The 70,134-nt window shown below is 55.3% G+C and overlaps 1 protein-coding gene across 1 annotated transcript; it reads left to right on the forward strand.

Moving 5' to 3' along the window:
- Positions 1-2,500: 2,500 nt before the first annotated feature.
- Positions 2,501-36,216, forward strand: LOC111150705 (calpain-8-like). The gene is given in 18 exon segments (XM_022508247.1): positions 2,501-2,737; positions 9,439-9,508; positions 15,331-15,449; positions 15,993-16,126; positions 16,824-16,992; positions 17,786-17,875; positions 19,595-19,680; positions 21,581-21,655; positions 22,225-22,340; positions 22,343-22,384; positions 24,630-24,805; positions 27,467-27,482; positions 29,743-29,905; positions 30,680-30,716; positions 31,342-31,410; positions 33,344-33,401; positions 35,432-35,488; positions 36,191-36,216. Coding segments are annotated over 18 exon segments (1,740 nt in total).
- The last annotated feature ends 33,918 nt before the right edge of the window (positions 36,217-70,134 follow it).

Genomic DNA, 70,134 nt, shown 5'->3' on the forward strand with positions numbered 1-70,134 from the left:
ATGCCGGGGGTATGCCAGGAGGTGCGGGGGGGAAGGGGAGCTGGGGATAGAAATTCCGCGAAGTCCCCCCCTTCGGTCCACGGACGTCCCTACCTAAAGGTGTGCTGTCTCCAAACCCTGCATTCGCCAAATATGTATTCAGTCCCCACTACACTCCGGGGGACTCTTGGGGTTCCAGAGACACAGTGGCGAGGAGCAGAACACAGAAGAACACAGACAGGTGTCTTTGTGGGGGTCAGAGTCCGGTGGATGCAGAGGCGGCCAGGGCGTTGAAGCTCACTAGAGAGTGTGTCAGAGCAGGTGGGTTGTGGGGGGCAGAGTCCGGAGAGCCTTTTCAGGGTCCCTTGGGGTGGGTGAGCAGAGGGTGCCCCACGTGGAAGCCCACATTCCCGGACCTGGAGGAAAGACAGGAGCGGGGACTAGAGGGAGGAAAGGACCCGATGCTTAGGGTCTTACGGGCCACACAGCCCCCTCCCTCCTCGTTCTCCTTGGAGCACTGGGCAGCCCCTAGCAGGGGAGAAGCACGGCCAGGTTTGTGTTTGAAATGAGCGCTCTGGGTGGAGTCAGACTACCCAAGTGGGCCTCAGGGCTTGGGCCATGGATTCAACAGTGGGAATAAGTATTTCCTTCCCTTTCCCACACACAGCAGCTGGATTTCTCCTGGAGACCATGGTGCTCAGGAGGATGTTGTGTAGAAGGAACGGAGCTGTGGTTCTGTGGTTCTGGTTTTAAAGGAGGATGGGGCCACCAGGTGAGACCAGGGGCACATCTGGGGGCTGGTGAAGTGGGACAGTGGACGCTGGGCTGATGGTGAATCCAAGGAAAGGGCCTGAGTGAGTGAAGTTGGGGCCCCGGAAGGGCCAGGCCTGCAGTCTCTCTGATGCCAGCTTGGGCCTGGAGCTTCTGGTGAAACCGGAGGAACCGTGTTGTACTGTGGACAGCTGGCTGCTTGTCCGGACCTGCCCAGCCCCCTAAGTGTTTTGTGCAGACTGTCCCTAACTCCAGGACCCACGTCAGACCCACTGAATGGCGAGGCCAGTCTCCCTGCAGAGACCCTGGGCGTCCTCCAGGTTCCCATGGCTGCTGGCATCCATGGCCCGCGGCTGTGTGGCTTCAGCCTCTGTCCCTGTGACACATTAGCTCTTCCTTGTTGTCACATCCCCCTAACCTGCATCTTGGGAGGGCACTCGTGGCTGCAGTTAAGGCCATGATGATCTCCCCGTTTCAGGAGCATTGACATGGTCATCTCTGTAAAGGTCCTTTTTCAACCCGTTATTTATAGGTTCCAGAGATTAGGTCCCGTGTCTTTGGGGGACCATTTTCCAGGCTATCGCATGCACTAAAGTTCAGAAATCCATCATGTGCTCACTAGTGGTCGCCGGAGGGCCAGGTGCGGTGGGGAGCAGGGGGACGGGCAGGACAGGTCCCAGGAATGGGAGACACAGATGTCCAGGGATGAGTGAGTCATGGAGCCGGGAAGCACAGCGAGGGGAACACAGGTGACAATATTGTGCTGATCTTGTTGTGCCGTGGCAGGGGGCCACCATGCTCATGGTGGGGAGCACAATGTCTAGAGTTGTCAAATCACTTGGTCTACACCTGAGACTGATGGACCGTTACAGGTCAACTACACTCCAGTAGTCAACATTAGCAGAAAAATCACAGATGGGGTCCACATCCTTCCAGTAGACCAGGCCCCGGAAATTGGAGCCACAAGAAAGTCCCAGGTCACATTTCCTTTCTGGGAGGAGAGCCCATGACTCTGAGCCCTGGGCCTTCCCTTCCAGCCCCGTTCCCCAGGAATGGCCTCAACTGCCGCGGACCACGGAGCCCTGCTGAGCCATACTCATGCTCCAGCTCGTCACTCGCCCAGCCCTGAGAGGCGGGTCCTACTATTATCTTCCATTTTAGGGAGGAGAACATTAAGGGGAAGGGAGGCTGCTCAAAACGACAGAGCTAATTACTGGTGGAGCTGGGCCAGAGACCCAAAAGCTTTGTTTACACTCGGAGCCGCCTTCTTGGGGGCTCACCCAGATCCTTCCTGCAGATCTCCGGTATCTCTGACTCCCTAGCAGATTAGGAATCAAACTTTCCTGGAAGGGAGGCAGAGCCCCAGCCCCTCACCCTCGTCCTGCTCAGAGCCACTGCCCCGGCTGGGGTAGACACCTGCCTAAGCTGCTGGACCCGTCTTCCCATCTCAGCCACAGGGGCCAAGGGCAGGGAAGCTGGCCTTGCCTGGGGCAGGGATGGCTGTCATCCCGACAGATTTCTTAGGGAGGGGCTCTATGAGGCTCCCAGCCTCCTAATTGTTTGCTGAAGGGGGAGGTGGGTGAGATTCATTAGCACGTGGGTACACATTTGCTCGCACTGTGACTCACTTCCCTCGGGAGCAGGCCCTCGCATAAAGGGTGACAGCTGCCTGGCCTCCCAACGGCAGGTGTCGGACAACCCTGTGCAGCTCTGCCCTGCGTCTCCCGTGTCCCCCACGGAGCCCACGGCCATGTCAGCCCCGGTGGCCAGAGTAGCCCGGCGGCGGGCGGCCGCAGAAGGTCTTGGCTCCCACCAGAAAGCCATGAAGTACTTGGGCCAGGACTTTGAGAGCCTGAGGCGACAGTGCTTGGACTCAGGAGTCCTCTTTAAGGACCCAGAGTTCCCTGCGTGCCCGTCTGCCTTGGGCTACAAGGATCTGGGGCCTCACTCCCCGCAAACCCAAGGAGTCATCTGGAAACGGCCCAGGGTGAGTAGCCAGGCCTGCTGCTGGGTGTCAGATGGGACAGAGGGCTGTCGCTTCTTCAGGCAAATAGCTGAGGGAGAAGTCATTATTTGAGGGAGAAATCATTCTTCCAGGTCCGTATTTTAGAACAGCTCCCCCACTCCCTACCCTCACCCTCCTTTAAAGCCTTTTTGGAGGCAGCAAGGGACGGAGGGAAGAGCACTCCTGGACTTTGGAAGCAGACAAGTTAGATTTGAACCCCAGCTGGGCCTTCCTTGCACAGGTGAACTCTATGAGCCTCAGGTTTCTCCTCTGTGAAATGGTGCCCAAGGGCAGGGGATGGAGAACCGTCCTTCCCAAACCTCGGCCCGTGGCCTCCTGTTCCATGACCCTTGTCACGTGGTCTGAGCTGCCGGATCGGAGCCCTTCTGCAGGGTGGGTGTGAGCCCAAGTGAATCAAGGGCTCTGTCCTGTGTCTGGTACACAAAATGAGCCACAAGGGACTAGGCTCAGCGGCTCCTGGCCAGGCCCCTTTTGTCTCCTCAACCACGATGGGAAAACTGAGCCGTGGGACCTGTCTTCTTGGCAGTGGTGGAAGAGGGAGCATGAGGACAGAAGGGCTCTTCAGATGTGGTCAGGACCACGGGCCAGCTCCAGCTACCTCTACCCCTTTGCTGTTTTCCCCACCCGGTCTGCACACGGTTGCCACGGCTGGAAGGACCCCTCCACCCTCCGCCCTGCTCCCTGCAGCCACCATGGCCCACCTTCCCGTCCCCCTGAAACCTGTGTGGTTAATCTGAGGTGTGGGCAAAATCCGGACTGAGAATCAGTTTTGGATTCTCGCTTCAAGAGGTGATTCAACGGGCAGGTGTGTTTTGTGCAGGGGGCTGCCTGCACCTGGGGGGGGGCGGTGGTCAGGGAGACGCAAGGAGTTTGCTCTGGTCCTGACTCTGATGGAGATGGGGGGGAGACAGCACAGGGGTGAGGCGTGGACACCCTGGGAAGAAAGATGGAAGTGTTCCATGGGGACAACCACGAGCCGTGGGATCCTGCGGCGTCAGGAGGCTACAACCTAGTGGACCTGGAGGACCCCAAGGAGCCCGGGGTGGGAGAGACGGGGATGAGGACGCTCTGCTTGGCCCTAAGGAGATCGCTTGCTCCATTGCGTTTTCCCTCCCCACTCTGTCTCTCCTCTCCTTCCTTCCTTTCCTTATTTTAATTGCGGTAAAACGAACTTAACGGAAGACCATCTAACCATGTTAAGTGTGTGCCAAGAGCATTTCCACTGCTGCAGCCGTCCTGTCACCACCTCCAGAGCGTTTACACCCATTCATGAATCCAGGGGCCTGTGGGTTGCTTCCACCTGTTGGCTCTTACGGATCACGGTTTTACGAAGACGCTATTCAAATATCTCTTTGAGACCATGCTTTCGATTCTTCCGGGTGTCTACGCAGAAGTGGAGTCACTGGATCATTCGGTGATTCTATTTTTGATGTTTTTTATAAAAGAAACAAAATGCAGGGACACCTGGGTGGCTCAGTCGATTAAGTGTCTGCCTTTGGCTTAGGTCATGGTCTCAGGGTCCTGGGATCGAGCCCTGCATCAGGCTCTCTGCTCAGCAGGGAGCCTACTTTTCCCCCTCTCTCTGCCTCTGTGCCTACTTGTGATCTCTGTCTGTCAAATAAATAAAATCTTAAAAAAAAAAAAAGAAACAAAATGCATTTTCTTGGTTTCTTTTTAAAGAAAGTTTAAAAAAATATTTTTTAAAGATTTTTATTTATTTATTTGACACAGTGAGAGAAGAAACACAAGCAAGGAGAGTAGGAGAAGGAGAAGCAGACACTCCCTGCTGAGCAGAGAGCCCGATGTGGGACTCCATCCCAGGACCCTGTGATCATGACCTGAGCCGAAGGCAGATGTTTAATGACTGAGCCACCCAGACGCCCCATTGATCTGTGTATCCCTGCTGATTAGTGATGTTGAACATCTTTTCGTGGGTCTGTTGGCCATTTGGATGTCTTCTTTGGAGTATTGTCTGTTCGAATCATTTGCTCATGTTTAAATGGGGTCATTGGCTTTTTTGTGTCCCTGGCTGCGTTTGAGGGTGACACCTGACTTTGTTGGTCTCACGGGACTTCACACCAGCACTGTGATGACCCTGCTTCTCACAAAGGTGTTAAATTTGACCTGTCCCGAGAGGAAAGCAGATGGGATCTGCTGAATATGTATGTGTGGATGCTTTTGCCCTCTTGATGATAGAATGAAGCTTGCTACTTAGATGTTTTCTGAAATCATAAAATTTGGCATCCTGCCCCTTCCAGGTGTTTTTGCCTATTTTTGCCCTACTTTTCTAAAAGATTAAAAAAATTATTTGCGAAAGGAAGAGGGAGAGAGGAAGCACAAGTGGGCGAGCAGCAGACAGAAGGAGAAGCAGGTTCCCCGCTGAGCAGGGAGCCCGAGTGGGACTTGATCCCAGGACTCTGGGATCATGACCTGAGCCCAAGGCAGACGCTTCACCAACTGAGCCACCCAGGTGCACCCATTTTTTTTTTCTCCTATTTTTTAAGCTGCTAAATGGAAGGTCTGCTTGGGCTCTTCTTCTAACGGTGGAAGATAGGTTGGCCCAGATTGAAGACCTCAGGGTCAAGCTTGGGATCTCATGCCTCTACAGTGATGTTCCCAGTGGCATTGGGCAAGAACAGCGGCGCTGTTGCAGACTCCATGGCAGTGTGTGAGACCAACAGAGCTCTCCGCAGAGCCCTCTCCATTCTTGGCTTCCCCATCTTGCCATGTACATGGCCAGCCCGGGCCTGTGGTTTGAGGGCTGCCCGGTGTGCATGGGCCCAAGCACGGCCCAGTGGACGAGACTTTTCTCTGTGCATTTCTGTCATTTGATGAGTGCGTTGATCTTAAGGAGAAATGCAGAGAGGGGAGCAAGGTGGGTCAAGCACACCAAATGGACCCAGGAAGCAGCCAGCCCAGGTTAAGGGAGACGTGGAGAGTGTGACTGTTGGGAGATAAGGGTTCGGATAAGGAGACCAGCCTTTGTCGGGGGCGGCCGCCCTTCTTCCAGCCGCTGCTCTTGACTGATGAGCTGGGGACTTTCAGTTCAGCCATATTTATGTGCAGGTCACATGTGCATGTGGGCGCAGAGCCTCGGAGGAGCTCTTTCTGGTCGGAGGGAGACAGTAGGACAGTGGGCTGAGAGCGCGGACTTGGGCATCAGCTGGATCGGGATTCTGGTCCCTTCCGTGCTGTTCACTGGGCCTGTGACGCCATGTGATTTCCCGAGCTCCCTAGGACTCCGTTCCCTCACCTGTAAAAGGGGAGAAATAGCATTATCTACCTTGTGGGGTTTCGCATGGTGCCTGGCATGTAACAGAGCTCAGTACTAGGAGTGTCTCTGTTATTCATGTCAGAGGGGGAAGCACACATACAACAACGTGCGTGGGAGCTTGCGGAGGAAGCAGTTACACCTGACTGTGGAACGGGGGCCGGTCAGTGATGTGGAGGTCCAGACATTTGAGCAGGGCTGGGAAGGAGCGGGAGCAGGAAGGCCCGGGCAGGCTCTGCGCCTTTGTTCAGGGTGAACACGGCCTGGGAAAGGTGGTAATGAGAGAGGGAGTACAGGGGGAGATGGAGGTGAGGCGGGAAGCTCCGAAGGGTCCAGGACCTGAAGGGGCAGGGATGCCGGGCTGTGATGTGGCCGTAACTGTGGCGATGGTGACGAGTGTAGCAGCAGCATGGGGTGTACCGTAGTCCTGAACCAGAGCTCCTGGAATGGCCCCGGGGGAGCATGGTCACTGAGAATGTGCGGTCCCAGTCACTTCCTGCCTCGGACTCAACACGGTGCCTGGGGCTCCCCGGTGCCCTGCGTCAGGGGCTGGCACAAGCCTGAGTAATTTGTGTCTGTGTCTGTGTCTGAGTTCCTTACCCACAGGGCGGTAAACATGATTATGGAGAAGACACGAGCTGCTTATGAAGGAGGAAGGATGGGGCATGGGAGGCCCCCCTCTCCCAAAACGCTCTGCTTGCCACTTTCCCCTGCATCCCCCCACCCAAGTGCGGGTCCCACAGGCAGGACGTGGTGACTGGGAGGGCTTTCTGTGGGCTCTAGAGGACGCACAGGACCTGTGAGTCACCGTGCTTGTTGGTTGGTATTTCTGGGCGGAGGTGTTTTGAATTATGCTAACAAATGATGTGAGGACAGGAACATCCCCTCTGTCTATAAATCACTCTGTGCCATTCTGCCTATAACCCGTGAAATTGCGGCCAGCCTCATGAACCAGTCTGTCTCCCGCACCAGATGCAAGATTGTAGCCGAGCTCATGGACCCGTTAGCTCTGAGGCTGGCAGCACGTGACCTATGTCAGTGACGTGGGTGGCTGATCTGTGCGGCTCAGGGGAGCCATCGGGGGATCGTCATACTCCGTGGCTGGGGTTTGGGTGATGTCCCAGGAGGGAGTGCCTGGCGCGTGGTGTTGCCGTAGGACGTGGAATCATTCAGAGCACTGAGGACCCTGGTGGAGGGCTCCCTGACTCTGAAGGGCTAGCAGAGCAAAGGAAGGAGAGGACGGAGGAGGAGTATTTAGAGAGGTGAGGGTACTGACAAGGGCAAGCAGGGATGCAGAAGCCAAGGGAGGAGAGCTCCAGCAGGGGCTAGGAGGGAGGGGGGCAGTCAGCACCTTGGGCAACGGTTCTCCCTCTGTGGTTCTGGTCGAAGGTAGAAACCAGATTTCAGGAGACTGATGGATGAACGGGTGATAGGAGAGGACACTCTTTTAAGAGGGTTTTTAAGGAACAAGAGTCTGTGAGACCCCATTCAGTGTGTTCTCTTCCCTTCCTTCCCAACGAAGCCGCACGTTCCTGTTCCAAATGAAATTTAATATGATTTTTTTGTCTCTCTCTTTTTAAAAAAGGATGTTATTTATTTATTTGACAGAGAGAGAAAGAGGGTGTGCACGATTTGGGGGAGCAGCAGGAAGAGGAAGAAGTAGGCTCCCCACTGAGCAGGGAGCCCTATGTGGGGCTCGATCCCACAACCCTGGGATCATGACCTGAGCCGAAGGCAGACGCTTCACTGATGGAGCCACTCAGGCGCTCTGCCCCTCCCTTTTTAATTATTAATTTCCCAAATCTCTCCACCTTCTGAATTTGCAGCTTTGAGAACACCTAGCTTGGCTGACGCTGGGTCTTGGTCTAAATTGCCCTGGAGATCGCAGAAGCAGGAAACAAAGGAATAGAATGGAGGGTCCGCCCGGGGAGGGCTGGCTGAAGAGCTAGCAGAAATTAGGATGAAATTCTAAGGCTCGCTCTGTGCTGGGAAAGGAGGTACAATACATTTGTGATAAAAACGGATGTACATGTCAATGCTTTTATGAGAACAGACAGTTTCTGAAAGAATACAAAAGAAATGTGAGCCGCGAGGACTCTGAATGCAAGCGATTTCGGTTTTATGGGCATTATTTACTTAGACTTTTTTTTCAACTTATGTGCATATATTTTTCAACAAAACACAAGTGAATGAATTTTTCTTACTACTTGGAAGAAAAGAAAGCCGGCAGGAAGGCACTGTTCCTGCCCACTTAGACACGAGCTGGTGGCGCTGTGCAGGGTGTGGGGCTGTCACTGCAGGACCCACGGTCCGCAGCGCAGGGCGGGATCCGAGTTCCTGGTGCTGGCCCCGCCACCGGCTTCCCCGGCGTTCTGATGCACTTGTGGTCAGTCACAGGGGCCTCTTTGCTCCTTGAAGACCCACGACTGCCCGTGACCGTCTGCCTGGGGTTAGCCGGACACCCCTGTCCGACAGTCTAGGAGACTGTCTTTCTAAACGACGGGCAGGCATCCTCTCCTGCCCGGAGAGCCTCCCAGACCCACCCCTCCCAGGCATTTCATGTTTCCCCCTTTGTGCACAAGCCCGCACCCATTGTTATGCACTTGGCTTGTCTCCGACTTCTCCGTGAAGGTCAGTCCGGGTTTCCCACACTGGATGCACTTCGAGTGTGAGGCCTGTGCTCTTCTTCCCTTCCCCCGTCACCCTCGTGCCTGCCCCGTGAGGCTATGTGTGCAGGGTGGGCGCCCAGCAGTCGTGCTGGGTAAACAGGGAAGAAAGTGCTTGGCGGGGCCCCAGTGGTGCCCCAGGCCGGTGCCACCCTGATGGTCCTGAGCGCAGGGAGCGCGGATCAGCTGCATGAACCGCCCTCCCCTGCCCCCGACACCTCACTCAGCATCAGCGTCAGCGCCTGGGGCCATGGGCACGTCATCGGGGAGTTAGTGAGCTCACACAGCATGTAGTTAGCCTGCGGAACATTGATCTAATGCTCTCTGTGCAAACCGGGGTGTTGTCTGAGAAGGAGGTCGTGTTCGAGCACATCAACGCCAGCCTCCGCCCTTCTCTGGCCGCCGCTCACACCGGCGCTTGGCATGGTGTGCACAGTCACACCGATTCGGGTGGACAGTGGGGAGGCAGGCTGTGGCTGCTGCGGCTGCTGCCCTGCACCCCCGCCCTGCACCCCTGCCCTGCACCCCCGTCTTGCACCCTGGCCTTCACCCCCCCACGGCCTCCTCCCTTTGCTGGGCTGCAGAGTTATCAGCAGTAGCGTGAGGGACTCACAGTAGGTGACTTGGCCTCCTCCAGGCTCTGCTCTGACAGTGGAGCTCCCTGACCCCAGCTGCGACCAGTGCAGGGTGTCTTGTGACCCATGTTTTGTCCCCCTTGCTTTCAGGAATTGTGTCCCAGCCCCCAGTTCATTGTGGATGGAGCCACGCGAACAGACATCTGTCAGGGGAGTCTTGGTGAGTTACTGGGGACTATCCGTCTGGGGCAAGGCTGGCTGTGTGTGTCATGAGTAATGGGACTTGATGTCCCGTCTGAGATATTGTGTGTGTGTCTGTGTTTCTGAGACGGTGCTCCTTGCATGGGTCTGCGATGCTAGAACCGTGGCTCCCCGGGGAGATCTCTCCAGGCCACTGAACCCCCTTCCATGTGGGAGCAATGGGCCAGGATTGTAGGCGCGCAGTGGACAGCCGTGCCGGGCGGTGCTTAACAGTTGGTGCCTGTACGTGGACACAATTCACTGGATGGAGCAGCCACGTCTGCACAACTGTGGGCTGGCCCAGCAGATGCTTTAAAATGAGTGAGAAAACGAGAATCCCGTCTTCCCAGCTGAGCTCCCTTTTGGGAGCCCAGGATGGTGGCAGGACTAGGCCCAGAGACTCAGGCACCGGAAAACAATCCTACCCATGAAGATCAACAAACAAAGCAAACAGAAGTTCAGTGTCCATGCGGATCTGAAAACCCTGTCCTCTCACAAGGGTGCCCTCCTTCCTTTTCCTCCTCATTCCAGCCGAGAAAACTCGTTCTCTTCCACCTGCTGGAAGCCTTTATGAATCCGAAATTCACAGGCATTTTATTTCAAGTGCTTCCCACGTTCTGGCCTTGACGAGCATCGCTCGCAAATACCCCCTTGACCGAGCTCGCAGAGCGTGAGTGCAGAGCTGTGGGAATGTTCCGGGCACCCCACACGGTCATGCTCCCACTGCCCAGAGCCACGGCCTCTGTGTCCCAAGCCCTTGCGCCATTTGAGTCGTTTGTGTGGGGCTCACAGTGTGGGGGGGCTGGGCTGGGGTGGGGTGGGGTCAGGGCACAGCATCCTGGCCCTCCTCGTTCTGCCTTTTTACTTTGAGCTCAGTGTTTAACCTAATTAGCATGTGTCTCAGGGAAACACAGCTCCGAATGTACGCTTTTAACAGCTTCTCGCTACAGATGTTTTAACTTCGGAAAAGCTATTGAATAAGTGCTTTTTAATTGCCAGCTTGCGTAGAGGTTTGAATGGTTTTGAGCAAGGAGGAAAGAGGGCTTCCGAGGAGCCTGGGTGTTGCCATGGTGAGTGCAGGCGGCTGGCCGGGCACAAAGGGACTCAACTGCTCTAGAATTCAACCTGTGGGAAGGAAGTGGGGCCACCAGCAGGAGCCCCAGGGTCAGCCCTGCCGCGTGCTGGCTTTTTGCATGAATGGAGCAGAAGGGGGCTGAGGGCCTGTGGCCGGGAGCGAGGCTCGGGCAGTGGAAATGTGGCTGCTCCCGGGTGTGGGGGTGCCGGGGGTGCCGAGTCACAGTGCCGTGAGTCAGCCAGGCTGCCCTGCGTGGTGGGTGAGGTGAGGGTTCCCCATCAGAGAGCAGTGCCGGGTGCCCCTTGGGGAGACAGGATGCACTGCCAACAACGTGTGTTCAGAGCCCTTGCGTCTGACACCACACAGTGGGGTCTCCTCCGGGGTTAGAACATGTGCATTACTCTTGCTTGCTGTTATTTTACTACTGTTTTGAATTCATGACCTTAGACACTGGGAAGCTGTGCTGCGACAAGTCCGCTTCCTGCCTCCCATCCCAGATGCCCACTGCCCGGTGTGTCTGAACTGCTCCTTGTCCTGTCGGCTGAGGCGGCCACAGAGCTCTGTCTCTTCTGCTGTCAACGACAAGTGTCGTGGCAAATGCTGTCCTGTTGCGTGGGGGCGCTGGTCATCGCGTGGCAGCAGTGGTCCTGGTGGGTGTCTGGCTCCCTCCTGCTCAGCCAGGCCATCCTCCCAGAGGTGGGAGCCCCTTAGCAACCATCAGAGGTAGTGTTTGGCCAGAGCCCAGGGCCTGGCTTTCTTTGGAGATGTGATTTTAGGTGCATATAGCCTGGGAAATCTGCGATGCTGAAGATTCGATTGCTCCCAACAGCTGTGTGGAGAATGGGGCCTGTGCCCTCTTGTTGTGGGGCTCGGCCTCTGCCGGAGGACAGCGTGGCTTTGGCTCCATACCAGGAGCTAAGTGGATGTGTTTCGGGAAACATGGGCCAAACAGAAGCCCCCTGGGTCCGCAGGGCTGGGGCTGAGGAGGGGCACCGTGCTGGTCCCAGCCTCTCCTTGCTCCGTCTCCTTGGGGGACCCACAGCTCACCCCAACAGCATGGCCTCCGTAGATGCGAGGAAAGCTCAGGTCTCTGCGATGGCGTAGGGTTAGGTGCATTGTTCCCTGGGGGGAACCTGGGCAGAGGGCTGAGGGGCATCCGTGGGATGGAGGCTGGCCACAGAGGAGGCCAGGACTGTAGAGTGGGGCCCTGAGAACCCAGTCCAGCTGCTGTCTCCCAGGTCAGAAGTGTCCAGCTTTGCCTCTGCAGGGGTGCAGGCAGGGATGAGGGCTGGTGGTGGCATGGTTTAGAGGGAAGGAAGAGTGGTATAGCTATGGGGCTCGGAGGGCCTGTGGGAGGCCTGGTGGTCACCCTGAGATGGCTTGGTGCAGGCGTCAGAGCTGAATCACGCTGGCCTGTGAACCCCATGGCACACCGAAGGTGGATTTTGACAAACAAGCCCATATGAGCAGGTCAGCATCCGTGTCAGGGCTGGACGTGTGGTGGCACAGTGTTGCTTGCTCCCCTGGACAGTTCCCTGCCTGCAGTCTGTCTCTGGATGACGGCGACCTGTCTCCGAAAGGTTCCCCTTTCTTTTGGATCAGTGTTTCTCATTGGAAACACACTTTTTGGGTGGTTTCTTACTTCTTAAAGGCCAACCCGTCTCCAGCCTCCCCAAGATGGTGCCCAGACATGAGGAAGGCCAGAGATCCCCTGGGTGATTCCCACGGTTGTCATGTTATCCCACTCAGTTATGAGGTGCTGTCTGCCCGGAGAGAGTGTGAGACCCACAGGCTAAGGGCTCAGTCTCACGAGACTGTCCCCCCATATCTCAGACCGTAGGCTCCTGTTCCCGTTGTCCTCCCCCGCACCCCCCTGTGCTTCTGACCCATCAGCTGCAGATGGAGGACCTCACAACCCGTCCCTGGGAAACATCTCACTCCCCAGAGCACGGGTTCCTATCAGAGATCCGGCTCAGGCACAGCCAGATGGAGGAGAGGCATGGGATGAGGTCTGGGGAAGGGGCGCTGATTGCCCAAACCTGCATGTGTGCGCCAAGGAGCACTGTGAGCCCCGGCCTCTGGGTATTTCTGAAGGCTTCATGACAGAGACCTGATGGAATCAGGAATCACCACTGCTGATGGGTCCCAGGGTCAGGGGATGGGGTGGCTCTTAAATGTCCAACCCACTCACTGGGGTTGGTTCTCCTGGCAACCATTTGGGTCACCTAGGGGCTTTCCTAAGCCACTTGTTAACATAACAAAAGAACTGTGCTTTCTCCCACCGTGCAGAAGAGAACTGCCTAGCCTCTCTGGAGCTCTGAGCCCAGAAGCAGATCTAAGACCCAGCCTGCGTTTCTTTTTATAAATCACAGCCTCCAGGGCTGGCTGGTACTTATGCCAGAGCTGTCCTTGGGATCCTGGGTGGCCCTAGGGGGTGCAACTGTGCAGGGTCAGGCCTGTTCTCCCCTAGGGGGCTCCCAGGCCCAACCCTGCAGCCACCACCACTCTGGGGAGGGACCAACCTGCCTGGATCTCCTTGCCATCAGTGGATGCAGATGTCCCTGAGGCTGCCGTCTCCCCTCCTTTCTGCCTCCAGGCTCTGTGCCACCCCCACAGCCCCCATGAATGCTTCCGCTTTGGCTTCATCTTCAACCTAGTAGTGGCTTTAGTGTTATTCCTGCTCCTGTCACTGATCAGCCTCATGAAGGGGCTACTGCAGAGATCCCAGCACTTGACCTCATCCCTGTCCCTGCTTCCCTCGCCTGTCCTTCAGCCAATGGCCCAGGGGCAGCTCTACTTCTCCCCTTGGCAATTAGGAAGTGCCCAATAAGCTGGACCCTGAGTTCTTGCTACCTATGATTTATAATAACACTAGGTGTTCAGACCTAAAGGGAATTTCTGATTTAGCACTTTCTGTTGTAACAAAGCCTAACTCAGGATGACTGTCTCTTGGTGGACTTAAAACCAGAGCCCCTCATTGTTAGGGCTCGGGTCTGTTTGCTGTTTACTGGAAGTCCTGAGGCCTTAAGGTAGAGGGGGTGGGAGGTTCTAGGGGGTCATTATTTAAGTGTAATTTAAAAAAATCACTTTATTGTTTTAATAACTATTAAACCCATTACTTGTATTACCCGAATAAAACGTAGGAAGAACAAATCTTAGGTAGTTCCCTGACTTTCCCAGAGGTCAGTGACCCAGGACCCCCTATTCTAGCTCTATGGTTAGTCCAAACTCTAACCCACAGCCAGATCTGACTGGAAGGTGGCTGGCGAGGAGGGACTCGTCCATCAAGGTATTTCCCAGGTTTTCCACCCACTTTACTCGCCACCAAAAGCCTCTTGTATCCAAACACCTCTTGGCTGCTTCTGGCAATTAAAACTATGGTCCAAGGTCAAAGCCATGTCCCTATGGAGAAGAACCCAACGATCGTGCCACAGGCTTCAAGGCAGGTCCCCAAACAAGTTCCTGAAATGTTCTGAGCAGCAGAATAGAAGTCCATCCCCCCAAGAGGACTTTGAAGGGGCATGTGCTGATTTGGATGTGTTCCTGAACCGACAGTCCACTCACGCCTGACAGTCCCTGGCAAGAATCCAAACACCCCCCTTGGAGCCCTGCGCTTGCCCGAGTGCCAGGAGGACCTGTGCAATGTCCTGAGTGAGGCAGATGAAAAGAAAATTAAGCTCTCCAGCTGGGCAGCCCTGTTTGATGTCAGCAACTAAGGGACGCGGAGTTTCCGTGCCTTGAATTGTAATGTGTGAGGAGTGTTCTGGGTGGGTGGATGGAGACAGCTCAGCTGGGAGTGAGAACGTCAGAGGGGCTGCGAGGATGCGTGTGTCTTGTGGGGTGGATGTTGGAGGGGCTGCAGAGTGGTCACTCTGTCAGATCCCTCCGGGGCCTGTGCTGGGAAACTTCACTCGTCATCTCTCCTGCTGCATATGTTGGCGGACATGGGAGCTGTCATGCCCAGTGCATGTCCTCTTGGGCTCCCCATTCCCACAGACCGGGAGACTCAGGAGGAAACACACAGGGGCCACTGGGCATTTGTTCCAGACAAATCCATAGAGTCATTCGGACACTTGCTGTTCCTCAAGCCGGGCCCCACTATGTGTCAGCCTCCTGCTGGGGGTGCCAGCCCAGGAGTCCACATCCCTGCTGGCTGGAGGACCCCGGGAGGTCACCCTGGGAGGCCGCCAAAGTGCTACCCAGTAGCTGCTGCTCGGGTGGGTGCTGTGACCCGGTGCACAGAGCTTAGGTACTGTCCAGTCTTAAGGGAACACAAAGAGACAGAGTGACTCGTGGCTGGAGAGAAGGGGCAGGTGGCTGAGCCGTGAGGTGTTGCTGGGGGAGGGAACAAAGAAACCACTGCCCAAGGGGAAAGGCCAGGGCATCAGAGTTTGCCTGGAGGGTAGGTTCTTGGTGGGAGCGAAGGGACGAAAGCTGGAGACATGAGTGGGATCCGCACTGTCTTCTTTCTTTGCGTTCTCCACCCCAACCATTGGTGCTTAGGGGTGGAATGGTCAGGGTCCTGGGATATAGGGGCGGGCAGAGAACATCCCATCCCGAGGATGGGACTTTGAGTGACGCAGCAGGAGCCACCCATGACCTTCAGACACGGGAGGATGATGGGGCATCTGACCCGGAAGGGGGCGAGGTGACTCAGGGTGCTAAATGTCAGACTGGGCAGGGACGTGCGGCAGGCCTGACTGGTGTGTCCCTGTGACTGGGTGCAGGTGACTGCTGGCTGCTGGCCGCCCTTGCCTCCCTAACCTTGAATGAAGGGCTGCTTCGCCGCGTGGTCCCCGGGGGCCAGGATTTCCAGCAGAACTACGCGGGGATCTTCCATTTTCAGGTACTGTGCTGGGGCCTGTGGTGACCCTGCAGCTACGTGGGGGTCAGGATACAGCCAAAAATCTGGTGTCTCTTTGGACTCCCTCAAATCTTCACCCCTGACGGCCAGCTGCTGACCTGAAGCCTTCCCGAGGATATAAACCGTGGAGTCAAGCATGTTTCATAGCTCAAGCGTGTTATACGCTGTGTTCTTAGCATAGAGCAAGTCAGAGAAAAGAAAACGTTAAGAAAACTGTAAGGAAGAGGACACCCATGGTTCAGGAAGGTACTCTATGTGTCAGCCAGCCCTTGTTGCTCTGACCGTGTTGTTTGGGAATCCTTCCCGTGGGCTTGGGTCCCTCCCCACATCCCCAAACCAGAGACCCCCCACGTGGGCGCCTTTGCTTATCACTCACACGCTGGGTGCCACGTGTCCTGTGTTCTCTGGCCTCTCCGGTGGGTGTGGACGGAAGACACAGATCCTGCTCTTGGGGGTGCTTGGAGCTCGGCCCTCCACATGGGGTGCTATCTGAGGGGCCTCCGCCCCATGTCCCCTGCCCCCCAGTTCTGGCAGTACGGCGAGTGGGTGGAAGTGGTCGTGGATGACAGGCTGCCCACCAAGGATGGGGAGCTGCTCTTCCTGCACTCAGAGACGGGCAGCGAGTTCTGGGGAGCACTGCTGGAGAAGGCCTACGCCAAGTGAGTAAGCGGTACAGGGCCGGGAGACCCCTGTGTCCCCGAGGACGGCACCTGCCCCACCCTGAACCCGGGGTGCCTGGCCGAGTTCCCCCAGCACCTGGACACTGGGGCCAGGAGCTCTCGGCTTAGCCCTGCCCCCATGAGGGTGTGGATCAAGGTGGGGGGTCAGCCCTATAGGTTCTTGGTGCCTCCCCATTCTCTTCCTTCAAACCCCAAAGTCAGTTCCTAGGTTAAGGTGAGTTTTTCAAAGAACCATGACGAGGAAGGAACAGATGCACTTCGATGCTGAGGCCCCGTCCAGCTCTCACCACCCCCTTTCTGCTGGAGTTCCATGCAGGAAGCCTTCTTTGTGGGTTCTCCTGATGCATGTCTCCTACCCTGTCTTGCAACCCCATACCTTTCTAGTCCTCTTCCTGAAGCGAGCCCCTGGGGCACTCTCTACCCACGGCTGCCCAGGGTTCCAACCCCCAGGAACCCAGGAACCCAGGGTCCGTGCTGGGAAGGCTGCACTTGGCCCTGCAGGACTTGGAGGTGGGGAGGGGGGTGGCTTTGTGGGAGGTAGCCAGAGCTCCCTGTCAGCCCAAAGCAAAACTGGCAAAGGGCCCTCTCTTATCTTCCAGCCCACTCCACATCCTAGCACCAGCCCATGTGGGCCCCTCCTGTGCAGATGACACACATTTTCTTTCTTTCCCTGCAGGCTCAACGGTTCCTATGAGGCTCTCACTGGAGGGTCCACGGTGGAGGGCTTTGAGGATCTCACTGGAGGCATTTCTGAGTTTTATGACCTGAAGAAACCCCCAGCCCGCCTGTTTCAGATCATCCGGAAGGCCCTCCGCGCGGGGTCCCTGCTGGCCTGCTCCATTGACGTGAGTCTCCCTGCTCCCCACTGCATGGCAGGGAAGGGGCCAGAGCAGCATCTGGGGACAGAGGGGTCCCAGACCTTATTAGTGGGTAGGAAGTGGGTACATCGTGGGAGTCGCAGTCTGCAGTGCTAGGGAATGGCCTGAGAACAGAGACCTGACCCCTGGATCCCGCATCCCACCTTTGCTGCTCCTTCCCTGCTCAGCATTCGTGAAGCTTTAGGAAACAGATACATGGTGGGTGTGGGGGGGTACCCGATGGAGTTGGAGATCCCTGAGAAGAAGGGGAGCGGATCTGGAGCCAGGGTGCATGCTGGTGGTCTGGGCCCCGGGGCGGCATGGACACTGGAGCTGGTGTGTTGTCCCTGCCCCTGCCTGTCCCTGACCTGGTGGCCTTGGGCACGTAAACAGCACGTCTCTGCCAAATCTCAGTTCGAGGGTTTGCCTGGTGGGGAGACGATGTGGGGCCTAGAGAGGGGGCCTGCGGATGAGGAAGGGGGAGACACGGGAGAAGCAGTCTGGCCCAGAGCGGCCATCCTAGATAACTGGCCTTCTTCAAGCGACAGGGGGGCATTCGGGGACCTGAGGTGACGCCCCGGCGTCTGGTGGCATTTAAATCCTGTAAGTCATGCTCTGGCCCCCGAGCCACATAGCGCCTGCCTGGAGCTGCAGGCCTGTTCAGAGGTCACCAAGGTCACCATTGCACCTGCACCCCAGTGTCCCCCAGTGGCCAGCCCCGAAGGGGTCAGAGTCAGGGTCAGGGTCAGGGCCATCCTCTGTGGACTTCATCCCCAACCAGGTCTCCAGTGCAGCTGAAGCAGGAGCGGAGGCCACCACCTGCCAGAAACTGGTGAAGAGCCACGCCTACTCCATCACTGGGGTCCAAGAGGTAAAAGCTGGCGGGGAGGGGAGGGTAGCAGGTTGTGATACTGCACGCATCCAGGTCACCACAGAGAGCCTCCCGTCCGCCGAGGTCCCTCCCTGGCTGCCCAGGACGCCACCCGCGCATGGGTCCCTCTTGCTCATGGGCCCTTTGGACTCTTCCCCGCCGGGAGACAGATCCCGCGGCCTGTCTGTGCCCTAGCTCCCTGGGCTCCAGCGACATGCAGATGAGACGGGCTTGGGGTGGGAGGACGGTTTTGGAAGAGGTTGTAGAGATTGTTCGTTAGATTTTATATGTGGGTTAAGAGGTGCGTGTGCACAGGTAGAAACCCATAGGACCCCAAAGGGGATAAAGGCAGTGATGTCGGCTCCCCCAGGATGAGACCCAATGGGGAAAGAGCGGTGCTGCTCCTTCCTCTCCAACCCAAGCAGAAAGCATGCGCTGTGGTTTTCACGACGTTTATTTACTATATTCTGCCCACTTGGAAAAAGCGTTTGCAGTGACTTGCAGTGACGTGTGCAGACACAATCAAAACACGAAGCTGAAATCCACCAGACAATGCAGGCGAGAGACAGGGCTGCCCTTGAAAAATGAGCTTTGCTCTGGGCTTCCTGACAGCCAAGCAAAAAGGGAAATGAGACGGGATCTCAGTTTTTGTTGTGTATAAAAACCGCACGGGTGTTGTAATTCACAAACGCGCTCTTCTGTAAAGTCATTTCCCAAGCAGAGACTGAACACACGTGTGTAAGCGTGGGCGAGGGCATGACGGAGTACACGGAGGGGAGTAGGACACCCAACACCTGACATCCTTTGTGTGAGTGTGTGTGCGCGGAATGTGAACATGGGGGCTCTAGTGAGTGTTCAGCAAGTGGCTAGGGAAGGCAGTAAGTGTGAGCTTCCAGGTGTGTTTGCAGACACGCTGTCTGGGTGCCCATACCCCCTCCACCACATCCTGACCTCAGGTGACCTGTGCCCTCTGCGTCTAGAATTCCTGAGCTGTCCCAGAAAGGTAGCCATGGCACTGAGCTCCTGGGACGGCCACAGGGCTTCAGGGCGGTGATGGTGTGTTTGCAGAGTTTGGCCCCATGTGTGCTTCCTCCAGAGGGGGGGTCCCCAAACGCTGGCCACCCTGCTCTGTGTGATTATTGTCATTTCATCTGATGGGTTAAGAGCTCAGTGAGTCTTAGTCAACTACAAAATTTAAGTGCATGTTAAAGCAGACACGAACTTGTTTGTGAGCCAGACACATGGTTTGTGGAAAACAAACCAAATTGTGGAAAACAGAGCAGTTGGCCACGTCTGAAAAACATGCATTAAAACAAGGGTGTGGCTCTTTGGGGACATTTGGAAAGTGTAAGTCCTCAGGGAGCAGACGGGGGGGTGGTGGTAGACATGGGGTCGCAGGCTGTGGGGAGGACGCAGGGACGGGGGCAGATGTGGGGGCATGAGGCAGGTGCTGGGGCCTGGGGCTGGGGGTGGACATGGGGCGCGGAGGGGGGGTGGGCGTGGGACAGACGCGGGGGTGGGAGGAAGGTGTGGGGGCCTGGGGCAGGGTGTGGACGCGGGGAGTAAGGGGTGGACGTGGGGGATGCAGTGGGGGGTAGGCGCAGGGGTGTGGGGCAGATGCGAGAGGCAGTCACGAGGGCGTGGTGGGGGGGTGTGGATGCGGGGGTGCTGGGCAGGGGAGCCCAGCAGCTCAGATGCTTCCCCATGTGGACCTTGCAGGTGGATTTCCGGGGTCGTCCCGAGAAGCTGATCAGACTCCGGAACCCATGGGGCGAAGTGGAATGGACAGGGGCTTGGAGTGACGAGTAGGTTCTTGGTCCCCATCCTCACCCCGTGCTGTGGAAAGGCGGCTCACAAAACACAGTGCTTATGAGACCTGGGGCCCCGTGAGCACGGCCGCATTTTCGGAGCCCAGCAGCCGGGTCGGGAAGGAGAACTGGGCTCCTGCTCAGCAAAGCACGCTGCACGCAGCTGGAGTCTGCCTCTGGGTCTCTGCTTGGCCTTTGCAGGCTTGGCAGCTCTGTCTCTAGAATGTTTTCCTGTTTCCCACCTGCCACACAGTGGTGATTGCAAGGGAAGGCTGGACCTGTGAGATCCGGCGCCTCCCACTGCAGACCGTCTCTCAGATGTCTCTCAGACAAATGCCAAGCCCCCAGTGCCCAGTTGAGGAAGCAGGATCCGGCCCTAGGGGCCAGCTGGTGGCAGGCAGCGGCGGGCATCTGGGAGGGCTGCTCGCTCTTTCCTGACAAGGTCACGGGGGACCAGGCAGGCTCCCCTCACCCAGGCCTCCTGCCACTGAGGAAGCACCTGGGAAATGGGGGGTCCCTAAGCGCTCAGGAGCAGCCCTGTGCTGCCCGCCCTTGCCCGCCAAAATGGCAGGACATGGCCCATCACCGCACACTTCCCTTCAGGTGTGTGCCACAGAGAGAGGTAGGTCCCGAGGGCAATAGACGCTGATTCCGCTACCCACATTGGAGCAAAACCCGAAACCTCCTTTCTGCCAACTGCCCGGGAAGGGCGCCCCAGCTGAACGAAATCAACGCTCTGACTTTTGGCCATATCAGCTGACAGCTCTTTAGCAAGCTGCCCAGAGGGCTTCTGTGACCCCATCTCCTTCCCTGACACCCCCCCCGCCGCCCAGTCTCTGAGAGGCTGGGGCAGGTGCGAGGGGGGTAGTGTCGGTGGGCGAGGGCGGAACTCCAGCAGCTGGAGACACAGCTGGGACCATTTTTGTAGCAGCCGGTGGGGCAGGAGGATGCTGGGTCTGTGAGCCACAGCTCTAAGTCAGCCCAATGTCCAGTTAACTTAAACAATCTAAATTTTTCTTAGGCTCAAAACCCAATTGGGAGATTTGATTCAGATCCAGAATTCTCTAAGTTGTCCCTACTCTTTGTTTACAATAAGCACATTCTGAGATTTGGGTCTGATGGGTGAAAGTTTCCCTGAGCTGAAGGGGTCCTGGGTTCCCTCCTGTATGATCCCTGTGGTCCTGTGTGGCTGGACTTTCCTGGGGGAAGGCAGGGCTCGTGGTTTGCTGAAGGCATCCAGGGAAGGGACATTTTTATACCATTCGGTTCCTAGACGCTGCACACGTATTTCAGGAGACTGAGCTTGGTAAAGGTCAGGCAGGAGGCCGGAGACGTCATTTGAATATACGTCTATGACATATATGGCCATCGCCACGGAAAGGCCATAACAGGAGGCCTCACGGGTGACATGACTTCAGGAAAATTGCTGCCCGACTGGGCCTGATGGCTGTCGCTAGTGGCTCAGGAAACGGATGGTCCACCTATGCCCAGAGAGGGTCCAACTCCCCGAGGGTCCTCACCTGAGGGATGAGCCAGAATGACAACCAGCCCATGGACCAGGGGTGTATGCCTGACAGGCACCCTCATCCCTCTTCTCTTGGACCTGCAGCCCTGTCACGGAGTGTGGGAGTTTCAGCTAGAAATGAAGGTTCCCTGGCAGTGAAATTAAGGCAATGTCCCAGCTGCATGACTGCGGTCCATGTCGTCGGTCCGCATCCCTCCCGGGACATGTGTCCCCCTTCCCCACCACTGCCCACCTGCTAGGGTCTGGCTCATAACCATCTCGGCCCTCCGGGGGCTGTCTAGCTTCAGGAAACTGTGTGCTGCAGTGAACCTTTCACAAATGACCACCTTTGCTTCTCTTTTTTAAAGATTTGAATTTTACGATTTCTTCCAGTGCCCCAGAGTGGAATGACATAGACCCCAGGCAGAAGGCAGAGCTGGATAAGAAAGTGGAGGATGGCGAGTTCTGGTGAGCGTGGTCTGCAGGAAGTTGTCCTTCCCAGCGGCTTCACTCCCCCGGCAACCAGGGTTTCAGGAAGCCCATGTGGCTTCTGCTGGGGGTGTCCTTCTTCTCCCTCTTTACCCTTAGGTTGTCCGACCTCAGGGACTGCATGTGTCCCTGTCCCTGCTGCCCCGCCCCCCCCCCACGAGGCAGAGCACCAATCCCATCTCACCAAGTTGGGCTTAGCCACGTGACAGGGTGACTTCCTTTGTGGGTGAGCTAGGACAGATGACAGGGACGTCCCTTGAACATGACATGGTTTAAGGACATCTCTGCTGGGCAGACTTAAATTGGAGGACTTAAGTCTCTGCAGATTCCAAGGTGCCTGGCCCCGGTGGCAGGGGCCCATTTACTGTTCTGTCCCTCTGCCTGGTCGTTAGACGTGCGAGGGGCACTCTCTAATAAAACAGAGATGCCAACGGTAGCCAGGGACTTGGACAGTGGCCCCATAGACATGACAGGGTCAGAGCTGGTCCCTTGCTCTGTCATGGAACCTGCCCCGTGAACCCAGAGCCCTCTGATCCTTCTGTCCCCAGGATGTCATTTTTGGATTTCCTGGAGCAGTTCTCCCGGCTGGAGATCTGCAACTTCTCCCCAGCCTCCCTGAGTAGCGAGGAGCTGCACAAATGGGACCTGGTCCTGTTCAATGGCCGCTGATGCGGGGCTCTACCCCTGAGGGCCACACCAACTTCCCAGGTGAGGTGGATGGAGGGCTGCGGGGCCCCAAGTCCTTTTGGCCTGTCCTCCCTGGGCTGCGCAATGCCTCGGCCTGTTCACTGGCTCCTGGTGACTTGCAGGGGCCCAGCTTCTCCCTGGGCTTGGAGGCCAGGACGGCAGGGTGGACAATGGCTCTGCAGCCCCCAGCTGAGGCCGGAGCTCAGCCAACAGGGTTCTGTAGCTTCCACGTTTCCCCCACCTGCCCCAGCCCCCCAAGGACGCCTCATGCTCACCGTGCTCCTTTCTCACTCTTCTCCCAGTCCCTGCTGGACACGCATCCCCCTGAGATGCATGGACCCTGTGTTGCTCCAGTAGATCGCGCCATGCTAAGTCCGTGTGCCCTAGCTGAACCTGGAGGGTGGGGTAGAGTGGCCTGAGCTTGGGGGTCCGGGATGGCCACTCCTTCCTCCTATGGGAGTCACTGGAGCTCCACCCCAGGAGGATATCTGGCAACCCCTCCCTCTGCCCTAACTGGGGGGCCCTCGTCTCACTGTGGGTGGGAGCCCTCCCCGGTTCCCTGGACATCACTGACGCATCCGACATAGGCTCCTCTCGGGTTGAGTCAGCCAAGGCAGCCGGAAGAAGATGCTGAAAAACCGACCCACCTCCCGAAGGAGAAATGAAGGAAAGCAAAGCCTGCTCCCTCTGCCCCCCAGCCCCCCAGCCCACCCAGCCTCCCCCTCCGGGCTCTGACGCTGATCATTGCAGGGCTGCGCTCTGAGTCATAATAAAATCCCAGGTTCGTGCAGGCTGGGTCCCGACCACCGTGTGTTTCTTCTTCACTCCCCACCCCGCCCCCGTCCAGCCCAGAGCGCCGCACCTGGAGCAGCTTGGTCCACCAGCTGCAGGGCCCTGGGAGGCTCGTTTCCCTCTGCGGCGCTCTGTTGCTTGGTTGGCAGGATGCAGGGTTAACGCCCACCGTGCAAGACGCTGTGTAAACCCGTGGTGTTCTAGAAGTGTAGGGCATTATTTTTGTAGCTCATTCTCTTCCTCCAGTTCTGTTAAGGAGTAAACAAAAAAATGTAGGAATTGCCATGACGTTGCATTTGGAAGAAATTAAAATATGTTCGCCATTAGCGAGCGCTTAGAAAACGGGTAGGAAATGGGCCCGGATTGCTTTGGCAGCGCGGAGCCATCGGGGGCGCCCCTGAGGTATCCGCCCCGAATCACCATCTCAACCCCATCGGCACAGTCACCTAGTCACCTAGCTGTCTGGAAGGGACCGACTGTGCCTGCCCTTTCATAATGATGTTCTGCACGTCCACCTGGGAAGCTGCAGGGACTTGACCTTGCAGTCCGCCCTTGTGCCCCAGACAGACAGTCTGGACGTGAAGGTTCTGGTGGAGAGGTGGGATTGAATAGAAAACGTTCTGGTTAAGTCCGTGGTTCTTGGTCTCCTGTGCATGCCTTGTTATCTCATCGAGTTGGTCCCTCATTTAGGGGATGTGAGGACCACCCCCACAGGCTGTCCTCCCCTGGGGCACATCAGTATTCAAAACCACTGAGGCCCGTCTTCTTCATTTACACACTGCCGCCCGACCGTGTGCCCTCCCATGACCCGCTGGACCTCTCTGTGCCTCAGAATGTGTAGTCGCTGTTTTGAAAGGGTTTTAAAAAGTTCTCTTTGAAGGGAAGCCATCTTTTAGAGTACCCATTGGTGGTGTGGCTTGTGTTCTTTTTAATTATCTCTCATGCATATTCAGTGACTTACCAGGGAGGGATGGTGTTTCAATGCTTCAGCCATCTGGCTGAGGGGCAGAGGGTCAGCCCCCACAGCTGGAGGGGACAGATGCCCACTAGACCAGTTGTCTCCAGAGCCTGTGAGCAGAGGCCTCCTGGGACGTGACTCCCCCCACACCTCGAGATATTCCTTCCTGAGAGGGGCTCATCTTCATGGGCCAGGAGCTTAGAACTGGAAGACTTGGGGGTCACTCGTGAGCATCCCAGGGCAGCCCTGGGCCATCAGACCCCGAGTATTCCCAGTCAGATGGCGCCGTGCAAAGTTTCCGGATGCCTCGGGATGCGTCTGCCAGTGTGTGGGAGGGGAGGGGGGAAGGGAAGGAGGGCGTGCTCGCCATGCTGTGAGGAAAACTTGCCCAGGCCCACTTACTGCCAGCTGCGCCCTCTCTGGGGTGACCAAAGCTCTTCCCTTGTGTTCTTTCCCACCTCCTCACCCCCCCCCAAGGGGGAAACCACCCCCCAGCGACCTCCCAGAGACCTCCAGCCACTTATTGGACCAATCCCCAGTTCGGAATCCATCTGGCCTAGGTGGATGACAGCCAGGAGGGGGGCATCGACGCACCCCACTGCATGGTGCTGCTGGGTCTGATGCAGAAGAATTGTCGGTGCCGGAAGAGGATAGGACAGGGCACGCTCAGCATCCGCTACGCTGTCTACAAGGTACTTGGAGCTGGGTCATTCTTTATTGCACATTGGATGTCTTTGGTTGGACACTGTTGGCCAGGAATCAGGGTGCATCTTTCCTGTCATTTGAATGGTCCTCATCAAGCACTCTTCTTGCCCCCCAGAATGCCTCTCCCATTGGCCTTCCGGAGATCTGAATTCCAGTATTAGATAATCATTCCTAGGGCTCACATTTCTGCTCTTAATATTCAGACGTGAAATTCCTTGAACTCTGCCTGTCATCAAGGGCTCAGGTTACTGCAGTCTTTAGACTTCCCAAGTCTAGGCTTCTCAGGGGACAGGAGCCAAGAAAGGCGGGGGGGGGGGGGCACAAGGCATTTGAAAGTGGAAGGGAGGCTGGAGATGGGAGGCTGTAGACTCTCCTTTCCTCCCAAGCTGGGCGACCTTGAGACAGGCAGGCATGGCTGGGGTGAGGGAGCCACACAGCCACCTTCGGTCCGGGTGCCTCTGGCTTGGGGACCACGGCCCTGTCCAGGCTGCAGTGCACCTCACAGATGTGTTGAAGCAAGGCCTTTGGGGCTCGACAAGCCCAGCCAGGAACAAATCACAATCTACTTTTTATACTGCCAAAGACTCCTTGTAACAAATTCCGGAGGGATTCATGGTGGCTGTCGTTAGGTAATTTTGTGAAGAATGCATTTCTTGAGAAAGATACAAATTTTATATATATATATTTTTTTTTAATTTATTTTTTTAATTTTATTTTTTATAAACATATATTTTTATCCCCAGGGGTACAGGTCTGTGAATCGCCAGGTTTACACACTTCACAGCACTCACCATAGCACATACCCTCCCCAATGTCCATAACCTCAACCCCCCCCCCCACCCCCCCCCCCCATCAACCCTCAGTTTGTTTTGTGAGATTAAGAGTCACTTATGGTTTGTCTCCCTCCCAATCCCATCTTGTTTCATTTACTCTTCTCCTACCCCCTTAACCCCCCATGTTGCATCTCCTCTCCCTCATATCAAGGAGATCATATGATAGTTGTCTTTCTCCGATTGACTTATTTCGCTAAGCATGATACCCTCTAGTTCCATCCACGTCGTTGCAAATGGCAAGATTTCATTTCTTTTGATGGCTGCATAGTATTCCATTGTGTATATATACCACATCTTCTTTATCCATTCATCTGTTGATGGACATGTAGGTTCAGAAAGATACAATTTTAATCAGGAAGAACAAGAACCAGCTGGAGGCCCAACACCTCCGTATACATTAATGCATGATGAAGAAGTGTTGTGATAAGAAGCCAGTTGCCAAGCTCGTACCCCCTGCGGCCCCTTTCTTCCCTCCACCTTGGAATTTACAGTTTTAGAGTTCAGGATGTGGTACGTGCGTCTCTCATGGTGGAAGAAGGCATGTTGAAACCTAATCCTGGCTTGATGGTGGCAGAAAGAATTTCAAATAAATACGCTCACTTCTCTCCCAGCTTGGCACTTCTACCCCACCTAGAGCCTGATGTCCCCAGACCAGATCCTGCTCACAGGGATGAACCCCGGGAAGGCACCCTGCATGCATTCAAGAGCGTCCACCTGGAATCATGTGGGGCACCTGGGGCTGTAGGGGGCACCTGGGGTCATAGGGAGCACATGGGGTTGTAGGAAACACCTATTTGTAAGGGGGCATCTGGGGTCATAGGGGGCACCTGGGGTCATACGGAGTACCTGGGGTTGTAGGGAGAACCTGGGGTCATAGGGGGCAATTGGAGTTGTAGGGAGCACCTAGGTTGTAGGAAACTCCTGGTCATAGGGGAAGTCACCTGGGGCCATAGAGGCAGCTGGCGTTGTAGGGGACACCTGGGGTCATAGGGAGCACCTGGCGTCATAGGAGGCACCTGGGGTTGCAGGAAACACATGGTCATAAGGGGGCACCTGGGGTCATAGGGGACATCTGGGGCTGTAGGGGGCATCTGGGGTCATAGGGGGCACCTGGGTTGTAGGAAGCACCTGGGGTTGTAGGGGGCATGTGGGGTCATAGGGAAAACCTGGGATCATATGGGCCCTGGGGTCATAGGGGACAGACATGTGGGGTCACAGGGAGCTTCTGGGGCCATAGGGGGCACCTGGGGTTGTAGGAAGCACCTAGTCGTAGGGGGGCACCTGGGGCTGTAAGGAGCACGTGGGGTTGCAGGGGCACTGTTCTGTGACCCTTATAACTTACTACTAAGGCTCCGTGTCCGCAATCTGGACACCTGTGTAGTTCACCAATTGGGGAGCAACCCTGATGCCCCAAGGCTGAAGAGCCCCGCCTGTCTGCCCGCTCCCTGTCGCCTGTCATTTTCCTGCTGTGACCACAGGCTCAGGCCAGGCAGGCTTTTCGCTGGGGCTTGGGATCCTGAATTTCTTTCCACGGGCCTCGCCGTTCTGGGTCTGGGTGCCGGCGTGCAGGTCTGGGAGCTGTTAGCTCTCATCAAGCTCCAGCTCATCGCTCCTGAACATGTGGGGTCCTGACCAATCACATGCCTAGAAAATAAAAAATCCAGCCCCTCCCCCTTCAAACTTCCAAAGTAAAGTGATCTCAGTCGGCCTCGAGTTCACCCAGGACAGTCTGTCTGCAGGATGTGGGGAGGGTCGCATGGCATGGAGGGCGAGACTCGCTGTCGAGGATGACGGCTCTTTCCTTCTGCTCCGCAGGTCCCCAAAGAGGTATGTGAGCGCTGACTGGGGCGCCTTCCTTTGGGAAGATGTGGCTTGGCGGCCTCAGAGGGAAGCGGGTTCTCCTACACACTCTGGTGGGCCAGTGACCCTGGCAGGTGGCAGAGATGATGCTGGGTCCCACCCCACTGGCGCCCCCCCGGCGGGGGGCAGTGGTGACCTTTGCCCCATGTGCCTGGTGGAGGGCATGCCCCTGGGTCCTCTAGCCACAGGAACAAATGTCCTGATCTCTGATAAGAAAACGAAGCACCAACTTTATCTGATTGGCTCTGGGCCTTTCCATGTTTCCTCAGTGACACAGCATCGTGTCACACTTAATATCCGGGGTTTCCTGCTGACACTCCCCTGGCTCCCCTATCCCTGGCTGGTAGAAGGGAGAGCCCCCACAGGCAGTGCCTCTGGGCAGGGGAGGAGGCCTGGCCCGTGGGAGCCAGTCTCCCCAGGAGCCCCTCCGTGGCTGCACCCTGCACCCCTCTGGATATGGAGGCTGCATCCCAGATGTTTCACTGCAGAATCTCGGGGGTGATTCCGGCCTGCAGCCGAGGTTGGGAACCACGGTTCCATGGTGGGCCCCCTCTGGGGTTGACTGTGCTAATGACGTGGGGGTGTGCCTTTCCCGTGGCATCGTACCCCCCACTTCGCTGGTCCTCATGCTCCACCAGCTCTGTGGCATGTGACGAGGGGGCCCACATTCTCAGGACCCTGTCGGTGCTGCGGGCCACCTGCCTGCTGGCTCCCGGACTCACGTTACATGTTATGAGATCACGCGGAGGTAGTATGGGTTAGAAAATCTTCCAAATCCGTGTCAAGTCTGGGGTGGTGGTTCCCATCAGAAACGTCCCCTTCGCGTGTGAGGGGAAGGTCACACACAGGCACAGTGGGTTTCCCGGGGTCCTTCACGCATCACCGTGGGTCCCGTGAGCTGTCGCAGGCTTGTGAAAGCTGCTGTGAAAGCTGCTGGCCCAGCCCCAGAGTTCCTGGTGCTGTGGGACTGGGGCGGGCACTTCTAACATGTCCTCCAGGATGCGCAGGCCAGCCCTCGACCCACACTGAGGGCCACCTGCTTTTGACCCTGCCCAACCCCACACTGTTGCTGGGCCCTTGCCCTTGTGGTGTCCCTGGAAGGAAGGATGGAGGGATCCCTCTTGTCTCAGTGTCCTCCAGTTCCATGCTGGGCCCCCAAACAGGGCTCTCTAGTGTGCCTGCGCCCCACCCCCGCCCCTGTAACTGGGAGAGCCCCTTTCCTGACGCACTCTGAGAGAGTGCACTTCCCTACTTCAGCTCCATGAGTACCTGCCCCTAGGGACCCCTATTTCCCCCCTTGCTGTTTCAGGGATGGCGAGAATGACACGTAGCTCTTGGCTCCATAGTTTCGTTGCTCCATAACACCTAGCCCTTGGCCGGGCCCCTGCTGGCCACCCTTCTAGCATTCTCCCACCCAGAACATGGAAGTTTGCGGGGCGGGGGGGCGGGGGAGGTGGAATCCCAAGTGTGGAGGCTGCCCTTGGACCCGGGTCAGCAGGAGCTGACTGGAGACCCCCCATGGAGTCCTGACCCAGGGTGCTGGGGGCACGTGGCCCCGCTTTCCTCCCCTGCTTAGCAGATCTGTGATCCGAAGCGGGTCTGTTGACTGTGGCTGGATGCCGTCCCCTCCGGGGTGGGTGTTCCAGGTCACCCAGAAGTCACAGCCCTGCAGCTTCTTGGCACAGGCCCTCCAACACAGGTGGCTTGAGGAAGCCACGGGAGGGTTAATCACTGTAATGACAGCCTGGGCACCCTGCTGTCACTAATTAGCCCATGTCACACACCAGCCCCTCCCCCTACCAAACACAGAGGTCACAGGGCTCATCCTTCCTCCTCGGAAAGCCGGAGCTGGGGGCTCAGGGCTGCCTGGTTACCGCCGCAGAGAAGTGTCTGTGGGATTGATAGTGGGGGGTTGGTGAGGGCAGATTCCCGGCGAGGAGCACCATGAGAGTCCAAGACCCTGCTCCGAGTTCCCTTTGCTTAACCCAGGAGGGGGCAAAGGGGCCGCCGCTGCGGCATCAGGAGGTAGGTGCCCCACATGGGGCCTGACACCAGAAGTGCCCAAATACCCCTGCCGCTAGATACAGGCATGTTCTCAGCAGACCCCGGGGCCTCCTGGGGCTTCACCCAGCATTAAAAATCAGCCACCCCCAAAGCAGAGCGTAAGACTGCACTCGAGCCATTGTCGCCCATGATTCCGAGGGACACTGACTCTGCTCTGCTTTGCTCAGCTTCAGAACCGCACGACACGCCCCTGGGCCAGAACCTCTTCCTGGGCCGCCAGCCCTCTGCGTGCTGCAGCGGCCATGCCAGCCCGTGGGAGGTGTCTGCCCCCGGGGGAGTACAGGACGGAGACTTCTGCCTAAGGGTGTTCTCGCGGAAGGCCGCGGCCCTGTGCACGCCCTGTCCCTCCGCGGTGCTGTCTGGGCTGAGGGTCCAAGTGGGGAGGCAACGCGTGGCCTGGAAGGTTCAGGGCCTGGGTCAGAGCTGCCGCGTCCCAGACAGGATCTGTAAACTCCCCGTTCCCACGGGTCTTCTGCTCAGTGTCCCCTTCCTGCCCCCGCGGGTCTGTGGGACCCCAGGCTGTTTGCTTCCAACTGTTCAATGCTGGGCAGAGGGTCTCCCTCCAGTAGGGACGGCCCCTGGGCCCAGTGAGTGGGGTCCAGAGAGGGGGGCCACTTCTTCTGCACACATGATAAACCCATGCACACACGCGTGCACATGCCACACCCATGCATACCCCCCCCACCGCACACCTACATATACATGCACATCATACCACACACCCTGTGCGTGTTTGCACACACAACCTGGGGGCTTGCTGGCTCATTGTCCAGAGGCCGTGTCTATAGGGATTCCCAGAACTGGGTCCCCCAGTGGTGAGAGAGAATCCCTCAGAGTGTGGCCACCAAGGCGAACATTTCAGGTTCTATGAAGGGGGCAGCTCTTGACTGGTGACAAATCCCTGTTGGAGGGGGGTTGCTGGGGGTTGGGAGGGAAGGGAGGGATAAGGGTCAGGATTCAGTCTGTGTGGTTTGGTGCCAGTAGTGACTGAGGGTCTTGGGTGGGAAGCCAATGCTTCGGAAAAGTGAAATGCTTCCTGGAAGAACTTGATCATCTGTACTGTTTATTTACCGTATTTGTTTTTCTCCTTTCTTTGTGCTCCAGGGAGATGGGGGATGTGGTGGCTGGAAAACCACATGAGGTATGAGATCTCTCAGAACAGATGCTCTGGCACTGTGGTGTACCAGGCCTTTGGGACTTTGACCCCTATCAGCTGGCGTTTGCTTCTGGAAGAGACGCCACGGAGCAGACCCCTCATTCAACCACAGACTGAGGGAGGGTCCTGGGAGCCTGGGCAGAATCTGCTGCGTGGCTCCTCCCGTGTCCAACCTCCGTCTTCTGGCTCTGACTTCTGCTGCATCTGCTAGGCTGTGACCCAATTACTTTAAATCCTGTGGCTATTTGAGAGTCTGAGGAACACTAAGAAAACACGCGTCAGCACTACTCAGCATGTTCATGTGGTTTCTGGGGTTCACAGTCTCCCGGAGGGTCTCTGGGGTGTCTCTGGAGTGGCCCCCAGGCCAGGACAGTGATTCTCTGCTGTCAGTTCTGTCCTTCTCTGAAGCAATTCCAGGTTGAAGCTGGAAACTCAGGGCTGGTGGGATCGCCTCCCCACATCAGAGAGGGAAGGCCGCCCCCCACCCCAGGGAGCCAACGCCGGCAGGGGTGGGTGTGTGCGATAGGAACAGGGAGTGATGGACGAGAAATCCTCATTCTCCCAGTGACCCAGTGATCCCCTGCTAACTCTGCTTTGTGCTTCCTGCCAGCTGCACCCCAGCAAGGTGCACCAGGAGGACGGCCAGCTCGGGAGCCTTCTGGGGAAGCCTGCGGGGAAGGTGAGTGGGGCCACCACAACCTCCCCCACGGGCAGGAGGTGGCGAAGACCTCGGGCTGCTTCAACCTCTGTCCCCTGGCATCTCCTTGGGCACGAAGGGCGAGCGGCGTCCTCCTGTCTTAGCTCTGGTCTCTCTCTGCACTGTGGGGACAACGATGGTCCCAAGGTTGCGTCTCTTGCTGCATTGACGGACTCTTGAGAAAGCAGGAAATCCAGGAGCAGGGTGGTGAGACATCCCTCAATCAATACGCTTCTGAGGTGGGAGAAGGCAGCTCCCTCACGCCGGCTGCCGCTCGCCTGCCCTCAACTGCAGGCTTCAGGGCGGTCTGGTGCCAGCAGTGCTTGGGCACATGGTGCCCCTGCCCCTGTCAGCCCCGTGCTGTGTGAGGACTTGGGTTTATCACAGTTCCAGGCCTGTGGGGGCCACATGTAAGTAGAGCATGTGCACTGCTCTCTGGAGGGTACTGGGTTGTACCCCAGGGCCTTGGCTCGTGTCTCAGCTCCGGCTGCTACACGGAGCACTGTGGATGGACCTCTAAACTGCAGGCCTGAACATCCCAGCTCTGGTGCAAGGGGTCTGGTTCTGGGCTGAGCCCCTTCCTGGCAGCAGACAGCCTCCCCATGTGCCCTCCTGGTGCAGAGAGGGGTGAGGGGGCTCTGAGGCCCCTTTGCAAGGGCACTGATCCCACCATGGGAGCTCCACTCTCACTTGGGGCCTGGTCACCTCCCGCTGACGCCCCTCCTGAGACCATCACGCTGGGCTCAGGCTCCCACACAGGGATTTGAAGGCACAATTGTTCGGTCCTTAACAGAAGAGGAAAAACAATACTGTCCACTCTGGGGAAGTTCGGGGTGGAAAATGGAATCGAAGAAAGCATGTCAGGTTCCTTTTGCAGGAAATGAAACTGCACACCCAGTTCTTTCCTATTGAAGGAGCTCCTGCAAAAATGAGTCAGTTTCTGTCTTATTTGATGCTCAAACCAGTGTTTTCACTAACGAGCCTGTTGCCTTGGCTGCCGAGGGTCATGTTTTATTGAGAACATCAAGTACAACGAACAAAGAGCCTGTCTCCGTGTCCGCCGTCAGGCACCTGTCCCCCCTCCCCTGCCCTGTGGGCTCCTCGCTGTGGTTTAGCAGACGGCCACACGTGGCCTCCAGAAGGCCAGGCCAAGGTCTGAACACAGGCTCTTTCCCACGGGCAAGGGGGCAGCTTGCTTGGTCCGGATGCTGTGCAGAGGGTCCTGAGGTCTTCATGTGGGCGCCCAGGGGGCTCTGCAGAGCCCTCCCCTTGTTGCTCCCGGGGGCCTGCCAGGGATCGGGTGGTGAGGCCACTGGTACAAAGGATGAAAACACAGGTCACAGGGGAAGAGACACGGTTGACATCACACGGTCACTTGGAACCAGACACCAGCCCCGTGCCCTTCTCTGCACCTCGTGTGTCTTGCCCGAGGTCTGTCCCCATCTGAGGGTTAAATGGCGAACCTTCCCTCTGGCACGCTCGAGAAATCTTCCTCAACACCCCCACGCCCAGTTTGGGGGGCTCCCACCTGAGATGCCGAGGGGAGGAGCGGGTGTTTTCGGCAGGACCGTGTTAGCTTGGCGGCTGTGAACCTGCAGGAATCACATCACATGGGATGACATGTTCACCGTGCATGTGTATGGTGTTCACAAGTTTACAAAACCACAGGTCCTTGCTCCATGAAGGAGGCCACGTGATTCTGAGGATGTGAGGACCCTGGGCAGCAGGCATGTGGCTCCTGGTCCCGCCCATCACCACATTCTCACCAGGCCATGGGGAAGCCCAGGGAAGCTAAGAACTAGAGTTTCTAAAGATGCCCCAGGGCCCTTGCACATGCTGTCTGGTCCACATCAGCCTCACACCCTGGAAATTTGCCAGGATCTGGCATGACTCGCTTTTGGGTTCCTCTTTCTAGGATTCTGAGATCGGTGCCCATGAGCTCAGGATGCTTCTGAATGAGGCCTTTTCCAAAGGTAAGTTCTTCCTTGGCGCTTTCCAGAAAATTCGTGGGAGCCTGAGTAATGCCAAGTAGGGGCAAGGGGGGCGAGGGCGTCAGGAGTTCAGTGGGTGCAGATGTAGAGGAGAAGGGGCCTGTGAACTCTGGCCCTGGGGGCCTGAGGGTGTCCAGCAGGGATGCGGGGGGTAGGGCTGATGCTGCAAGAAGGTGTTGGGGGGTTCTTTGGAGGAAAAGCCGGGCAGAGGGTCACTCGACCAGTGGCATCGCCCCACAAAAGTACCAGGTTGATGCTGTGGGACAGTGCACATTGGAGCCATAGCTCTGACTCCCAGGGCCTGGCTTCTTGTCTGGCCCAGGATGGGGATGGATGGGAAGAGGGTGGGGACTAGGATGGGGATTGGGGTGGGGACGGGGACTGGGATGACAGTGGAGGCTGGGACGGGGATTGGGGTGGGGACGGGGACTGGGGTGGGGACAAGGGCAGGGATGCAGATAGGACTGGGACTGGAATGAGGGTAGGGATTGGGAGACAGATGGGGATGAGGACTGGGGTGAGGGTGGGGATGGGGACAGGGATGGGGACAGGGATGGGGATGGGATGGGGACAGGGACTGGGGTAAGGGTGGGGATGGGGACATGGGCGAGGACAGGCTGCTGGAGGCTTCCCACTGGTGGAACGAGGGCCGGGACTGGGTTGAGATTCAGGATGCAAGAAGGAGGCAGCTTGGGCCCTGGAGAGTCGTCAGGCTGGGGTTGAGCACAGCGTGGGCCCTGGCCCACTGGTCTCTGCTCTCTGCTCTCTGCTCCAGCCCTCTGCTGAGAAGGGGTGAGAGACGAGGGGATGGCTGCAGGGTCTTTGGCTCCCAGATGTGGTCCGGGTGAGATGGAGGCCAGCTCCAAGTGGAGTGAGCGAGGAGTGTGTCAGCACTGTCCTTGGACGGCCTGCCTTTAGACCCCGGCTCTGCCCCTGCTGCTCGCAAATTATCGAGCCTGTCTGGGCCTCCATGTCCCCGTGTACAAAATGGGGATGCTGGTAGTCCCGACCACGTGAGAGCATTCTGAGGACGAGGTGTGGGGGCTTGCCCCTACAGAATTAGCGGTCCTCTAGGAGCGTACCGGGTACCAAGTGCTTTGCTCAGAAGTCATGTTATCCCATCAGCTTGATGGACGTATCCTTTGCATGTTGCAGAATTTTTCCTTTCCCTGATTTAATGACTCCTGGACTTTTCCCGCAAGAGGGAGGGAGATGATGAGCAGGGCCCCCTGCGCTGGTGGAGCTGGTGGCTGCAAGTGCTGCCCTCGCAGTAAGGAACTGGTTATCCCCATTTCACAGGTGAGGGGGCTCCCCTCTCCCCTCCTCCATCCCTTCCCTCCCCCTCCACCTCTGGTCTGTCTCCTGCAGCAACGTGGTCCCCCCCACAGCCACCACCACCAGTTTAGACTTACCACAGGTGATAAAACCCATTTGTCCTCTCTGGCCCAGTTTAACCCTGATTTACAATGAAGGATGTGTAAGAGTGTTTGGAAGGGATGGGGGAGGCTAGAACATTCTAGGTGGAAGGAACAGCAAAAGCAAAGGGCCAGAGGGAGAATGTCTTAGTGTCTGTTTGGAGGTCATGTGCAGAGCCCATGTCAGCTCCCAGGAGGGCTGTGTGTGCTTCTGCCACCTCGGGCTGTGGATGCACGTGAAGGCATCCTGTTCTGGGAGGGGTCTCCTCACTGGGTGTGGGGGTGGTCCTAGCGGGAAAAGGCAGGGCCGCTACAGAGTAAGGGGAGGGAGTAGCTCACCCACCAAGTGGTGACAGCAATCTGTCCACAGCTCCCGCCTCCCCCGGCCCCATGGAAAGAATGAAGTTCTAGAGCCTCGGAGGGTGGAGATGATGAGCTTGTCCCCTGGGACAGAGGGATGCCACATGGAGCTTTCCAGAGTCCCTACAGCCACGTGGGGGTTGTGGGGCCAGGGAAGGGGGCTTGTGGCGGGATGCTGGACAGAGGCAGCTCTCTGCAGTCCTGAAGTCTAATTTCCTTCCTTCTCTGGAGTTCTAGAACTATTCAGGCTGATGGACGAGGACCAGAGCAGCGTGGTCTGGCTCTCCCTGGCTGAGATAGGTGGCTGGGGTTCTGGGGAACGGCTTGCTGATGAGACTTGGATCCTGGATTGTCACAGGTGCCGAGTGGGGCTCGCTCAGTGACCTGTGTTATTTCCACGTGGCTCTAGCGTGCCTTCTCGGGTGGCAACTGTGGGGAGAAATGGGATTGTCCCATGGTCTTCCCAACACATACATCCCTTATTATCTTGAAGATAAAGCTACACCTTCATCTCAGATCATGTTGGGATGCCATTCCTCGCTGATCGGAATGGAAATATGGGTGGTGGGTGCGATTCAACGGCTGACTTCCAGGAACGGATGTCTTAGATGAATGCAGAGAAGGTGATCCAAACCCAGCAGGAATGTTGGTGACCTATTTCCAATGATGTGGGGGAGGTCTTCCTGAAGGTGTACCGGCAGGTACCCGGACCTCAGTGTCGACCCTGACATTGTGTGTATACACACACACACACACATGCTAGTGCACTGATGCACACGCACACACCTGTTGGTGGAAGCCCCTCTTGAGTCTGAGCCTTTCCTAAGCCACCTGCTGAGAGGGCTCATGGAGTTGGGACTGAGTTAAGGGCTCCCAGGTGCTCAGGGGAGCATGGAGTCATCACAGGTCACACCACACCAGGCAGGAAGGTGTCTCTGGCACAGTCGTGCCAGCTCCCAGAGGAACACGGAGCTCATCCGGGGGTTCTTCTTTTGCAGTGGCTATGCTGCCTGTTGGTCTGACCCGGGTGTGTGGACATTGGCGGCAGTCCACACCAGCCCTCCTGCTGCCTTTCACCCCTTCTGCACAATTCCACAAGCGAGGAGCCCCGGATGTCAGTCATTGGTTGTTCTCACCCTCCTGGCCCGTCCGTGTCCCTGGAGGTCCTGGCCTGTCCCACCTGCACAGTCACGTGTAAGCCGACCCCGGAGCCCAGTGGAGGGAGCGAAGTCAAATAAAGTCTGGTCCCAATGGTTCTTGCTTTTCTCTGGCGATGTGCAACGTGGGGGAGGGCCCTGCTTCTCATGCTTTAGGAGAGAAATTTTGGGAAAAGATGGGCTGGAGCCGCTGAGGTCGAAGGTGGGGGGGATCTCTTGGAGGAGGAGCTGTGGGTGGGGAGACCTCTGGGGTCCTCCGGGATGGAGGAGGGACGTGGGTGGGCTGCTTTCTGCCCTTTTGAGGAAGGAAGACTGGGCCTCTCTTCAGCACTTGTGGCCCAAGAAGTCAGCGTCTGCTGAGTGGACGGCAGATCCTCCTGTGGGGATTCTTGCCCCACAAATAGGGAAACCGCTGTTCAGGCTGGTTTCCTTCCCCATGGGACATGAGGATCCTCGTGGCTGGTGAGAAAGTAGACCCCAAGCCAGAGTCCTAATGGGCTGGTGGGGCAGACCTGGCTCTCCCAGGTGGCCTTGGGAAGGGGGAATGAGGTGCTCGGCCTGCTGGGGCAGATGCCACAGACGGGGGGTTATTCCCACCCGGACGCCAGGCGGCCGAGATCCCGGTGCAGGTGGCCAGGCTCTGGGGATGCCCATCAGTGCAGGAAGAGCTGCCAGGTGGGGTCTGCTGTTGCCAGCGCCTTGTCCGCAGAGCCCAGTATGGACCCGGGAGCGGACTCATGAGGGGCTCACCCGGTAGGCTGGAGACTCTCTCAGTCAACGCCGACTTCCAAGCCACAGCAAAGTGTCAGGCACTTCCACGCCTTGGAGGCCCAGTGGCCAACACTGCCATGGATATCAGTCTTCGTGGGCTTGCCGTCTGGTTGAGGGAAGCAGACAAGAAGCAGAAGCAAACGAGTGAGTGAGACGGCGCATTGGCGAAGAGAAATAAAGCAAGGGGAGGGGAGAACATATAGGAGCCACCTGGGGGGTGGGGAGGGCTCTGTTCAGGTGGAAAGGCCCCTCTGCCCAGTCAGTGACTTCCCCAGGCCTCAGCTTCCTTGTTGGAGGGAGCAGGTGAGGGGGTGCTTTTTTTCCAGCTCTCCGACTCCAGCGGTCTGTGTTTGGGGAATGAAAGTGCCTGGAAGCAGCTCCCAGATTGCGTGGGTGGTCACCCTGGGCCACGTGGGCGGGCCAGTCTCAGAGCACGCATGCTTGCATCCCTTCCGGGGGGGGGTTCACGTCCTCACCCCTGTTTGGCCTTCCCTCTCCAGCCCACGAAGGCACAAAATTAACAGCAATAACAGCTCCTGGTGCTGAGTTTTTCTAAATGCCGGGATTTCTGTGAAATGTGTCATGTGTCACTTCATCAATCCCTCCCGCTCTGCCACTCGTGCTTGTGGCCTTGGGCCACCTGGTCATCACTTACCTTTCTGTCCCTAAATGTTCTCACTTGAAAATGGGGATAATTATCGGACTGACCTCATAGGGTTGTGATCGGCATGAAATGAGCTGACTGACGTGTTCAGACAGCGCGCAGCAAAGGCTCCGTTGCCGTCTGGCTGTTCACACTGCACGCGCCGCTGCTGAGGCAGTGAGGTTCCGCGACAGGAGGGCAGTCTCAGCTCCGGCTGCTGCACCGAGCACCGGGGATGAGCTTGTAAACAACAGACACTGATTTCTCCCAGATCCAGGGGCTGGAAGTCTGAGGTCCGATGCAGAGGGGCTGGTCCTGGGCTGAGACCCTTCCGGGAGGCAGACAGCCTTCCCGTGTGCCCTCCTGGTGCAGAAAGGGGAGAGGGGCCTCTGGGGCCCCTTTGCAAGGGCACTGATCCCACCGCAGGAGGTGCACCCTCACTTGGGGCCTGGTCACTTCCTACTGATGCCCCCTCCTGAGACCATGGCACTGGGCTCATGCTCCCACATAGGGATTCAGACACACACGTTCAGGCCATCACAGTGGCCAGGGCAGAGCGCGAGCCCGTGTCTGTCTGCTCATGTGCACGGTCCGTGCCCCACACTCCTGGGACGGTTCTCGCTAGCCTGGTCCCCCATGCAGGGTCCTGGCCCCAGAGGTCCGCTCCCCTGTCCCCTTCCCTGAGGGGGTTTCCGGAGGTTCTTTGAGACTCTTGAGTTGGGAGGAAAGCAGTTGACGTGTTAATGAATGGATTTCCCAGGGAACCAAAGGGCAGAGGATGAAGCCCCCCCGGGAGGAGGCCCTCCTCAGCCGCATCCTGTGAGACATCACAGGGATGGAGGCCGAGCGGCCCAGCGGTGGCCTCTGTCTCCGATGCCCTCAGGCTCCCGGTACCTGCCTCGGCCAGGGACGGTAGGCGTGTCTGCAACGAGTGTGCCCACGATGCTTGATCTGCGGGACTGATGACGTCTGCCGGTGAGAGAATCAGTGCGAACGGGAAAGTCAACCAGAGCCAATTCTTTCCAGAGTGCAGTGTCATTAATTTAAAATGATTTATTTAGTAAAATGGTAAGATTGAGGCTAATGTTATCTCCCCGAAAGACAAACCTATTTGTTGTTTGCTGCCTTGCAGTGAAGGAGTGAGTCTGGCCAGTCCTGCGGGCAGACCCATGGGCCATCTGCAGGGAGGCCTCCCTCGCGCCCGGTGTCCACAGCTTCCCTCCTGCGGACAAGCCCCCCGTGGCCAGGTGTCCTGTTCTCCACATGGCAGGTGACACCCCTGAGGCTGGATGGGGACCGTGGACATTGGACGGAAGAAGAAAAGGCTGGCTCCGTGGGAGAGCTTGAGCGTCTTACCATCAGACCAGGCAGAGATTTCTATCTCATCCCAACCTTGGTCCACTGGGCCCAGCAGCGCCTGCCTCGTGCCACCGTGAGGAAGTTGGGGACAAAGTTTTGCCCTCAGAGCCAAGACGGTGCTCCTTGTCTGCATACCCTGTTTTCTCTCTTTCTCTATTGCTTCTGCTTTTAACTCCTGCCCCCTGGTCTTGTGTGTGTCCTGCGGCTATGAACTCATCTCTGGAATGGAGTGGGGAATAGAATTTATTTCTGTAGTAGTGGTCACAGGGAGGTGACCATTGCAGTGTCAAGCATTTTTGGGCATCCCTCTCTCTCTCCCTGATGGGACCCCGTTGTCTGTGTCCCACTCTGGCAGCGGGGAGGGCCACCCCGGGGGCTGGCCAGCTTCGGAGGGCTGCCAGGAAGGGGGCAGGAGGAGCAGTGAGTGGAGTCTGGGGGGGGCCAAGGTCTGAGCCAGTTCAGTGGTCAGAGAGCCAGGTGGCCAGGGAGTGGGTGGAACGGGCAGAGCCGGGGAGTGGCGGGCGGGTGGGCAGGTGAGGCCGGTGGCTGGGGATCAGGAGGTCAGAGTGGGTGGTGCGTGTTCTAGAGTGGACGAGCTCACTAGAAGGTGGAGGAGTCAAAAGAGGGGGCCCAGGCAGGACCCTAATTGTTAATTACAGGCCAGGGCAGAGAAGGGGTGTCTGTGCCCTGGGACCTCAGCTGAGCCCAGGGATATCACCAGTGCTGTGGGCTCAGCTGAGGTTCATCAAGCACCCTCAACAGGGACTGCGGCCAAGCACAAATAATAAGAGTGGGTGGGGGGCACCCTGCTGGCTCAGTCAGTGGGACGTGCGACTCTCGATATCAAGGTCACGAGTGGGGTGCAGAGACAATGTAAATAGACAAATCAATAATTCTAAAAGATGATAAGAGTTCCTAGGCATCTCTGGGAAGCATGACAGTTGGGCCCTGTCCCCTCAAGCACGTGGCAGCTCCAACCCATTGGGTTTCAGCACACCTGGCAGAGAAGCCGAGAGCCTTCCTGCCCAAGACAGAAGCTAGTGTCTGAATGGAGAGAGGGTTCTCTCTCTGGACAGAAGTTTAGTTTTCTCAAACCTGATAAAAATGTAGTGTTAGAAGCAGCACAGATAGAGAACATTTGGACAAAATTCCAGAAAAAGTCAGGACGTTTGTTGAGTAAAAACCCAGGCTCAGGGTTGGACGGATGTGGAAACCCCACCGAGCCTCAGTGTCCTCACCTGTGAAACGGGAGCGTGGGCTCTTGCTGGGCTGTGAAGGGAGACCTGCGGCATGGCGCGTGTCTGACTCCAGGCTTAGGGACAAGGGCCCAGCACATGACCTCCATGTTAGCTCTTCTATTTCAGGTGAAAGTCCCGTTCAGAAAATCAGGGAAGTGTGCCTTCCTTACAAGCGCGTGTACTTCCCACGCATTCCCGACACTGGTGGCTCCCTTAGGTGTGGAAACATCTCTTACACTGGCTCCTTTCTCGCAGCCTGAGATCCCAAAAGAGGCCAGATCACTGAAGGATCCAGCTTCCGAGAGCACCATCAGAAGCAAAATGTAAAATGTTTTGAAGTAAATTTTATTACGTTAAAAAATTTCATGGGACTAGAGACTCTTTACACCAAATTCATCAAGTAGGATCACTATAAACAAGGTGAGTTAGACAAAAATCTGTCTATCCAGTGCACCTAGTGGGGTTAAGCTTCCGACTCTTGATGTTGGCTTGGGTCATGATCTCAGGGTCATGGGATTGAGCCCCAAGTCCGGCTCCATGCTCAGCGATGAGTCTGCTAGAGATTCTCTCTCTCTCTGACCCTCTCCCCACACTCTCTAAAAATAAATAAATCTTTTAAAAAAATCTATTTCTTTATTTCCTCACACCTAAGGAGATTTATAAAATACAACCTGTTTGGGCTACAGGAGCCCATGCCCTGGCATGGTATTAAATGTCACATTAAGGGGTCTGGGCTGCGGTGTGGGTTGCTGAGATCAGGGCAGGATGCTTCATGGAGGGCTTTTTGTGTGAGTTATTTTGCGTGGGGACAGGACCTGCAGACAGGAAAGGGGCATCAGGGACCTTGGGTGTGATGCTGGTGTTGGGAAAGTGACCTCATCCAGGCCCTAGGCTTTTCCAGAAAAGCCCTGTCTGGGGACAGGGAGGTGAGGGTCCAGGGAATGGGATGCCTGAGCCTGGCCCGGGGGGAGCAGAAGAGAGCTTGGGGTCCTTCCTTCGCGGGAGACCCTGGAGAGCACAGGCAACAGCCCAGCTGTGTCACTGAGTGACACAGTGGAGTGTCCTGGGAAAGCCGCCCCCCACTGCCGTCTGGGCAGTGGTCTTGGGAAGGAGGAGACCCCGGCATCTCAAGGCGACGTATTTACTCACCAGTTGTCGGTCTGATTTCCAGCTTCCAGATTTTTAAGTTTTTTTTTTTTTTTTTTTTTCCTAAAAAATATCTCCCTGAAGGCAGGGGTATATGAGCAATCTCTGTACTTTCACCTAATTTTTCCGTGCACCTAAAACTGCTCTGAAAAAATTAAATCTTAATTAAAAAAAAAAATGGAGTTCAGTGGAAAAGAACAGTAGCCCCCACGATGGGGCAGAAAAGGGAAAAATCCCCTGCTGAACTTTCAGCGGGTTTAGGGAAGAAGGAGGCTGGGTGCCTTCATCCCTTCTGCCACCGTTGCTGGAAATCCGCCTTCACCTACTGTCCAAGTCAGTGAGTGACTTGGTTAGATTAGGAAACTGCTCATTTCCCAAGGTCTTCATGTTATAACCCCAAAAAAGCTGGTGGTGCATTTTCTTCTGATATTTAAATCTGTTATATTTTCTTACCCGTGATGTTTTACTTGTGCTCGCTCTCTCAGCAGGGGTCTCTGGAGCTCTGTCTCCTTGTCCGCATCCCCGGTGCACCTTGCTTGTCTCCAGGATGGGACTCTGGGTCTGACTTTGGTTCTGTTTTGAGCTCAGTGCTAGGATGCTGCCGTTGGTGGTCGTGCTCAAGGGCTGGGTGTGACTTGTGCACAATTGCCTTCTGTTTCTGGGGATTTTTCTCTCTAGGAATGAAGCCGACTCAACGCTGCTCTCAGAGGTGGTGGCACCTCGGGTGGGGGCTGTTGGCCTCGAGTGGTCCCGTGGATGGCGTCCAATGGGCACCGAGCGCTTGACTCCTGCGGAGAAGGAACCCCGTCAGTGGGCTTGTGCCACATGGACATGACAGTCGCTCATGCCCAGACACCTGCTTTCTGGACGTGTCTCTGCCTCTAGCAGCCGTCTCCCCCATGTCTGTAGCACCATACGTACGTGACAGTCACTCACGGGCAGACCTGTTCATGCAGCACTTGTCAAAGTTCTTTAAAAATACAATTGCTCTTCAGTTATTTCTCACAAGCCCCTCCTGAGGGAGATGTTGTCTATGCCTCAAGGTTTCAAGGACTGGAGTTGTGGCGCTGCCGCGTGGGTCCCCACACTCCAAAGCCACAGATGGGAACTCTGGCTGCCACGCCAGGGCTGCCCACTGGCTCAGGGTGTTCTGTTTGTTCTGGAAACTTCCTCTGCAGGAGCTGTTTCCAATTCAAATGGGAGATTCGCAGGCTCAGAGGGACCATGGAAGCAAGGGACACTCACTGTGCCAGGACCCTCGGAGCTCGGGGGCAGAAGGACCTTGTGTCTGTCAACAGTGACTCCCCTAAGGACACTCCCGGGATGTCCCCGGGGCCACTGTTCTCATTGGACAGTCACTGAGGTTGGGCAGTCCAGCACTCCAGGGCCAGTTGGGATCATGGGTTGAAGGTGGGAAGCAGAGACTGCAGCCCTGTGAGTGCAGGCCCCAGGGTGGGGGGTCTGCAAGGAGGAGGCAGCTGTCATCTCCCCAGGCACAGAGGCTCAACCTCTCCGTGGGGACAGAGAAGAGATGGTTCAGGCGAGTGGGGAGGGTGGTCCAAGCATGGGGACTCATGGCAGGACCCCAGGTGGGTTCAGAGTTGTTCCTGCTGTCCTGGGAGCTCCCCGGGGGAGAGGAGGTTGGGAGGTGGTTGAGACTGTCCAGGCCCATCCAGAGAACGATTGTGTAGCATGCACTCCTTAGTGTCTGGGACAACCCAGGGAACCCGTGTCTCCCTGCGGCTTCAGCCTCTGCCCGGATAAAATGGACACTTTTCATTCCATCTTCCTCGAATGGTCTGGGGGACCCGCGGATTCACGGCCGCGGCTGTGGCAAAGCTGCCTCCCATCTCCTGAACCACAGGATCTTTAGTGAAGTCTCATTCTCTCTGATTTCCAGGAAGAAGCCGAGGGTACGCAGGGGTCCCTGGGGGCCTGAGATCCCTGAGATTTCATGACGACCGCAGGTTGGAGAGGCTGTGGCATTTCAGAGAGTGTCCACCTGCATCTTGAAGAGAACGGGGGCGTCCTGCCCACAGGTCCCACGGGATGGGGGCTTCTGTGGTGTAGAATGGTCCCCTTACTGTGTTCTCTGCCCAGAAGGCTTCCAGGCTATGCGTTTTAAGTGCAGTGCTCTCCTTGGGCCCCAGGAATGTGGACAAGGACTCTCTGTTCCACGATCTGAAGGTGGACCCTGGGGCCACACCTGGGATAGGCTCTCTAGTGTGTGTGGGGATGGGTGTTTGACCTTTAGTAGCTCTTCTCACACAGAGTCACTGGGCTTCTTCTGCCTGAGCTAATCTCTTGCATGAGACCCGAAAGCAAGGCGATGACAGGCACGGAAGGGCTGGCTGTAGCCAGAACAGGGGCGGGTGTGGTGGAGGGTGCCAGCTACAGCCAGGAAGGGAGGGAGGGGGCCTGCTATGGCCAGAACAGGAGGGCGTTGCTGGCCACAGACAGAACAGGAGGGAGGGGGCCTGACACAGACAGGACGAGAAAGAGGGGGCCGGCCGTGGCCAGGACTGGAGGGGGGGGTGCTGGCCACAGACAGGATAGGAGAGATTGTGCCAGCCATGGCCAGGGTGGGAAGGGGGTGCTGGCCATGGCCAGGACAGCAGGGAGGGAAGTGGGGCCGGTTCTGGGCACCCATGAGGGGACCAGGGCTCTGGAGTTGGAAACTGACATTAAACTGAGTGAGCAGTGGTCCCAGCTGGCTCTTGGATGTTTTTTTTCTCTGATCATGTTTACTGAGCACCTACTATGTGTAGGGCATTGGGCTGTGGCTTCAGGAAGGAACAGTGTTGGTTACTGGTTTTTGGTTGCTGACCCTTGCCCAGGGTCTGCCTTCCTTGCTGGTCGAGCACAGGCGACAGAGGCTGAGAGGTCACCTGCTCACTCTGAGGCTTCTGCGCATGCACATGGGACCCGGCCATGAGGAAAGGGCCGGTGAGGGAAGTCTCTGTGGGAACTTCTGGGAAAACTTTTCTCCCGGACAGAAGAGAAATGTGGAGAGATTGTACCTCCATCATGTGACGTGGCTGCACGGGACTGCGTGGTCGGCAGCATCTCGCGGTGCGGGGGGGGGATCCAGGCAGACCCTCTGCCCACAGCGCACAGCGCATAGCTGGGCCCCACATTATACAGACGCATACATGGAAACTGCTACACCAAAGTAATTTTCCAATGATCTCTTAACTGTTTCTGAGGTATTTCACCTGCATTAGTAATTAGGATCCAACTTAGAATAGCTCCTAACCCTACAGAGTTTCTTTCTTCTGTTTTGACAAGCAGGAAGTATCTGGAAGTCCCAACCGTTAAGGCTAAGTGGTTTGTTTTTTTTTTTTAATTTTCATTTTTTTAAATTAAAAAAGTTTTTTTATTAACATATAATGTATTACTTGTTTCATGGGTATAGGTCTGTGAATCATCAGTCTTACACAATTCATAGCATTCACCATAGCACATACCCTCCCCAGTGTCCCTCACCCAGCCACCCTATCCCTCCCCTCTCCCCCCCCCTCACCCCCCCAGCAACCCTCAGTTTGTTTCCTGAGATTAAGAGTCTCTTATGGTTTGTCTCCCTCCCCAGTACCATCTTGTTTCATTTTCTCCCTCCCTTTTCCCCACAACACCCCACCCTGCCTCTCAAATTCGTCATATCAGAGAGATCATATGATAATTGTCTTTCTCTGATTGACTAATTTTGCTTAGCATAATACCCTCTAGTTCCATCCACGTCATTGCAAATGCCAAGATTTCATTTCTTTTGATGGCTGCATAGTATTCCATTGTATATGTACACGACATCTCCTTTATCCATTCATCTGTTGACGGACATCTAGGTTCTTTCCATAGTTTGGCTATTGTGGACATTGCTGCTGTAAACATTCGGGTGCACGTGCCCCTTCAGATCACTACATTTTTTTATCTTTAAGGTAAACACCCAGTAGTGAGATTGCTGGGTCATAGGTTAGCTCTATTTTCAACTTTTTGAGGAACCTCCATGCTGTTTCCTAGAGTGGCTGCACCGGCTTGCATTCCCAATAATGTGGGACAGTTCCCCTTTCTCCATATCTTCTCCAACATCTGTTGTTTCCTGACTTGTTAATTTTAGCCATCCTGACTGGTGTGAGGTGGTATCTCATTGTGGTTTTGATTTGTATTTCCCTGATGCCGAGTGATATGGAGCACTTTTTCATGTGTCTGTTGGCCATTTGGATGTCTTTTTTGCAGAAATGTCTGTTCATGTCTTCTGCCCATTTCTTGATTGGATTATTTGTTCTTTGGGTGTTGGGTTTGATAAATTCTTTATAGATTTTAGATACTAGCCCTTTATCTGATATGTCATTTGTGACTATCTTCTCCCATTCTTTTGGTTGTCTTTTGGTTTTGTTGACTGTTTCCTTTGCTGTAAAAAAGCTTTTTGTCTTGATGAAGTCCCAATAGTTCATTTTTGCCCTTGCTTCCCTTGCCTTTGGTGATATTTCTAGGAGGAAGTTGCTGCGGCTGAGGTCGAAGAGGTTGCTGCCTGTGTTCTCTTCAAGGATATTGATGGATTCCTGTTTCACATTTAGGTCTTCCATCCATTTGAGTCTATTTTTGTGTGTGATGTAAGGAAATGGTCCAGTTTCATTTTTCTGCATGTGGTTGTCCAATTTTCCCAACACCATTTGTTGAAGAGACTGTCTTTTTTCTAGTGGACATTCTTTCCTGCTTTGTTGAAGATTAGTTGACCATAGAGTTGAGGGTCCATTTCTGGGCTCTCTATTCTGCTCCATAGATCTATGCGTCTGTTTTTGTGCCAGTACCATACTGTCTTGATGATGACAGCTTTATAATAGAGCTTAAAGTCTGGAATTGTGATTCTGCCAACTTTGATTTTCCTTTTCAACATTCCCCTGGCTATTCAGGTCTTTTCTGATTCCATATAAGTTTTAGAATTCTTTGTCCCATTTCTTTGAAAAAAATTGATGGTATTTTGGTAGGGATTGCATTAAATGTGTAGATTGCTCTAGGTAACATAGACATTTTCATAATATTTGTTCTTCCAATCCATGAGCACGGGGCATGTTTCCATTTCTTTGTGTCTTCTTCAATTTCCTTCATGAGTTCTTAACAGTTTTCTGAGTACAGATTCTTCACCCCTGTGGTTAGGTTTATTCCTAGGTGTCTTATGGTTTTGGGTGCAATTGTAAATGGGATCGACTCCTTAACTTCTTTCTTCTGTCTTGCTGTTGGTGTATAGAAATCCAACTGATTTCTGTGTATTGATGTTATAACCTGACATTTTACTGAATTCCTGTATGAGTTCTAGCAGTTATGGAGTGGAGTTTTTTGGGTTTTCCACATAAAGTATACTATCATCTGTAAAGAGTGAGAGTTTGACTTCTTTGATGCTTTGGATGCCTTTTATATCGTTTTGTTGTCTGATTGCTGAGAAGGACTTCTAGTACTATGTTGAAATGCAGTGGTGTTAGTGGACATCCCTGCTGTGTTCCTGACTTTAGGGGAAAAGTTCTTAGTTTTTCCCCATTGAGAATGATATTTGTTGTGGGTTTTTCATAGATGGCTTTGATGATATTGAGGTATGTACCCTCTATCCCTACACTGTGAAGAGTTTTTTTTTTTTTTTTAAAGATTTTATTTATTTGTCAGAGAGAGAGGGAGAGAGAGCGAGCACAGGCAGACAGAATGGCAGGCAGAGGCAGAGGGAGAAGCAGGCTCCCTGCCAAGCAAGGAGCCCGATGTGGGACTCGATCCCAGGACGCTGGGATCATGACCTGAGCCGAAGGCAGCTGCTTAACCAACTGAGCCACCCAGGCGTCCACTGTGAAGAGTTTTGATGAAGAAAGGATGCTGTACTTTGTCAAATGCTTTTTTAGCATCTATTGAGAGTATCATATGGTTCTTGTTCTTTCTTTTATTAATGTATTGTATCAATTGATTGATTTGTGGATGTTGAACAAACCTTGCAGCCCAGGAATAAATCCCATTTGGTCATTGTGAATAATCCTTTTAATGTACTGTTGGATCCTATTGGCTAGTATTTTGGTGAGAATGTTTGCATCCATGTTCATCAGGGATATTGGTCTATAATTCTCCTTTTTGATGGGGTATTTGGTTTTGGGATCAAGTTAATGATGGCTTCATAAAATTAGTTTGGAAGTTTTCCTTCCGTTTCTATTTTTTGGAACAGTTTCAGGAGAATAGGTATTATTTCTTCTTTGAATGTTTGGTAGAATTTCCCTGGGAAGCTGTCTAGCCCTGTGCTATTATTTGTTGGGAGACTTTTTGATGACTGCTTCAATCTCCTTACTGGTTATGGATCTGTTCAGGTTTTCTATTTCTTCCTGGTTCTGTTTTGGTAGTTTATACATCTCTAGGAATGCATCCATTTCTTCCAGATTGTCAAGTTTGCTGGCGTATAGTTGCTCATAATATGTTCTTATAATTGTTTGTATTTCTTTGGCGTTGGTTGTGATCTCTCCTCTTTCATTTATGGTTTTATTAATTTGGGTCCTTTCTCTTTTTTTTTGGATAAGTCTGGTCAGGTGTTTATCAATCTTATTAATTCTTTCAAAGAACCAGCTCCTAGTTTTGTCCCAGTTTTGATTTGTTCTACTGTTCTTTTGGTTTCAATTTCATTGATTTCTGCTCTGATCTTTATTATTTCTCTTCTCCTCCCGGGTTTAGGCTTTCTTTGCTGTTCTTTCTCCAGCTCCTTTAGGTGTAGGGTTAGATTGCGTATTTGAGAACTTTCTTGTTTCTTGAGAAAGGCTTGTATTGCTGCTGTACACTTTCCTCTCAGGACCGCCTTTGCTCTATCCCAAGGATTTTGAATAGTTGTGTTTTCATTTTCATTTGTTTCTGTGAATTTTAAAAATTCTTCTTTAATTTCTGGTTGACCCATTCATTCTTCAGTAGGATGCTCTTTAGCCTCTATATATTTGAGTTCTTTCCAACTTTCCTCTTGTGGTTGAGTCCTAGTTTCAAAGTATTGTGGTCTGAAAATATTCACAGAATGAACCCAATCTTTTGGTACCGGTTGAGACCTGCTTTGTGACCCAGGATATGATCTCTTCAGGAGAATGTTCCATGTGCACTAGAGAAGAATGTGTATTCTGTTGCTTTGGGATGGAATGTTCTGAATAATATATCTGTGATGTCCATCTGGTCCAGTGTGTCATTTAAAGCCTTTATTTCCTTGTTGATCTTTTGCTTCGATGATCTGTCCATTTCAGTGAGGGAGGTGTTAAAGTCCTTTACTATTATTGTATCCTTGCCAATGTGTTTCTTTGATTTTATTATTAACTAGTTTATATAATTGGCTGCTCCCATGTTAGGGGCATAGATATTTAAAACTGTTAAATCTTCTTGTTGGACAGACCCTTTAAATATGGTATAGTGTCCTTCCTCATCTCTTATTATAGTCTTTGGCTTAAAATCTAATTTATCTGATATTAGGATTGCCACCCCTGATTTCTTTTGATTTCTATTAGCATGGTAAATTGTTTTCCGCCACCTCACTTTAAATCTGGATGTGTCTTTGGGTCTAAAATTAATTTCTTGCAGACAGAATATTGATGGGTCTTTTTTTTTTTTAATTCCATTTTGATACCCTGTGTCTTTTGATTGGGGCATTTAGCCCATTTACATTCAGGGTAACTATTGAAAGATAGGAATTTAGTGCCATTGTATTGCCTGTAAAGTGACTGTTACTGTATATTGTCTCTTTTCCTTTCTGGTCTGTTACTATCAGACTCTCTCTTTGCTTAGAGGACCCCTTTCAATATTTCCTGTAGGGCTGCTTTGGTGTTTGCAAATTCTTTTAGTTTTTGTTTGTCCTGGAAGCTTTTTATCTCTCCTTCTATTTTCAGTGACTGTCTAGCTAGAGATAGTGTTCTTGGTTTCCTATTTTTCCCATTTAGTGCTCTGAATATATCATGCCAATCCTTTCTGGCCTGTCAGGTCTCTGTGGATAGGTATGCTGCCAGTCTAATATTTCTACCATTGTATGTTACAGACCTTTTGTCCTGAGCTGCTTTCAGGATTTTCTCTTTATCACTGAGACTTGTAAGTTTTACCATTAGATGACGGGGTGTGGACCTAGTTTTATGATTTTGAGGGAGTTCTCTGTGCCTCCTGGACTTTGATGCTTGTTCCCTTCACCAAATTAGGGAAATTCTCTTCTATATTTGCTCCAACATACCTTCTGCCCCCCCTCCTTTCTTCTTCTTCCAGGATCCCAATTACTCTAATATTGTTTCGTCTTTTGGTATCACTTATTTCTCAAATTCTTTCCTCATGGTCCAGTAGTTGTTTGTCTCTCTTTTACTCAGCTTCTTTATTCTCCATCATTTGGTCTTCTATATCACTAATTCTCTCTTCTGCCTCATTTATCCTAGCAGTAAGAGCCTCCATTCTTTGTTACACCTCATTAATAGCTTTTTAAATTTCAATTTGGTTAGATTTTAGTTCTTTTATTTCTCCAGAAAGGAATTTTCTAGTATCTTTCATACTTTCTTCAAGCCCAGGTAGCATCTTGATAATCGTCACTCTGAACTCTAGTTCTGACATCTTACTAATGTCCATATTGATTAGGTCCCTAGCCATTGGTACTACCTCTTGTGCTTTTTTTAAAGGGGGAGCTTTTCCGCCTTGTCATTTTATCCAGAGAAGAATAGATGAATGACAGAACAAAATACTAAAAGGGTAGCAATGACCCCAGAAAAACATACACTAAGTAAATCAGAAGAGACCAGAAGTGGGGGGAGAAGAAAGGAGAAAAAAAAATTATATATATATATATATATATATATATATACACACACACACACACATTTATACACACACACACACACACACACACACACACACACACACACACACTGGTGACTAGAATAGAGCCACACACTGATTCTGGGTGTATCTTGGTGTGTTAGAAGGAACTGACTCCCTAAATTTTAAAGAAAAAAATTTATATATTTTTATATTTATAAGGGTAAACACAATGAAGGGATGGAATATGAGTATAAAGATGAAAATTTTAAAAAGGATTCTAAAAAAAGGAATTGATAAGATAAGAAGTTGGTTGAAAAAGGAAAAAAAAAGAGGAAAGAATATGATCAGGCTGGAGACTAGAACAAAGCTATGCATTAGATTTAGGGTATATTTTGATCTGTTAGAAGAAATTGTATTCCAAAATTTTAAAGAAAGGATAACCTATATGTATACAAAAAATATGGTTAAATACAATGAAGGGATAGAATATGACTATAACAATGAAAATTTAAAAAGATTTTTTAAAAAGTACTGATAAAATAGTTTTAAAAGGTTAAAATAGGAAAGAGGAAAAATAAAAAAATTGAATAAGAAAAAAATAAAATTAAAAAAATTTAACTTCAAAAGACTAAAGAATGAGAAAAAAGCCATGAATTCTATGTGTTGCTTTCCCCTAGCTCTGGAGTTTGCAGTTCTCATTGATCAGTAAACTTTGTCTTGGCTGGATGTTCTTGCTGATTTTCTGTGGGAGGGGTCTGCTGTAGTGATTCTCAAATGTCTTTGCCCCAAATGGAATTGCACCACCCTTGCCAGGGGCTGGGCTAAGTAATCTGCTCGGGTTTGTTCTTGGGGGATTTTGTTCCCTGAACACTTTCCATGCAGCTTTGAAGAACATGAATGAAAATGGCAGCCTCCCAATCGCCGGTCCTGGAGGAGCTAAGAGCTGGGGGTCCCCTCCTCAGTGTGTGCTCAGAGAAAAGCAGTCAGTCCCTCCTGTCTCCCTGGTCTCCGGCTGCACTCCAAGCTCACCTGGCCTGTGACCAAGCGTTTCTATCTCTGGCACACAGCTCTGTTTGGAGTCTCCAAACCCAGCAGATTTCTGCTGTGCGCTCCCGTGCCACTCCTCCTGGAGGAGGAAGAAGGGGGATCTCCCTGGATCTGCCACTTGTGGGGTCCCTGCTTGAAGAGCATTGCCCTGACTATGCCTCGAATTATGGTTTAAGGTAACCCTGAGCTGAGAGCCCCTCCTCAGCTCCATCTCTGCCACCGGCTTCCCTACTCTGATATCTGGCAGCTCTGCCACACTCAGGAACCCCAGGTCTTCCTGTCACCATGAGGGTCCTGAGACCACACTGTCCCTGGGAGAGCTCCACCCCTGCTTAGCCCCTGGAGCCACGTCCCTCAGTGGAGCAGACTTCTAAAAGTTCCGATTTTGTGCTCTGCTGTTCTACCACTTGCTGAGAGCTGGCCCCTCCCCCCGCAGTCTCTCTTCCCATTTATCACCTCAGATTCACTTCTCTGCACATCCTACCTCCCGGATAGTAGTCGCTTTTCTGTTCTTAGAGTGCAGCTCTTCTTTTCCTCTCTCTCCTCTTGAGTTTGTCGCTGTTCCAAATGGCTTAATAACTATCTAGCTGAACTCCTGGGACCCAACAATATTTAGGTCTCCTATTCCTTTGCTATCTTGCTCAAAAGTCGAGTGAAGGAAACAGTGCATTGTGAGCAGATGAGCACTCAGCCTTTAACTCTTCTCCCTTAATTTCAGATTTTGGAAATGGGGTTCCTAATGAGGCACCCACATCTGGCCCCACCTGTGCGTCAGGCTGTAGGGTTGTGTCTCTTACTCCCAATGAGCAGACTAGGGTGAACCATGAGCCTTTGTCCCTGAACATATTGGTTGTGTCCAAGCTGTTACGGGTATGATGGGATGTCAGGGTGGTGTCTGTGGCTGAGTGGACGGAGGCTCATGGACTGAGGCGTGTGGGCAGTGCACACGACCTTCCCAGGAGGAGGGAGATGCGGGGCTCTCCAAACGCAGTCTCGAGAGTCTCAAACCCCTCCTCCCCAGGGAAGGCATCACAGATTGGTAATGGGCAATTAGGAAGTGTGTTTCCAGAGAGATCTCCAGGGCAGGGGGCTCTGGGAGCCACCGTTCACCCCACTTTGTCTCTCTCCTCATTAGGAGGTCCAGAAGCTGGTTTGTAAACCCATCTGTTTGTAGAGTGCTGGGTGTGGTTTAATTCTACATCCTTCTCCGGTGTGGGGGCAGGTGCACTCGCTCTGGCCAGCATGAGTTCTTCTAGTGTGTTCTGTCTGCAGGCTGCTCACCTGACCCTGGGGACTGCTGGGCAGCCGGGAATGCCAGCTGTTGTTTCTGGAGTTTTCAGACTCCAGGCAGTGTGACAATACCCTGATTTTCATGGGAAGAGACCTGAGATCTGGTGGGCTAGTGTGGGCCTCCTGACCCTCTGTCCTCCAGCCCTTCTGAGCATTTGACCAGGGCCTGATTCCTGTGGAAGGTAGCCAGCTGGGAATTTAGAGGAGATAGCTCACAGAGGCCCCCTTCAAGCTCGGAGGTTCCCAAGATGGCCTCTGGGTTTGATGATTCACTAGAAGGACTCACTGAACTCACTCAAGCTCTTATATTCACAATTATGGTTTATTACCAGGACAAGATTCAGATGAAAACCAGCCAAAGGAGGACGTGTGGGTGCAGAGCCCAGAAGGCACCAAGAGGGGAGTCTCCGTTCTCCTCTCAATGGAGTCAGGGGGCACAGGACCCAGAGTGGGATCCTCTGCCCTGGGGCCTAGACTCCCACCCAGGCCTGGACCTGCGTACATCCCCATGGCTGCTCTCTGTGGCCCTGCGGGCCCTGAGGCTGAGCCAGCCCCCTGGATGGCAGAAGGACACTCCAACCTTGGGCTGGGGCCTCCTCTCCAGGCTCCTCTGTCCCAGAGGAAATGTTCCCGGCCACACGGGAGGGTCTGCCTCTCGGGCTGGGCGGCATGGGTAGTGCACTCCCTCTGCTTCTGCATTTTCTCTCCTTTGGGTCCAGACTGTGGCTTAGTCAATTAAACGAAGAAGTCTATGCAGTTGGGTTGAGACGGGAAGTCAGACTATGCGAGTGTTCGGTTTGTACAGAATATTAATTCGGGGCTACGGCAGTGCACAGGCTGGGCAGCGGCTCTGGCTGCTCAGAGGCCCTGTGGGCACTGAGTTCAGAGTATGATTTCATTGTTTCCTGTCCAAGGCGTTCATAGTGCAATCAATGAGCCTTCTTGCCCTGGTCACTCTGGTAAATGAGAAGTTACTCCCAAATGATCTTATCCCATCCAATAAATAGATGAAATTATTGAATTTATTAACATCTAAATTAAAAGGTCCGAGTAAAGCAGTTCCTATTAATCACATTGCCAGCAGCCACCCCCGAGGATAAGCGATTGGAGGCCGATTGTCATTATTATCATTACTACTACTTATTTCTGGAGACACACTGTTTTTGAACAATAACAGTGTTTTACAGAAGCTGCTCAGACAGTGTTGTTACTCATTTACAGATTTTCTGAGCTGGAAGCAAACAGGCAGTGCTGTCTGGGGCTTTCTGGTGAGGACCTGGTGCGAGGGGAAGGTGAGACCTCTGCTCTTGAAGCAGGTGCCAGAAGTGGGATGAGAAGCTGTGTGTATTTTGCTGACCTCATGCCTCCCGGGGCACGAGGCTCTCCAGTTCTGGCTCTAGCCTTACAACGGGTGTCCCCCTCTCCCGCCCTCCTGACCCACTCCCATCCACCTGCCGTGTTGTTTGCTAGCTTCCCACGGTCGGGTGCCCTGGGCGCCCCTGCAAGCTGTCATGCACCTGTGTGCTGGGGCCCTCCCGTGGCCCTCAGGCTGGCTCCGAGTCCCACCCCGATGGCGGGACACTCAAGCCCTCATGGCCTCTGGCGCGAGTGGTGGTCTGTTGTCTGCTCCAGTCCCACGTCTGGTCTTTTGGCAGCTCGACTGGGACCTGACCCTTCCTGAAGGGCACGGGGCAGTCCCTCCGCTCTCCTGAGCTCTGTGAAGAGCCAGAAGGGGCTTGCCCACCACCAGGGGAGACTGAGGGTGAGGTGTGTGAGGTCTTGCTGTCCCCTGTTTTGGAGCTGTCAAGATCCGCCAGGGGTTCACGGCGGAGTCAGAGGCCCATTCCGGGCCAGCTGCGGGAGGTGCTATAATCTGGCCTGCTCCCTGCCTCTGCCCCTGCCCCCGAAGTCCCCAGGATTCCCTGCAGGCTGTAAGGGGCTGGACTGTGAACACCACGGGACCACTTTCCATAGATCAGAACCCAGCACAGGCCCCTCCAAGGTGTGAGGAGGATGGGGCTCTGGAGTCCCTGACCGGGCTGCTCCCAGCCTTAACCCCATAGAGTACATGGGTCATGGCCTCTGACGTGGCCCAATGTGGCACTCTCTGGGCCCTGGTGAGGGCTGACCTGCTGTTCTGTCCCTCTCCTCTCTCTTAGGCTAAACGCCTTTCCTAGCAGTTTCCTGAGATGCCCCTTCAGGACTGTTTCTTGGGCGGTTATGCCTCCATGCACCGTTTTCACCCCTGCAGGGGTGGGTATGAGGGTAGGGTGAGGGCAGGGGTGCAGCCCATGGAAAGCCCTGAGGTCCCGCAGGGGCTTGGGCTATCCCCTGAGGGTGTGGGGGTCCCTGGGGGGTGAGTCGGGAAGAACGTCAGTGGGCTCCGTGCTCTGAGCCTGTAGGAGAAGGGGAGGAGGGCGCTGCATCCTCCGCATGGGCAGTGGGCTCCGGGCTCCAACAGCGGGGCCAGAGCGGAAGGGCTGGGCCACAGAGGGATTTCAGGTAGCATGGCAAGAGGAGTCGGGGTGTCAGGGTGCCTAGGGTTGGAGGCTGGAGACTGAAACTGGTCACTGAGAGAGGCCGAGGCGGTCAGTCCCAGTGTTCCCCCAGGCAGAGGTGTGTGGTGTGGTAGAAAACCACCTAGGCTCTGGCTTCTCATTCTGGGACGTGCGTTAGCTGGCTGGGCCACCATCAGCCAGGGGCTTAAACAACAGACCCTTAGTTCTGGCAGCTGAGGTCCGTTTCCTGGGTGGGTTCGCCCCACGGGTGGTAGACAGCGATCATCTTGCTATGTGGTCTTGTGGCCTCCTTTGCACTAGCTCGAGCCTGGGTATGAAAGAGCACAAGGTCTCCAGCATTTTTTCTTGTACGGGTGCTAATGCTGTCATGTGTGCCCCCTGTCATGACCTCAACCTGCCTCCAAACACCAATGGGGCTATGTCATGAACTGGGAGGAAGGAAGACCTTCTCTCTGTTGGCCTCTGTGGCCTTCCTGGTCTCCAGACACTCCACGATTAGGAGGTTCTCAAGGCAGATGTAGCAATGGGCCACTGTGGCTGCCTGGAGAACCTTCTAGAGCTCAGCCAGGAGCTCCGGGACCACAGAGCCTTCGGACTCAACAAGTCCTTAGGTTGTATTCTTCCCTTGCCTCTGGGAAGCAGCTGTTTGCAGAGGCCTGTAGAGCTTTCTCCTTTGCTTTGCAAAAAAATGTTAAGCAAACATTTAAGGAATAAGGGCTTTATAATGATGAGAGCAAACAGGAGGGATACTGGTTATTATAGAACATAAGTGTTTAAGGAAAAGAGGAAAGGAAAAGTATCTGGAAAGCTCCAGCTTGTCCTGAGCAGGTCTTCTCGGACTTGCCTTTCTCACTCTTCAAACTATGGGCTAAAGCCTCCAGACCCTGGCCTATAGGTGGCTCCCAAGAGCCTCAGTACCCAGGTGCTTCCAGGTAAACTGAGGTCCTCCTTCTCGGATCCATAGAAAGACAAAAATGATGGCATGCCAACACCAGAGAGGACCAGCTCTGCCGGGCCCCAAACTGGGCGGCAGGCCAGGCTATGCCTAAGGGAAAGTTGGAGAGCAGAAGAGAAGGAGGTCAGGGACCCCAGGAACAGCCTCAAGGACTTGCCCACCTGGCAGGTCCAGCTGGAGTGCAGGGCTGCTTGCCAGGGAAGGTGCCGTCAGTGTTCCCCGGCTCGTTCACACACCGCCAGCCCTGGGCACTCTAAGCCTAAAGTTGGACAGTTTGTCCTAACATGTGCTTTTGCTTGGCCTCGGCCACCCTCTCTGGGCCTTGAACCCCTCGTCTGTGACTTGGTGAGCGAAGTGTGCCTCTCCCTGGGCTGCTGTAAGGTTGCAAGAAGTGGGGCTCCCTGAGTGCCTGGCCTGAGGGCAGTGCCTGCCCGGCCACCTCTGGGGTTCCCTCCCGGTTCCAGGCAGGGGTCTGTGGGGGCCGTGAGGCCAAGGTGCTCAGCCACAGTGATCCCCCTGGGCTCTGGCCTCCTCCCAAACTGCTCACCTAGCATCTCATCAGATGCAGAAAGTGAATGGCTTCCTGGGGGGCAGAGGGGTTCTCTAGCTCCCACTGGAAGCCACTTTGTACAGTGACTCTAGAAAGGACACATTTCATCTCATTCCGGAGCTGGAAGGGACCTTCGGAAGCCATTTGCTGTGGCACAGGCCCGACCAGCTGTGACATCTCTTCGTGGCAGGGGCAGCTGCCTGGGAACAGGAGCACAGGGATGGTAGGTCATGGAGCCTCGGAAAGAGGGATGTATGGAGCCTAGTGACATCCATGGCCCAGGACAGCTGGGTGAATATTGGCTGGTATGGACTCTGGACCCCTGCAGGCGTTGGAGATCTCTGGGTCCTTGGTTCTTAGCAGGTCTTTGGAGGAGTGGAGCCTGGGGGCTTCCCTGGGGGAAGAAACCATTTCAGGGGACTTTCAGGGGATTTTCCATCTCATTTCACATCCCTCCCAGCCCCACCTCCCCAGGGTGTCTGAGGATCTTGATGGGGTGATTGTCACACGGCCTGCCTCTGGCTCAGAACCACTGTGAGAAGTCCCAGTGAGGGACCAAAGCTGGGTTAGGGCAGCCGCGGGACAGCCAGGTCTGGGTGTTGGGGACAGCAGGGTGTACACATTCCAGGTGTGGCTGAGGCCCAAGTAGACAGAGGCTGTCTCCCCACCCAGGTGCCGATGGCCTGCAGGCAGGAGCTGCTCAGGAGAAGCAGACGATGCCGTCTGCAGGTGGGCAAGGGGCTGGTGGACAGAGTGGCCTGGGCCCTGGGCGTGAGGCGGTGTTGCTGGAACCTCCTGGCCGCTGAGTGAGAGCCTCAGGGGACAGGAGACAGCAGTGACAGCTTGACTGTGAGACCTGCTCCCCTGGCCCCTTACCAGGGGCTCCCCAGGAAACAGATTCTCCCAGAAAACACTGGAAGAACACAAACGTGACACTCACGGACACCCAGGTATCACATGGCGTCAACACTACAGACGTGACAGGTCCTACCTGGCACATGTTGGTGTCACGTTCATTGTGAGTGGGAGTGGCTGCACACTCGGGCTGTGTCTGTAGAAGGGACCTCACCCGGCAGTGTGGGCCCACGGAGCCCAGAGCAGGTGCAGATGCAGTGGGGGGAGGTGGCCCCATCTGGGAAGTGCCTGGCTGCAGGTCACTGTCTTGAGTGTGGGGTGCGCCCTTCAAAGGCCTCGCTCCCCTCCAGACTTGCTTTCTCCTCGCCTATCTGGCTCTTGGCTGAGTCTTCCCTGGGGATCGCCCTCCCACTTCCCTCACTTGCCTGGCAAAGATGTTGGTCCCAATAAACCTACTGCCCGCTGAACTCTGCCTCCGCCTGCTTCTGGGAGCCCATGCGACGACAGCTGCAGCCCTGCAGTCTTTCCACCCCTGTACTGCCTCCTGAGTGGGAGGAAGGACGGTGACAGAGGCTAGGGAACTGCCTGCTGCCTTGGGACCCTTACGTGTGAGCTCTGCCCTGAGCAGTTTTCCAAAGCCTTGTGGATGCACGCAGAAGAGGCTGTTGCACTCGCCAGGCGCCTGTGTCCTGTGCCCTCGGCGTCATGGCCAGTCTTGGAGAAACAGAGGGAGGAGAGACTTGCAGACGTATGGGACTCTTCGTTGACCCAGACCCACGAGCATCACAGGAACAGACCACACTAGACCTTGCTTCTAGCCAGAGAGCGAAGATCCGTATATGGGCCAGGCCCCTTGGAGTTGGGTTCTCTAGAGAAACCGTGCACACACTTGTGTGTATGTGTGTGGGCGGAGGGGGGTTAGAGGTATTTATTGTAAGACACTGACTGACCATGGCAGAGGCTGCTGGCTCTAACACCCACAGGCACCAGCAAGTTGGGGACCTGGGGACATGAAGGTCAGCTCTTACCATCCCCTCTTCCTCAGGGTGTCAGTCTTTTATTTCTTAGGGCCTTTGACTGATGTACTAGATACACCCAGTGCATAGAGGGCAAGTTTACTGATTTCCATGTTAATCTCATGTAAAGTACACCATCCCAGAGTCACTCTGATGTGCTTGACCGGGAGGTCTTGGCACCACGGCACAGCCAAGCAGATGTAAATCTGGCCATCACCCCCCATCACCCCACCATGGGACACCACCTCTGTTCATTTCAGGCAAGGGGACATGGCTCCCACCATCTTCCTGGAAGATGTCCAAGGACCACGCCCATGAACCACACCCATGGACCACAGAAGAGCAGGCAGGTGGCATCAGGTGAGAGAGAAACCAGGCACATGCTAAGGTATAGCTGTCCCCACCTGGAGACGATGTCAGCCCCAAAGGGTCTTCCTCCTTCTCATGTGACTGTGGGTATTTCATGATCTACAGCACTCGGCTGGGCCTGGCATGCTGACTCTCCAAGGTAAACCCTTTAGGTGATGGGGCCACGTTCATCTGCTGCATATTCTTTGTGTTACAACTCTTTAAGACCACTGTTGGCTTGCTGGTCATATGGAGACAGTCCGAGGGCCGGACTGGCCTTTGCCAATCTTTACTCAAACTGCTAATATTCTCGGTACTCCTGGATGCTTGACATTCCAGACCCCTTCCTGTTCCTGAGGGTGCTCCCTGTCCCCTGCCTCTTTCAAACCCAGCCGCTCAGCAGGGCCCTTGGGACAGAAAGTTGCAAGGTCAGGACAGAAGGAGTGCCCACCAACAGCCTCCACCCACCCAGAGGCCTCCCAGCCGAACCCACCATCCTGCTTGAAGCTGCAGGCCCCCCACACCTGGGCCAGAAGGAGAGGGGCTGCAGCCCGCTGACCCATGCATGGTCTGGAGCCCACCCCCGGGCCGATGCCACATTCAGGCAGGTGCTCCGAGGGGCCCTGTGGTGTCATGGAGAAGGGAGTCCCTGCCCGCAGTCCTGTGAAAGCCCTCCAGAGCCCCGGCTTGGGTTGGCCGGATTGCACCTGTCAGTTTCTTCCCAGGCCCCTGAGGGTGGGCACTCTCTCCGCTAGCTGATGGAAACGGAAGGTTCTCCCCAACACAGAGTGAAGACAGTTACCCATGGGACCAGCAGCACGCCGGACTAGCCCGGAGGACAGGGTTCTCTAGGGCACGCAGTGAGGCTGGCAGGGAAAGCCTCAGGGGGATGCGGGCCCCCTTGTGTGCCGGATGTAATACTGCAGCAGAACCATCGCGAGCTGCGCACTGGGTGGCATTGCACATGTTCTCTCTGCATGCAGGGAAGCCACCAGCATCTCCAGAACCTTCTCAGCCTCCCCGGTGGTAACGCTGCCACGCTAGCTCCCCGTCTGTGACCGCTTTCCCTAGCGCCTGGTGTGTACCTCCCCACTTTCTGTCTCTGTGACTCTGACGACTCCGGGTACCCCATCTGCAGGCAATCACATGGTGTCTGTCCTTCTGGCCCTTCTGTGTCAGACTCTGCTGGGCCCACAGGGCTCTCACAGATGCCAATGGGTCTGGTGTGCGGCCGAGGTGGAGGCCCCCACGGGGGCAAACTGCCCAGTGCAGGGGCTTCTGGAGCCATGGGAGCAAACTGCCCAGTGCATGGGTCTGGGAGCCATGGGGACAAACTGCCCAGTGTACAGGCTTCCAGAGCTACAAGGGCAAAATGCCCAGTGCATGGGCTTCCGGAGCCCCACTGCCAGGCCCTCCAGGGCAGAATCAAGTTATTGATGTCTTTAAAGAGGTTACGAGAGGGAAAGTGAGCTGACCAAGTGTCCCCCCCCAGATGTGGGCTGGGAAAGGAGGTGGCACTTGGGGACGGATCCTGGCCATTTCTGTCCCCTTCCCCTTGAGCCACTGCCATCTCGAGTCAGCCTGGCTTCTTCCCCACAGAGCCTGTGGGGTGGCCGTGTCCCCCTTGCAGTCATAAACCTTGGGTAACAAGATAGCCCTGGGCAGGGAGTTGGACCCGCGGTGCAGGCTTGCCTGCCTCTCCTTTCTCTGCGGCCCTGAGAGGAAGCTGTCATGTCCTTGGAGGCCATTTCCTAGCCTGTAAAGGGAAAGGGCCGTTTCAGTGGTCCTTACACTTCTCTTTAGCAGTGGGACCCTTTCCTGGGATAAAATCTTGCGTGCAGTCTGTGGTAGACACAGAGAGCACAGCTGCTGAGTGGTATGGCGAGATAGAGCCCTGCTCATGGCCTCCCCCACCCTGAGGCCACGGAGGACACCCCACCCCACCTGCAGGCCCTCCCCCTCCCCCCCCCCCCCCCCCCCCCCGGGGGGCCCCCCCCCCCCCCCCGCAGGCCCCCCCCCCCCCCCCCCCCCCCCCGCTCCCTGGGTGCCTAGCAGCACCTGATTCTGGGACTCGCCATCCGTTCCTACTGAATGAGGTTCCTGCTCCCATGAAGGCCACGCTGCTGGGGGATGGAGCCAAGGACACGCCTAGGAGTAGCAGTCCCTGCACAGAGGGGGTTAACCACATGTGCCTTCAGAAGGCAGCTCTAGCCTGCCACGGGTACAGCCCTGTGACAAGGGTCCCTCAGTACCCCCCATCCACCTCCGCAGTCCTTCTTTGGGTCCTCGGCCTCCAAAGTCCGCCTGGATGCCCCCTCCCGCAGGCTTCCCCCTCTGATGAGATGTCCCTCCACATGGGCATCGCGGCCCAACACCCACACCTCGTCCTGCTCTCCCTCTCTGCTCACTCCCTCTCGGCACTCCCCTGTTTTCTGGACCATTCCCACTGGAGGCGGTCCCTTGGCTCCCTTCGCACCATAGGTGTGACCCCATGCCCTCATCAGTGGGATAGACAGGATGCCCACCGCAGGAGGGTGCCGTGGGGATGGCTTGGGATGACACAGGCGAGTCTCCCGTCTCCTCAATCTCAGAAGCCCCAGCTCCATGCAGAATGACATGGGGGAGACATAGGAGAGCAACTGCGGGACATGGGTTGGACCAGGTGAGGAAAGACCCTGGGGCCGCGGCAGGACTCAGACTCCGTCGTGCAGAGAGCTGGTTATGGCCTGAGTGAGTCCCCATGATGTTCATGGGCTTACAACTCAGTCCTGACCCCCCAGCAGGTCTGAATGCAACCTTACTTGGAAGTAGGGCTGCTGCAGACAGAACCCGTTATTCTGGAAAGGGATGGCGGCGGAGCTGGGCGGGGGCGGGGGCGGGGGCGGGGCTGGGCTGGTGTCCCTGCGAGGACTCTGGACGCCGATGCTCCGTAGGGAATGGTGTGCGCAGCTGCAGCCAGCAGTCAGGGCACGGTGTCTGCGCCCCAGGGAGCACCAGAGACGCCATAAACCGCTGGAAGCCGGGAGAGCGTGACACAGGGTGCTTCCGGCCTGAGAGGGAACCCTCTGCAGCCACCGTGCTTGGTGTCCTGTCTCTGGCCGGAGACCACGTCTCTGCTGAGTCTGTACGTGGTTAGGGCAGCCTTCCCACTACCACAGCTGGGAGCCTCTACAGGACGGGGACCCAGGGGCTGCGAGTGACCACATAGGGCGAGCTAAGCCTGACAGCAGACCCGACGGGGCCTCACAGCCCTGGGCTGACCATGTGCCTCTGAGAAGGACAGAGGGCTTCTGTGCCATGTCAGCCGTTGGCACGGTGGCTCCCGGGGCCCAGATGGTGTGCATCCTGCTTTTCCTGAGGACATGGGCCCTCTGAGGACTCTGCCCAGGATGTGGCCTTGCCCCCGCGCCCGTGGGGCTGAGAGAAGCTTCTGTGCATTTTGCGGTCGGCGAAGGGAGAGGTGTCTGGGGAGGCTGTGCTGGCGAGCGGCCCAAGGGAAAGGCAGCAAGAGCAGCGTCCGTGTCCTCCACAATCCTCGCCGTCTAGAGACGCACGCATAGAGCCTGGGCCCTCCATGCCACCGTGTGGGGCTGGTGGCCCCCGGGCAGGAGGGTGGGACCCTCCCAATCCACGGCCCCTGGAGGACCAACGCCGTCCTCTCGGGCCAGGAGAAGGGCCCTTGGACAAGCCCTTCATCTGTCGTTGAATCATGTTTTTACATCACTCCTCAGCTCGTTTCCTCGCTCGCGTATTCATGGCACATACGTGGGGAGACGTTCTTCTGTGTCGGGCCCCAAATCCAAGCCTGGAGTTAAAGATAAAGCAGGAGAGCTCCTGCCCTCCTGGGGCTTGCGCTCCGAAGGCGGGTGAAGAGCTAGCCTGCCCCGGGGACTCTGGGAGGAGGAGGCCCGAAGACCAGGAAAGCAGGGGGGCTGTGGGAGACGCAGCAGTCAGGGAGGCCCCAGGCGCGGGGCAGGGGGCATGAGCCACGTGGAGGTCTGGGGCGGGTTGCCTGGGCACATGTCCTACTAGGGAGGTGGGTGGGTCTTCTTGGGCCAGCCGGGACTTGGCATTTTGTTCTGGGGTGCTGGACAGCAGGGACCCATGGCTCCAACACATATCTTGCAAGAAGACATGTCAGGCTCCTGAGGTCCCCAAGGGCATCTCCAGGGCCCATTGAGGCGAAGACTACCCAGATGCTCTGTTCCAGAGCTCTGTGGGCCAGAATAACCTGCAAACCCACAAGACAGAAGTCCTACAAGCTGGCTTCTCCATTGATTCCCTTTTCCTGCAGCGTCTGACTGCCAACCTGCCCATAGTTACAGACAACTGTGTGTCACAGAGCTGGTGTGGCCTCCCTGTGGGACCACCGCACGTGTCCCTGGCCTCTCCCTACACTGCACACACACACAACACATGCACATGTGTGCACATGCCACACACATGCCATGCACACGGATGTTCTGTGTGAGGCCCAGGGGGTCAGGAGTGAAACCTGAGCTCTCAGAGCCCCCCCATGGGCTTGAAGACGGAGAAGGAGGAGCTTCCGGGGCAGGTGGCTGGGGCCCCTCTCCCAGCGGGGGCCCTGCCTCCCATCCCCATCACGCTTTCCCATTTGGAGGAAGGCTGGCCTGCTTGGCCAGGGTGGGGGGCTCTGGCAGGGGCTAAAGATGAGTGCTGGTGGGCTGCAGCCCCTGTCCCCGTTTCTGGCTGGCCAACAGGGTCACAGGGTCACAGGGGCCCAGGTCACTGCTCCTCGTTCCTGAAGCTGCAGGGTGGCCTGTCCTCACAGGAGCATGGACAGGGTCTGGCTGGACACAGGTGGATAGCTCCCTGTTTGCTCCTGTATCTCTGGACCCCCTTGTCCTGGAAGGTCTGCCTCGTGGCCTGAGGACAAGGTCAGCAGCAGGTGGATTTCAGGAGCCGTGCATGCTGAAGCAGACTCCTGCCATGGGATGGAGCTCATGTAGAACCATGCCTTCCCAGCCCAGAGATGCCAGGCAGCCATGGATCCAGGCTGCAAAGGCCTCTACGGGAGCTCGTGGGTTCAGGGCCCATCCTGAGAGCTGGTCCTCCCTCCCCAGCTTCTCCCGCACGCAGATTGATTTCCCCCATTTCTTTCCACATTCACCATTTTATCTCCATAAATTCTCCAAGCTGGAGCATCACAGTGCGTTAGAGCTGTGCCTTCCATACATCAGTGCCCTAATTCATCACGCTGCTCTAGATGATGGCGGCGGAGCCCAGTAAGCCCTGCACATCCCAGCTCACGGCTCGTGAATATGGAGCTTGGAAGAGACCGAGCGGGTTCCCTGTTTCTCTTCCCTCAGGGTTCTCTTCCTCAGGAAGGCTCACTTCCACCAAACTTGGGAGGGGGATTGGGGCGGGGGACAGGGCTAGGGAGGGGCAGAATCTTGGATTTCCTCTGTCCGTCCTTCCTTTGCTGTTAACAATTATTTGTAGAGCACAAGCTGCACAGCACCTGCAGCTCACCTTGGATTTCAGGCTTCAGATATAGGGCTTGTACGTGTTTGTATGTGTCCGCCATCTGCGTCATTAGTCAATGCTCTGTCAGCAGAGTATGTCAGCCCTCATTAGCCAGGAAGACCAGCCGATCCCATGAACCCTGACACACAGTGGAGGCTGGTGCCAGGGTTGGGGGGCATGGGTGACCCTGGGGAGGCTTAGCCCTGGAGAGTCGATGCAGGTGGGGCTCTGATCAGGAAGGAATGTAGGCTTTTGGTTTTCAGGAGACCAGAAAGGGGCTCTGAAAATATACATCGCACCCTTTCAGGATGGCTAAGAGCCACCTGGCAAAGGACCGTACACACCCATGCAAGTGCACAGAAACGCTCGGCCTCTTAGGGCCCCAGTTCTCCGAGTGGGAAAGTGAGGAAGTCCTCCAATACGTTGCCTAAGGATTTATCATGGAGGATAAAGACTGTACACAAAAAGTGGGCTACCAGGAGGCTACACAGCAATGCTTCTAAATAGCAAAATATTGAGAATAATCTAAGTGTCCAACCATGTGTCTGCGTGTGTCTGTCGTCTGTCCAGGGAGGGAGTCGTGGACCCAGGATAGACTCAGCTTCGGGGGATATAAACTGGATGTACGGTGTAGTCCATCTGGTTTGCCGATGTAAGTCTAACCACGTGGGTGTCCAAAAGGAGAAGGTGCCTGTGGGTGCGACACAGAGAATGTCTGGGAAGGTGAAGGGCGAATGATCGCGGGGCCAACTCTCAGGGTGGAGGTCAAGGATTCTGCGGATTTGTGTTTCGTTTATCTGTGTTTTCTGATTTTTCTACAACGGCACAGGTTACCTGTGTAACGAAGCATTAAGATTAAGAAACTGTATAATGCAAACCCACATTCACAGCAGCACTGTTCACAGTAGCAAAACTGGAAACAACCCAAAGGTCCATTCCGCAGATGGATGGAAAGCAGTGTGGTGTCGGCAAAGCCCGGAATGCGGTTCAGCCTGAAGACGGAAGGTCTAGGCCTTGCCACCACGTGGGTGGAGCTCAAAGACGCGTGCTCAGCCACAGGAACCAGACGCAAAGGACAGTTCTGCCTGCAGGGACCTGCAGTGGGTCAACTCATGGGGGTGGACGGCTGGATGAGTCGTTCGGTGGGAACGGGGTTGCTGTTGGGTAGGTGATGTCCTAGAGGGGAACAGTGGGGATGGCTGCTCAGCAGCCGACTGAATTGTACACTTGCCAAAGGTGAAAACAGCAGAGTTCATATTTACGTGTATTTTACCACGAAGCAACGAAGTGAGAGGATAAAATGAGGGGGCCTTCCTGGCAGGCCATCTCTGCAGCCCGGTTCAGCTCGGACGGGTGAGTCTGGGGAATCTTGTATGATAGCACTACACCAGCGGCGCCGGGTGAGTCTGGGGAAGATGAGAGGAGCGGCCGGCTCGTGTCCGTCCGTCCGTGGGGCTGTGGGCACAGACATAGGCGCTTTGGCGGGAGACGTGGAAGCTGCCGGCATCCTCCCCTGAGAGGAACACTGTTTTCACGAGGCTAATTAACAGCATGTGCCGTCCCTGCGTGTGTCTGTGTGCTCACGTCAGTGTTTGCCGTGGTGAGGATGTTCACGCTGATTAGAGTGGTAGCTTCGACCGATCCCCGAACAGACAATAAATGATCTCTTCTGGAAGCCTGTCGGCCGGCCATGCTGTGCTTCACCTGGCATCACACATCTGTCTCTGGGCCCTGCAGATCACGAGGCCCCGCCGTTAGGTTTGTGGAGGCGATGGGATGGAGACACATCCCCTCCTGCCTCAGAGAGACCCTGTATCTCCCACTACCTTCACCCAAAGCCCTTTCCCTCAGTAGGACCCAGATTCCCTTCCACCCTCGTCTACCTGGGACCCCTCCTCTGCCAGAGCTCATCGTGGGACAGTCCACTGGGAAAAGTGCCCCCAGGACATCCAAGGAAGGGCCTGCCCTCCCTGGCCACAGCCGACTAGCCGACCAGGCCCAGAAAAACCCCCTTGGGAGGTGAGGGCGCACCAGGTTCTCTTCTCTGGACTCTGGAGTGGAAGCATGCAGACGAGGGCTCAGGCAGCGTTAGGTTTCTCTTGGTGCAGGGGGTAGACGAACCCCAGCTCACGTAAGCCAAGAGTTAGCAGCCACGGCGATTCCGGCTGGCACGGGAATGAGGAGATGCAGTGGGAGGCTGGCCTGCACTGCCCCAGTGAGACTCCGCTCCAACCACCCCATTTCTCTCTTTTCTAAAGTTTAAATTTGCAGGAAAAACTGGCCAGAATGACTTGGGTCAGGCGTCTACTAAGGGGACTATCAGTTCTGGCCAGGGGCAAGATCCTAGGGGCAGGACTAGTGATGGGGGGCTCGCTCTGAGTTTGAGGGGGTCTCCCTAGCGAAGAGGGCAGCTCATGCCTGGACAGTCCCTTGGGAGGTGGTTATGGAGGGAGCCACGGTGAGCACAGAGCACAGGAAGGTGGTCTCCGAGAGGGAGGAATGACCCCAGGGCCGGGCGGGAAGCAGGAGCAGGGGGTGAGGCAGAGGGTATGGGAAGGTCTCCTTCACAAGCGAAGTTTGGGGCGTGGCTGCTCTCCTCTATGGCCACCCCCTTGGCGACTCTCCTGCAGGTGAAGCCATTCTGCATGTCATTTGTCACACCCCATGTGGGAGGACTGAGCTGCCCGTGAGTGTGGGCAGAAGGGGGTTTGCTCCCCAACCATTTGCTGGGCTGTGCAGGCGGGGGCTGTTTGTGAAAATTCAGTTCCAGAGACGGCCATGTGGAGCCTGCCTCCCAGCCCCCTGGGTCAGGGGCTCCTGGGGCTGGAGGTGAAGGACTGCACCATGGAGGCGAGTGTAGCTGGAGACCTTCCTCCCACGTCCCCGGGGGCCAGGCCAGTGCTGCTCTGGGAGTGAGGTCCGTGAGCTGAGAACCCCGAGCGGCCACCTCTGGCATGAAGGAAACGTGTAGGCCCTTGTCACCATCTGACTAGGTTCTGGCTTAGAGCACGTGTCCCTTGAATTCTGTCCCAAGGAGGGGGCAACACAGGGTGTCCTCTCAAGGGCCTATGAATGAAGAGGACGCAGCGGTGATATGATGATGGGAAGGACTGGACGATCCACTGAGTGGCACTGCTGGGGTTTTGGGAGAAAGCTGAGGTGGACACTGGGGTAACACAGGGCAGGAAGGGGCACTGGGGCAGGGCAGGAGCTCCCCAGGCTCCTGGGGCAATGTGGGGCCAGAGAGGACAGACAGACCAGGGCAAGCTCAGGTGTCCAGAGTCTGGTCCCTGGGGTCAACAGTGGGCCAGGCAGGTCGGTCACAGAGTTCAAATGTCAGCTGGGTCAGTGGGTCAGCTCTGGCTGAATAGGCCATTACAGTGTGTGTGAGGGGGAGGATGTCCACAGCAGCTCCCGTCCATGAGAAACAGAGGGCAGGCGGGGGCAGGTAACAGCAAACCTCAGGTCCTTGGTCACCTTCCCTAAGAGGAGACAGCATGTACTGCCCCCTGCAACAGGTGGGACACAGATATGGACCCATGGACAACACGGTTCCCCTGCCTGTGGGGAGGCCTTCAAGAGGAGATGGCAGGCGTGTTGTGCCTTTGGGTGGGGTGGCGGGGCTGTGCACAGCAGAATCGGGTGGGTCGAAAGTGTCGTGCAGACCCAAAGGTGAATGCCGGAGGACGGCAGAGACGGTGTCAGGATAGCTGGGTCTGGAGCCATATCAGAGAAGACCTAGAAGAATAGACCCTTTTATTTTTAGCAGACGGGGAGCCGCTGATGGCTTTGTATCGTGAGCTCAGAATGGAGAGCGGCACCTATTAGAAGTTCAAAAACGGGGTCGAGAAAGGCTGAGACGAGGGTGGGTGGCCGTCCATGATGGCACACACGAGTACAAAAAACCCCAGCTCACGACTTGCTTCCTTCACTCTTTCACAGAAACAAGGGACAGTCCCTCCGGGGTTCCCCGTCACAGGGTCTGCACTCCATGTTGGAGGTGGTTCCGTTCAGAGGGACAGGGTTCGTGCACCGCACACAGAGGAGCTGTTTTCAAACTAAAACCTGGATTCAGCCATGGCCATCCCAGTGTGCATCGGGAAGCTGTCCCTCTCTAAGGCACGGACGTCTGACCTCTCTGGCGATGAGCACAGGCATGAGACTCGCTTCGGGATCTAACTGAAACCACCTGTTATCCAGATTTTAGTTCCCACCCAACCTTCAGTATCAGCACCAAGTAGGAGCTACCGGTTTAGAGCCTTGCCCTGTGGCACAAGAAAGGATTGTGCACAGCAGCGCTTCCGGGGGGATGGGGAGGTCCTGGGATCGGGGAGCAGAGCGGAGGCTTCCCTGCCCCCCAGGGCCCTGAGGCCATTGGAGCAGCTGAAACACTGTGACTTTTTGGAGGGAGTAATGGGCAGGTACATTTCTCACTGTAATTGTGATGACTCCCTCTTTCTCTCTTGGTCACGAGCCCAAGAAACCGGAAGTAAGAGAGGGTTTTTGGCAGGCTCAAGGCTTGGCTAGCATCCTCCACGGTGACTTTTCAGGCGGGGAAGAGGCAGTAGGAAACAATGAATGCTAATTAGTTTACATTCATCAAAATTGTTACCAGGCTTCTTTTTTTTTCCCTTCTTCTTCCCAGAGCTTTTAACTGTGCCAGAGCAGGTTATCCAAATTTCACCCCTGTTTTTCAAAAACTAATAAGAGCCATACATTAGTGTAACATTCTGCCTGCTTCACAGCATATATTAGTACAGGTTTTAACTGCTGAAATTATACAGTCATAAAAAGATGATTTAGTGAAAGCAATCATATCATTTGCATTCTGGGCCCGTCTGCCCGCAGTGGTGGCCAGGAGCCATGATCGCAAGGCGGGGCGGGGGTGGGGGTGGGGAGTGTTGCCTCCGAGTAATTACACCACCGTGATTCTGCCCGAGGACCTGGGGCTGACTGCCTCCCGGGAAATGCTGTTGGAGGGACGAGAAAGCCAGGCTCTTTGGAGGAGGCGGATTAGGGACAACAATGGAGTCCTGAAATCCGCCCCCCCAAACCCGGGGCTTGTCTTTCCCGGAGGAATCCATTCTGGCCTCAGATAAGGGAAAATTAATTGGCACGCTCTTTTGTTGAAGTGGTTTTGTGGCAGCTGGAGTGATTACCGCTCCGCCGGGGATGCATCTGCATCACGGGAGATGAATTCTTTTATTTCCCTCTTCCCCACGTGGCACAGGACGGTGGCTGGGCACGCATACCTCGGGGCCCAGGGAAGGGCTCGCACCTGTTGGAACAAGTGGGACTAGACCGCAGACTGGGAGTCCTGGCAGGTCCCTGATGGTCCGGACCTCGGGCTCCGCAGGGAGGAGGCGCCTGGCTTTCCTCCCAGGGGAACACACTGCGGACAAGTTTTTGAAGTCCACGGGTCGGACCCCTGAGGTGCGGCCCTTAGGGTGGGCGGAGACGCAGGGCAATCAGAAACCCGCTCAACTGAGTGAGGACTTTGTGGAGGGAAATCCTGCGGGAAGAGAGTCTGTGAGCCTGGCTTGGAGTGCCCCATCCTGTTGGAAGCAGGTTACCTGTATTAATGTTACAAACTTTCCCACCAACCCTCCAAGGGACAAAGTTTCAAATCTCCATGGATCAGACCAGAAAACCGAGACCCTGAGAGCTCCAGGAATTGGAGCAGGAACCATGGTGAGTGGCAGAGGGAGGCGTCAGCCCCGAGCCACGTGCTGCTAATGATCAGGCAGCACCATGTGGCATCAGCCCCCTGAACACACA

This window comes from Enhydra lutris, unplaced genomic scaffold (assembly GCF_002288905.1).
Source record: "Enhydra lutris kenyoni isolate GAN:26980312 unplaced genomic scaffold, ASM228890v2 scaffoldscaffold24, whole genome shotgun sequence".
NCBI lineage: Eukaryota > Metazoa > Chordata > Mammalia > Carnivora > Mustelidae > Enhydra > Enhydra lutris.